Source organism: Bos javanicus, chromosome 3 (genome assembly GCF_032452875.1).
Source record: "Bos javanicus breed banteng chromosome 3, ARS-OSU_banteng_1.0, whole genome shotgun sequence".
In the NCBI taxonomy this organism is placed as follows: domain Eukaryota; kingdom Metazoa; phylum Chordata; class Mammalia; order Artiodactyla; family Bovidae; genus Bos; species Bos javanicus.
The window spans coordinates 98,433,690-98,499,396 of NC_083870.1; the positions used below are offsets into that span (position 1 = coordinate 98,433,690).

Below are 65,707 nucleotides of genomic sequence, written 5' to 3' on the forward strand. Positions count from 1 at the left end.
CTTCCTGTGCAGGCTTGGGGGTGGAGTGCTGCAAAGCTGCAGGGAAGATTGGATTTGGCTGGGATGTTTACCTGGGAAGGGTGTATCTGATCCCAATTGTTAGCAGCTGCAGGGCAATCTCTTGCACAGATAAAAACAGGTCCAGAGGAGAAGCTGGATGGAGGGAGCCTTACTGTTTGTCCTAGGCTGCAGGAGAAGGAGGGGGCTTCTAAATGACGAGTGGGTAGGGGCAGCCGTGGGCCCAGAAAACTTCAGGCTGCACACTGAGCTAAGTCAACAAGTCTTTAATGACGGCTCTCTTGGGGGGATAAAGACTCAGGTCAGCCAGATCTTGAAGCCAGCAGTTTTGTGTCTTCCCCCACATTCTTCCTCCCCCGGTCCTTGCTCCTTTCAGCGCTTGGCATCGCTGAGCAAGTAGAAGAGACAACTCTTTTACGTCTAACGTTTTTCCACTATGTGCTCTTTTTGGCACACAATTGTTTAGCCTTGACTTAAAACAATTTAAATATCAAATCATGTACAGGTATACCTTGGGGGTGTTGAGGTTTTGGTTCCAGACCACAGCAATAAAGAGAGTCACACGAATTTTTTTGGTTTCCTAGCACATATAAAAGTTTTATCTACATTATATTGTGGTCCATTAAGTCAGCAATAGCATTATGCTTGAAAAAACAATGTATGTATTTTTTTAGTTAAAAATACTTTATTGTTTAAAAATATTAACCATTATCTGAGCCTTCAACTAGTCATAGTAGTAACATCAGATATCACTGATCACAGATCACTGTAACAAATATGACAATAATGAAAAAGCTTGAAATATTGCAAGAATTATCAATACGTGATGCAAAGACATGAAATAAGCAAATGTTATGGGGAAATGGTACTGATAAACTTGCTCGATGCAAGGTTGCCACAAACCTTCAAATTGTGATAAAGGTAACATTTGGGAAGCTCAATAAAGTGCAATAGTACAAGGTATGCCTATATATGTCATGTCAATCCAGGTAGATTTTAATGCTGTATGCCGAGACCTGTTCTGGATGAGAGAGGATGAGGAGAAAAATCCTGATAGGGATTCCATAGAAAACTCTAGGCAGTTTTCTCTCTAAGCTGTGTCTAGAGTCTATCTTTCACTCTCCATGCTCACAAGCTGACCTCTCACTTCTCACCTGAACAGAAATCCTCTGCCTCGTCTTTGAGGCTCTCGAAGAGACCATGCAAGGATGCCCGAGACATTGGCTCCCAGGCAGGCTGGGGTTAATGTAAGACTTAACATGCAGATTTGCCAGGAAGCAAGTCTCTGGGCTCCCAACTTTGCTCAAATGGACCACATCAATCACTACTGAGACTTCCTTCTGAGGAAGTGAGGATAAGGGCCTGGTTATTTATGACAACCTCCTGAGGACTTTCCTCTGCCAACTGGGTTCCCCAGGAGGGGAGATGGCCATTAAACTCCCCACCTCTGCTATGCCCTTCTTTATAAACAAGATCCCGTTCTTCAAGAGGAGACCAATGCCAAGAAAAGGAGGCCAAGAGAGGCACATAAAAGGGGCAGGCAAGCTTACATTGAATCTGAGTAATTAGGAAAGTCACCTTGCCAACTACCCAGCAAGGGCCCTAAGGTCCGGCTCAGGAGTGCCCAAGGCTGCACGGATAAAGAGGCAGGCCTGAAACTATGATCAAGTGTCTCCTCTACTCAGCCAAGGGTCTTTTTCTTTTTTGGCTGCACTGGGTCTTCATTGCTGTGCATGGGCTTTTCTCTAGTTGTGCCAAGCAGGGGCTACTCTTCGTTGCGGTGCGTGAGTTTCTTGCTTCAGTGGCTTCTCTTGTTGCAGAGCGGGGACTCTATAGAGTGCGTGGGCTTCAGTAGTTGTGGCTCATGGGCTTAGCTGCTCCACAGCCTGTGGAATCTTCCCAGACCAGTGATTGAACCCATGTCCTCTGCATTGGCAAGTGGATTCTTCACCACTGCGCCATGAGGGAAGTCCCAACTGAGGGTCATTTTTTGCAGTCATTTTCATTTTCAAAACAAATTTCTGAGTAACAGAGATTTCTTAGAATCCTGCTTTTAGAAACCTTGGATACTGAAATTTCTTCTTGCAAAGTTCTTCCTTCTCCTGGAGCTGTTTTGTAATGAGGATGGAATTTCATTTTCTGGAATAGGGTATCTCAGAATTTTCTTCTGATCAGACAAAAGAAGGATCACTTCTCAAAATGTAGGCAAAGATAGAACAGGAGAAACCCTCACAGCAACCCAAGGGAGGTAAATTTTATTACATCCATTTTGTAGATTAGCAGAGCACCAAAGAGTTAAAGCAGTTTGCCTTAGCAAACTGAAATGGTGGTCGATCCATCTGAATGACTTAAGAATGAAAAGAACTGGACTTCAATGGCGGCCCAGTGGTTAAGAATCCTCCTGCCAATACAGGAGACATGGCTTTGATTCCTGGTCCAGGAAGATTCCACATGCTGTGGGGCAACTAAGTCCGTGCACCGCAACTACTGAGCCCACACTCTGGAGCATACATGCTGCAGCTGCTGAAGTCCGTGCACCCTAGAACCAGTGCTCTGCACCAAGAGAGGCCCACACACCACAACGCAAGAGTGGCTACCGCTTGCCGCAACTAGAGATCGTCTGCACACAGCAACAAAGACCCCCCAAAAGTTTCTTTAATAAATAAAAATTTAAGCAGTAAAAGAACATATATTAATAGATAGAGACCAAAACAGTACCTTTATTGGCCAGAGCTGGAGACAGACATGTCTCAAGACAGGTCTTAGAAGGATGTTCAGCAGATCTGCTCCCCTTCTTCCTGGCCATCAGCCTTCTACACATTTCAGTCTTGTTCCCTATTGAGCGTGGCCATGTGACCTAGTTCTAGCCCGTGGACTGTGGGCAGAACTGCTGTGCACCACTTGCAGGCAAGACTCATAAGCTCCCATGTGTAATTCTCTATTCCCCCGACTCTTCCTTATCTGCTGGTAGAATGTCCCAACAGGATTTTATTTTTAACCTCAGCACTATCGGCATTTGTAGCCAGACAATTCTTTGCCATGGAGCCTTCCCATACATTATAGGATATTCAGAAGCATGTCTGATCTCTACCCATGAGACATGAATAGCATCCCCACTTGCCAAAGTGGCAACCAAAATGTCTCCAGACACTTTCAAAGGTCCTCTGAAGGGCAGAATTGGCCTCTGTTGAGCACTGCTGCTCTACAAGATGCCAAAGACACACGGCGGAAGAAACCTGGGTCCTGAATGACTGCATGGAGCAGAGCACCCATCTCACATTTGTCAGTAACATGAGCAAGAAACTTTTACTGCATTAAGCCACTTCAATGTAGGAGCTGTTGATTCAAAAGTAGCTTCCTCTGACTAATATATTACTGCCAAAGGCTCCCCATAAATAGACGTATCCACCCAGATGGAGTACTCAGACCAGGGACCACCCCTGCCTGCATGGCTTGGGCCCAAGAGGTACAGCAGTAAGTCACTTCCTGTGGGTAGACAGTGCACAAGATAAAGGAAATGACAGAGCTGAGCTCTACATGCTTAGAACTTCTGCCCAAATTCACCATTAAGTCACTTCTCATCCATAAAAGCAGAAAAACCTGAAATGTGCTTGAAAGAAAAACTTTCTTCTCGAAAACTCCCTACTCATGAAACCAAGGGGCTCTGCACTGGGAAACGCCAGAGTCCACTTGTCTTTTTCTAACCCTAGAAGATCTGCTCAGGACAAAGGATAGCCTGTACTCTGCTCAGTACAAAGTACGGCCTGGGTTCTGGTTTTCTCTCCAAATGCTTTATCTTACTTTGTTATTGAAGTCAAGGCTCAGGCTTTGGCCAAAGTCAGGGTTGGCCTCACTTAGTGATCATGGTCCAGGCGTAGCCCAGCAAGCACAGGGCTTGTTCTGTGACAAAAACATAGAGTGGACCAGAAAAGAGTAAAGCCCACAGCCTTGATCTGAATTAACTGGTGAATGTTGTCAAGAGCTCCCATCACACAATTCATTTCCTTTCTCCATTGTCCTTTATATTTCCATTTACTAAACAGCCCAGTGATATACTGCCTGCTTCACATAAAGCTGTCAAAGGAATGCTGTGAGTGACCTTAGTCCAGGAGAGGCAGATCAGTGGAAGGGAAATAACTGGCTGGAAGTCAAAAAACACAGATTTGTGTCCAGATCTGATCTGTCACTAACTGATTGTTCCAAACTGGACCTCTTCTCAAGACCTCTGTTTCCTCAACATAAAGTAAGAACACTGGGTTGAGCATCTCATAATTTTACTGTTAACTGCACTGGGAAGCATTAAATTGAGATCTTGTTTATATCTCTATTGTTAATAGTGACTATGAGCCTCTTCCTCCCCCATCTCCTGCATGCCCAGCTCAAGCCTTGGATGCTGTTGTACTCAACAAAAGTTGCAATAGTCTTTCACAGGTCTTCATTCTTCCCTCCCCAAACCCCAATCTATTTTACGGTGAAAGAGACTGAATTAGATACAGTCCTAGGCCCCTTTGAGCTATGCTATCCTGAATTCTAGGATCCTAAGGTTCTAATACAGTAAGTCCCCCATGTACGAACAAGTTCCATTCTGAAAGTCCGTTTGTAAGTCCAATAAGGTTAGCCTAGGTATCCAACTAACACAATTGGCTATATAGTGCTATACTGTAATAGGTTTATAATACTTTTCACACAAATAATACATAAAAAACAAACACAAAAAATAAAGAAAACATTTTTAGTATTATAGTGCAGTGCCTTGAAAAGTGCAGTAGAACACTACAACAGCTGGCTCACAGGACCTGGCGTCAAGTGGACAGGCAAGAAGAGTTACCAAGTGGAGGATGAAGAGAAGGTGGAAGACGGTAGAGATGAAAGATTGTCAGCAATAGGAGATGGAGGGCAAGCTGCAATTTCACTCATGCCTGACACAGATGGCACAGGTTCTGGTTCCTTGTTTCACTGAATTCTACTTATCCTCTTAACAAGTGAACCAGTGATGTCTGACTGCATGCATGCTAAGTCGCTTCAGTCGTGACCAACTCTGAGACCATATGGACTGTAGCCCACCAGCCTCCTCTGTCCATGGGATTTCTCAGGCAAGAATACTGGAGTGGGTTGCCATGCCCTCCTCCAGGGTATCTTCCTGACCCAGGGATGGAACCCATGTCTCTTATGTCTGCTGCATTGGCAGGCGGGTTCTTTACCAACAGTGCCACCTGGGAAGCCCAGTGTTTGGGTGGTAGCTCTTGTTCTCTTGTCATAGATGACACGGTAGCACCGGACTGCCTTCTGAATGGCTGCTGTGACCTTCGGGTACCATTCTACGTTTGAGTCCTTTGCCTCAAAAACGAATAGTGCCTCCTCAGATAAAGACAACCCCTTAGAAATCTCCAGAATCTTTTTGATTCTTCAGTTACTTCTTCCTCTTGTCTCTCTTTGTCCTTTCTCTGGGCCTCCAGTTCCATCAGGTCTTCATTAGTAATCTCCTTGTGGTTCATAGCACGGAGTTCAGTGAAGCCATCCTCTCACAGATCTAGCTTGAAATAAAAATACTGTACTACTGTACTCTGGACAGAACTGTAGGGTACATTGCACAAAACCACTCTTGGAGGGCACACACACCTGACAATGTGCACAAGATGTGTGAAATAACTTGTGACTGGACACACGTTCGCATCTTTGAAAGTTCACAACTTGAAGTTCTGTACGTAGGGGACTTGTTGTGATTTATATCTTTAATATTCCAGATCATAGTCTAAATATCTGGGAGCCTAGAATTCTAAAGGACTAGCACTCTTAAATTCTAAAGTATTGAGAGTCTAGAATTCTAAGTATAACTTGAATTTCTCCAGGAAATAAATTGCAAAGGTGGAATATGCTATTATTTCAGACCCATTACGTGGCATCACCAACTCGATGGACGTGAGGTTGAGCAAGCTCCAGGAGTTGGTGATGGACAGGGAAACCTGGCATGCTGCAGTCCATGCGGTCACAAAGAGTCGGACATAACTGAGCGACTGAACTGAACTGAATAACTCAAATATTCATGGCTTCTGTCCCTATAGGCATATTTCTCATAGGTAGCTCATATGGCGTCCTCATGACACATTTGGCCAGCTAGAAAGCAGCACTTTCTGGGCCTTTCACTGGGTCATTTAGCAAATGGAAATACAAAGGACAATGAAGGAAGGAAATGGATTGCCCTTTTCCATCCTCCTGCCAAGTCAACATACACCAATTTGTGATACATGTTCAGTTCAGTTCAGTTCAGTTCAGTTGCTCAGTTGTGTCCGACTCTTTGCGACCCCATGAATTGCAGCATGCCAGGCCTCCCTGTCCATCACCAACTCCCGGAGTTCACTCAAACTCATGTCCATCGAGTGGGTGATGCCATCCAGCCATCTCATCCTCTGTCGTCCCCTTCTCCTCCTGCCCCCAATCCCTTCCAGCATAAGGGTCTTTTCAAATGAGTCAGCTCTTCGTGTCAGGTGCCCAAATTATTGGAGTCTCAGCTTCAACATCAGTTCTTCCAATGAACACCCAGGACTGATCTCCTTTAGAATGGACTGGTTGGATCTCCTTGCAGTCCAAGGGACTCTCAAGAGTCTTCTGCAACACCACAGTTCAAAAGCATCAATTCTTCGGTGCTCAGCTTTCTTTACAGTCCAACTCTCACATCCATACATGACTACTGGAAAAACCATAGCCTTGACTAGATGGACCTTTGTTGGCAAAGTAATGTCTCTGCTTTTGAATATGCTGACTAGGTTGGTCATAACTTTCCTTCCAAGGAGTAAGGAGTAAGCGTCTTTTAATTTCATGGCTGCAATCACCATCTGCAGTGATTTTGGAGCCCAAAAAAATAAAGTCTGATACTGTTTCCACTGTTTCCCCATCTATTTCCCAGTAAGTGATGGGACCAGATGCCATGATCTTCGTTTTCTGAATGTTGAGCTTAAAGCCAACTTTTTCACTCTCCTCTTTCACTTTCATCAAGAAGCTTTTGAGTTCCTCTTCACTTTCTGCCATAAGGTTGGTGTCATCTGCATATCTGAGGTTATTTATATTTCTCCTGGCAATCTTGATTCCAGCTTGTGCTTCTTCCAACCCAGCATTTCTCATGATGTACTCTGCATAGAAGTTAAATAAGCAGGGTGACAGTATACAGCCTTGACGTACTCTTTTTCCTATTTGGAACCAGTCTGTTGTTCCATGTCCAGTTCTAACTGTTGCTTCCTAACTGCATATAGGTTTCTCAAGTTCAGCCTTATCTAAACCTCAGAGGTAAGTGGAGGCCTGGATGCAATATACTTATCATTAATATCCATATTTCATGTTTTAAAATTCCAAGTTTCTCACAATTTATAGTCTGAAGATTCTTAGATGTTAATAGTATAGGCAGAAAAAAAATTTTTTTTTAGATTCTGAAATACTATCATTCTAGGAGAGTGGAAGATGCTAGGGTATGTCCCACTCCCTCTGGGAGGCTCTGGGATGAAGGAGGCAAGAAGGCCTGAGCCAGTTTAGAGTAAGGTTTTAGGAGGCAGTAACAGGCCTCAGGGGTGAATACGATCGTCTGGATAGAGTGTTATAGACACAGGGCAGAAGGAAGGACAATCAAAAGTCCATGGTAGTCACACCCTAGTGGGCTTCCCAGAACCCTGGCAAGCAATGAAAACCAATTTAACAGCTTCCAACCAAGTGTGTTATTTATTTTATGAAAGTGAAAGTCGCTCAGTCATCTCCAGTTCTTTGTGATCCCATGGACTGTAGTCCATGGAATTCTCCAGGCCAGGATACTGGAGTGGGTGACCTTTCCCTTCTCCAAGGGATCTTCCCAAGTCAGGGATCAAACCCAGGTCTCCCACATTGCAGGTGGATTCTTTACCAGCTGAGCCACAAGGAAAGCTCTATTTATTTTATAAGTAACTGCAAATAGCAAAATAAAACCAAGAATTTGCATCCATGACCAGACCCCAGAGTTATTCAAGCTGCTTGCAGCTGTACATTGAGGGATTCTTCTCCCATGGATGAGGGTAGACCCCCAGCCTCCTACAGATCTGGTCTACCAGGGTTTGGAGTTTTGGAGGTTTGACCCTTCCCAGCTTGGCTGCTGAAGCTGAAGTTCCAGTACTTTGGCTACCTGATGAGAGGAGCCAACTCATTCAAAAAGACCCTTTTTCAGGGCTGGACCTGAGAAAGATTGAGGGCAGGAGGAGAAGGGGGCAACACAGAATGAGATGGTTGGATGGCATCATTGACTCAATGGACATGAATTTGAGCAAACTCAGGAGATAGTGAAGGACAGGGGAGCCTGGTGTGCTGCAGTCCATGGGGTGGCAAGGAGTCTGACACAACTGAGTGACTGAGCAACTTGACCACACACTCCTCTGACTCTGGAAAGTGAAAGTGAAAGTCACTCAGTCATGTCAGACTCTTTGAGACCCCATGAACTATATAGCTGAGCCACAAGGAAATTTAAACTTGGAGTTTTAAACTCCACATTTCAGGTTTTGAAATTCCAAGTTTCTCACAATTTACAGTCTGAATATTCTTGGATGTTAATAGTGTGGACCTAACTGAAGCAGAAGATATTAAGAAGAGGTGGCAAGAATACACAGAAGAACTGTACAAAAAAGAGCTTCATGACCCAGATAATCATGATGGTGTGATCACTCACCTAGAGCCAGACATCCTGGAATGTGAAGTCAAGTGGGCCTTAAGAAGCATCACTACAAATAAAGCTGGTGGAGGTGATGGAATTCCAGTTGAACTATTTCAAATCTTAAAAGATGATGCTGTGAAAGTGCTGCATTCAATATGTCAGCAAATTTGGAAAACTCAGCAGTGGCCACAGGACTGGCAGAGGTCAGTTTTCATTTCAATCCCCAAGAAAGGCAATGCCAAAGAATGCCCAACGTGAACGTGAATGTGAAGTCGCTCAGTCGTGTCCGACTCTTTGCAACCCCGTGGACTGTAGCCCACCAGACTCCTCCGTCCATGGGATTCTCCAGGCAAGAATACTGGAGTGGGTTGCCATTTCCTTCTCCAGGGGATCTTCCCTACCTAGGGATCGAATCCACGTCTCCCGCATTGCGGGCAGACACTTTAACCTCTGAGCCACCAGAGAATGCACAAACTACCGCACAATTGCACTCATCTCACACGCTAGTAAAGTAATGCTCAAAATTCTCCAAGCCAGGCTTCAGCAATATGTGAACCGTGAACTTCCTGATGTTCAAGCTGGATTTAGAAAAGGCAGAGGAACCAGAGATCAAATTGCCAACATCCGCTGGATCATTGAAAAAGGAAGAGAGTTCCATAAAAATATCTATTTCTGCTTTATTGACTATGCCAAAGCCTTTGACTGTGTGGATCACAATAAACTGTGGAAAATTCTGAAAGAGATGGGAATACCAGACCACCTGACCTGCCTCTTGAGAAACCTGTATGCAGGTCAGAAAGCAACAGTTAGAACTGGACATGGAACAACAGACTGGTTCCAAATAGAAAAGGAGTATGTCAGGGCTGTATATTATCACCCTGCTTATTTAACTTCTATGCAGAGTACATCATGAGAAATGCTGGGTTGGAAGAAGCACAAGCTGGAATCAAGATTGCCGGGAGAAATATCAATAACCTCAGATATGCAGATGACACCACCCATATGACAGAAAGGGAAGAGGAACTAAAAAGCCTCTTGATGAAAGTGTAAGAGGAGAGTGAAAAAGTTGGCTTAAAGCTCAACATTCAGAAAATGAAAATCACGGCATCTGGTCCCATCACTTCCTGGGAAATAGGTGGGGAAACAATGGAAACAGTGTCAGACTTTATTTTTTGGGGCTCCAAAATCACTGCAGATGGTGATTGCAGCCATGAAATTAAAAGACACTTACTCCTTGGAAGGAAAGTTATGACCAACCTAGTCAGCATATTCAAAAGCAGAGACATTACTTTGCCAACAAAGGTCCATCTAGTCAAGGCTATGGTTTTTCCAGTAGTCATGTATGGATGTGAGAATTGGACTGTGAAGAAAACTGAGCACCGAAGAATTGATGCTTTTGAACTGTGGTGTTGCAGAAGACTCTTGAGAGTCCCTTGGACTGCAAGGAGATCCAACCAGTCCATTCTAAAGGAGATCAGTCCTGGGTGTTCATTGGAAGAACTGATGTTGAAGCTGAGACTCCAATAATTTGGCACCTGACACGAAGAGCTGACTCATTTGAAAAGACCTTGATGCTGGAAGGGATTGGGGGCAGGAGGAGAAGGGGACGACAGAGGATGAGATGGCTGGATGGCATCACCCACTCGATGGACATGAGTTTGGGTACACTCCGGGAATTGGTGATAGGGAGGCCTGGCGTGCTGGGGTCCATGGGGTCGCAAAGAGTTGGACACAACTGAGCGACTGAACTGAACTGAATAGTGTAGGCAGAAAAATTTATTTTTAGATTCTGAAATACTGTGATTCTAGGAGAGTGGAAGATCTCCCAAATCTTCCCAAAGATCTGGGATCTTCCCAAATCAGAGATCGAACCCATGTCTCCCACATTGCAGGTGGATTCTTTACCAGCTGAGCCACGAGGAAGCCCAAGAATATTGGAGTGGGTAGCCTACCCCTTCTCCAGTGGATCTTCCCGACCCAGGAATCGAACCAGGGTCTCCTGCATTGCAGGTGGATTCTGTACGAATTGAGCTATCAGGGAAGGGAAGGAAAGGCCTGGAAGTCTTCAGAGTAACAGAAGCGGTTTCGACTTGTGTCAGGAAACTGAAGCTTGACCTGAATCTCAGGTTTCCTAAGAAGCCCAGGGGGCTGGCAGAGATTCCTGGCCCAACACATCTCAGAGCCAGGAGCACCCCCTGCAGCCAGAAGCAGTGAAGTCCCAGCTTGGAAGAAATTAACAGCAGAAAGAGAATTTTCTCTGTTCAGCAAGGCTGGGCCTGCAACAGAAATAACCCCAATATACTGTCTGGCGCTATGGAGAAGTTTTGGCAAATGCCTTTATCAACCAATCAGTTGGATTTACTAAGTACCTTTTATGTGCCAGCCACCATGGGGACAGGAGGGTCTTTTATTCCTTTTTTTTTTCTTTCTTTTTTTAACAATGGCTCATTTGAAAAACACTTTTTTTTTTTTTTTTTTTGCCATGCCATGCATCATGTGGGATCTTAATTCCCCAACCAGGATCAAATCTGCACCCCCTGCAGAGGAAGTGTGGCGTCTTAACCACGAGACTGCCAGGGAAGTCCCAGGTCTTTCACTCTTGAAGGCCTCACACGGGCTAGTGCCTCAAGAGAAAGCCCCAGACCATAGACTGGTCTTCACATCTTTTACACACCAACCCCATGTTCCTTTCCAATCTCACATCTGGCGCTCTCCATTGTAAACCCCGCTGGTTCCCCCATATTGCACATCGCACCAGCATACCTGTCTGCACTCCCCATTCCTCCAGCTGGAATATCCTCACCCTCTTCTGATGCTCACTTGCCCAAACTCAGGACTGGCTCAAATCTCTCCTCCTCCTCCTCTGTGAATCCAGCTCTAATGCCCCACATGCTCAGGACACCCTTCTTTGAGTTCACATCATGTTCATTTAAGTGTCATTCTCCCCAGTAGATCTCAGTTTTCCTCTTATCTGTAACCCCAGTTCCTAGCACAGGGCCTGGAACAATATTTTATTTAGGATATGTGCAGTCATGGGGGAGTAGAAAGTGTTCAAAGCATGTCTGAATAAAGTGGAAGAATCTGCAGATTTGATGAAAGCAGAGTGACATCTAACTGGATAGCAAGAGTGAGGTGAGTGAGACAAGAGAGATGGTACGGGCCTTTCGATTCCAGAGAGATATCCAGGCTTTGATGGCTGGTTCCACCCTTTACTAACCGGATGAACATAAACAGATGACATTATTAACCGCATTGTCTCCTCTGTAAAATGGGGGTGGTTGTGAGGATTAAATGAGTTAATACATATATACGACTTAGAACAGTATCTGGCACTTCATAAGAACTCAGAAAATACTACCTTTGGTAGTAATAATAGTAACAGGAGAACGAGCAGTGCTGGGAGTTGTAGCATCATTGTCTGGGGTATGAGGAAAACAGAGGGTCTTTCTGTGTGTGTGTCCTCAGTCGGTCAGTTGTGTCTGACTCTTTGCAACCCTGTGGATTGTAGCCCACTAGACTTCTCTGTCCATGGGATCCTCCAGGCAAGAATCCTGGAGTAAGCTGACATTTCCTCCTCCAGGGGAACTTCCCAAGCCAGGGATCGAACCTGAGTCCCCTGCATTGCCAGGGGGATTTATCACTGAGCCGCCCGGGAAACTGAAGGTCTTGCTGGCCAGGGTGGAATAGGGTGGACTTTAGTGGAGAATGGAGCTTCCTCACCCCTTCCAAAGTGCCCTGAGCGGACAAACCTCAAGCGCCTTCCTGAGTCACAGAGTAGGGGTAGAGCTCGCACTTGCTTACAAGTGCTCAAGCTGTCATGTGACCTGATCTGTTTGGGATGTAATTCCTTATCAATTCCAGTCCGGAGCCCCTGAGCCTCTCTCTCTCTCTTTCTCTTTTTCTCTCTGTCTCCCTCAATTAGTCCTTCAGTCACGTTCGATTCTTTGTGACCCCATGGACTGTAGTCTGCCAGGCTCCTCTGTGCATGGAGTTCTCCAGGCAAGAATCCTCGCGTGGGTAGCCATTCCCTTCTACAGGCGATTTTCCCAATCCAGGGATCGAACCCAGGTGTTCTGCCTAGCAGGCAGATTCTTTACCATCTGCGCCACCAGGGGAGCCTTTCTTTCCATTATCTCTCCTTTTCCTTACGTTTTTCTTTCACTTGGTCCTCTACCTCTCTCTTCTATCTGAGAAAGACAACTAACAGCATAGTGAACTTCAAAGAACCCCAGATGTGAAAACAAAAGGCCTGTGTTCCAGTCCTAACCTTGCCTGTAATTGCTGATGGCTCCTGGGCAAGTCCCTTCTCTTCCCTGAACCTAAAGTCCGCTTCTCAACAGTGAATCACTGAGCTGTGTGTCTCCCTAAACTCCTTTCATTCTGAACGTCTGTACATCTCTGCCGCAGTATTCTCTGTAGGAAACTTCTCTGCACCCACAAGAATCACACAGAGAACTTGGTTTCATTCATCATTCAGCCAGTGTTTATCGAGCATAGATAATATGCCAGGCTTTATATCAGGTACTGGGGATCATGGGGTGACCAAACCAAAGTCCCTGCACTTATGGAGTTCACATTTGAGAGAGTTTAGAAGAAGATCAGATGATGAACTCATTACTTTGCAATTAATCATGAACCACTTAAGAGGGGAGAAAATTGATGTGTGCTAAATGCCTCTTGTAGGCCAGGCCATGTGCCAGACACCTCAGTCTAGGTTACTGCAATTGATCCTCCCAATAACTTTATGAAGTAATTATGAATGTGTTAGTCACTCAGTCATGTCCAACTCTTTGCAATCCTACGGACTGTAGTCCGCCAGGATCCTCTGTCCATGGGATTCTCCAGGCAAGAATACTGAAGTGGGTTGCTGTTCCCTTCTCCAGGGGATCTTCCTGACCCAGGGATGGAACCCAGGTTGCTTGCATTGAGGCAAATTCTTTACCATATGAGCCACCAGAGAAGTCGTTATGGTCCTTCCTATTTTAAAGGAAAGGGACACAAGGCCAAGACCGCTCAGTCCCTTGGTCAACGTCACCCTGCTAGATTTGGTGGAGATGCGTCCGGTACACACCAGGGCCTCTCCACAGGAGAGGCTCCTGAACCCTGAGGCCAGAGCACACCTATCAGGAGAGAGGACCCCAGACCCCCTTCCTACGGAGGCACTCAGGGCAACCCCTGCAGGCTGGCTGAGGTTTCCCGGGGCATTATTCTTCAGACGGCTATAGCTCACTCCCTCCATCCCACCATCTCGGCGGGCAGAGCTGTGAGATTTGTAGCTGAATTCTGCCCTCCTGGCCCATAAACCCATAAAACAGCAAGCAGCCTCTAAGATAGGGGGGGATAAGGGGGGCAAGGCTAAAAAATAAACACTGATGAAGATTAAAAATGACTGGTGGGTCTCGGGGATTTACGTCTCATAAAGTGAGATGGTCGAGGAGGCCAGACAGGGAGCAGACAGCCCTGACGCCTCTGCCTGGTGGATAATTTATCCCAGAAAGTGGAAGCCTCTATTTTTGACTCACACAGGCCAGGGTGGTTCTCGCCATCTGCCCCACCCCACCCCCGCCCCCCGCCCCACCAACACACACACACACACACACACACAAACCCACTGATGAGGAGAGCCAGGCTGAGTCAGAAGTTTTGTTTTCCCAGACCAAACCCACACGTTTGATACTTTTTCAACCCTTTTCACTTCTCTGATCTCGTCAGAGTATTGTCTTACACCCTCAGTGAGGCTGGCAGGATGGGGACCCTCACCCACACTAGTCAGATGAAAAAACCCAAGCTGGCAGAGGCTGATTCATCCAGGATCTCCCAGGGAGTCAGGACTGTGAGCCAAGCCATTGTTGGTTGATGTGACAACCCCCATTAAGTACACAGTTTCCATCCTTCTCTTTCTCCTTCCTCCAATCCTCGCCCATTCACAAATGAACTGTGTTCAGTCAGTGGAAATGGCTAACCCTCTACTGAGTAACAGTATTTATTAAGAACTATTGTAAACACAGAGATGAGTAAGATTAAAACAGATGTTAATGACAAATTATCACTTTTTAAATATGTGGTGTTGGTGATGATGTTAATGGAAGTCCTCTCTGATATAATAGAGGAACTGAAAGAGCAGGAAAAAAATTTAAAGAGGAGTTGGGAAGAGGGAATCAATGTTGGGGTCAAGCGGAGGAGAGCCTTCCAAAGCAATTCCCTGGACATCAGAAAGGATTTTTGTCCTGGATGATTTCCCATCAAAAATGAGTTCACGGGTTGGAATATGTTTTAAGACGAATAAGTAGCTGACAGTCACAGAGGATTCTGATGCTGACGTTGGAGCTCCCAATCCCTCTGTCCACAAGATGCACAGTCAAACGTCACTTCTGTCACCCCTAACTGCTGCAGAGGTAAAGCCGCAGTCTTCATAGCGGAGTAGGAAGAACTCAGGTCTTAGGTTTTATTTGTTTGTTTGTCTGTACCACACAGCTTGTGGGATCTTAGTTTCCAGACCAGAGATTGAACATGGGCCACCATAGTGAAAGCCCAGAATCCTAACCTCTGCACCACTAGGGAACACTTAAGGAAAGAATTTGGATTTTATTTATTTTTTAAAATTATTTATTGATTCATTTATTGACTATGCTGAGTCTTCACTGCTGTTCACAGGCTTTCTCCAGTTGCAGCAAGTGGGGGCTACTCTGTAGTTGAAGCGTGCAGGCTTCTCATTGCAGTGGCTTCTCTTGTGGAACACAGCCTCTACGCGCTCGGGCTTCCGTAGTTGTGGCATGAAGGTTTAGTTGCCCCATGGCATGTGAAATCTTTATGGACCAAGGATCAGACCTGTGTTGGCAGGCGAATGCTGAACCATGGACCACCAGGGAAGTCCTAGAACTCAGGTTTTAGAATCCCAGTTTTCAATTCCAACCAGTTGTGTGCTTGCGAGTTCGTTTCTTGGCCTCTCTGAACCTGTTTTATCATCCATTAACTGGAGATAGCAACACTATCTCAAAGTTTTGCCTTGGAAAAAAATGGAAAGAGGATCTTCAAACTTAACTACATTAGTTGAGACTTCATGGGAGGCCCCCAGATAATGGATAACACATCCCCAAGTGAAGTGCAAGACCACCAAGCAAGAGTTGCAAAAGGTGGTGTTGAAAACTGTCTTTGTGGTCCTTTGTTGACCACCCAGCTCTGGCACATAGAAGAGGAGGGAGGGGCTAAGAGCAGGGCAGGCATTAGACAGGGGAATTCTGGAATGAGCTGTGAGTACCTCGTGTATCTTCCTGTACTCCCTCCTGGAGCTCAAGCCTGACAAGAGTGGATTTTAATGGGATACTTGGAGAGCTTGATATTTTCCTTTCTTTGGGGGACACAGTGGACTGGAGTCTGACCCCCACAGCTAAATCTAAAGGGCAGAGGCTGACTGGCCAGGTCTTCTAACAACAGAGTAAAGACAGGTGACTGTACAAAGGGCAACCTGCATTCTCAGAATTTACCAGGCCGAAAACACCAAAGTGTTTCCTCTGAACCAGGTCTGGACCAAATGAGAGGGAGATGGCATAGATCAGCTGGACCCTGTCAGAGGATCATGTAGAGGAAGGAAAGATTTCATCAGAAAGATGTTGGTGGTACAGCAGCTACCTAGAGCCTGTGAAGGAGTCTGAAGTAGCCAGCTGGAATAGAAATTCATTTACCCATACCAAAGAGGAAACTGTATGGGGAGGGGGTGGATTTTCTCCAGAGAACCGGCAAAAACCCCCCATGAGAGAACAAGCAAGGTTAAACGTCTGCCAAGCCCAGAGAACACTGACCCTTGGTCTTCAAGTTTACTAACTAGCCAGGTAAGTACTCTGTTGTCCCCCTTTCCTTCTCTTTCCCTCTATCCCCGACAATGGAGAGATAAAAAAAATCCACGATGGTTAGCAAGATGAAGAAGGAGAAGTAATGCTTTAGGCAGAAAGAGAAAGAAGAAACGACTCTTGTTCTCACTGCAGGAGACTTACCAGCAGTAGCTCCAGGTCTGAGTGGAAAAGTGAAGTTTGAGGTTTATTACTGCTCATATCGCTAAATAGTAGTAATAGTAGCTCATTATTGAGCAGAAATATTATTTTGTGAGTTAAACAGGAAACTCTGTATTGTCAAAGAAAAAACAGAACGGTCATGTTTTCATCCAATGGGGTGGAACAGATCTTACCTGCAGAATGACTAGTAAAAGTTGTTTCTTGATTATTCCATGAGTGAGATTCCATGAGTCTCACTTGTTCAGTGTGACAGTTACATGACATGGCATTTGTCATCCCTTACACGTAGCTCGACTTGAGTACACCTGAGTTTGCTTCTGACATTTCTCCTGGCCTGGGTGATCAGCAGAGGACAAGGCCTATCACCTAAGGTATCACTGAGTGGCCACTATGTATCCGACCTATACTCCATTCCAGGGTAGAGACAGGAGGAAAAGATCCAGGCTTAGCTCCTGGTGAACACAGTTCACAGGACTGGGGAGCCTTACAGTGTCCAGATAGGGAGACAACGACCTGGAGGGTCGACCTGCTGCTGCTGCTGCTAAGTCGCTTCAGTCATGTCCAACTCTGTGCAACCCCATAGACGGCAGCCCATTAGGCTCCTCTGTCCCTGGAGGAGAGCTAGAGCTTCTTAAATCTGTTGTAGAACCAGATATGGAACCTGGCCCTCTTGTGGCCGTCTTCTACACATGTCCATGGCTCCATACACCTTCCTCTTAGAATATCTAAGACAGAGTGGAATCAAGTGCCTGGTTGGCTAATCTGATCTATCATTTATTGAGCTCCTACTATGTGTCAGGCTCCTTATGTATGCTAGTTCTGCCAAAATAGAAATATCACTAGCATTTGCACAGATGAGAAAAACTGAGACCCATAAGGTTAAATGACTTGCCTAGAGTTATATGGCCATTCAAAGGTAGAGCTGGGATTTAAACAGGTCCATCTGGCTCCAAAGCTAGAGGTCCCGTCACCCAACCATGCTGCCTCTCCCAAGGACTGCTGAAGTCAGGAAAGAGAAATTTCAGCCAGGCTGCTGTCAAGTCTGCATCATCAGAGCCCCATATGGAGCCACCAGCTGTCCCACAGTGCCATCTTTGAGGGAAGGAACCAGTCCAGACTCACCCACACACGCACCAGCCATCCCAAAGCCAAGACAACTGGAGTAGACCAATTCCTTTCAAGGAATAAAAAGTGATGCAAATTTTTTAAATTCATAAAACTGTGTGAATAACTTTTTAATTAGTTGGCAAATTATATGGCCAGGGGCCTTAGTCTGTTCTCTGAAGTAGGCATTAACTTTATTAACTTGTTTATTCCTTATGCAGGTTAAGTTGGGTTCTTTGTGAAGGGTGCATAGGTGTGTGGTAAGTTCTGATTACATTTGGCAAGAATCTTGGCTGGGGTAGACAAGGGAAGTTCCTTGTAGATTTTACTTCTGATGGTGAACTTGGCCTCCATCACTCCCTCCTGAAACCCAACTATTTGCAGGCGGAAACAAGGGATTTTAAAAAAGATAAGGAAAGAAATAAATTAGAGGGGGAAACAACTGGAGGATAAATAATCCTCTTAAAACAGTCACTGGGAGAGGCAATGGAGAGAGTCCTGGATAGGGGGTGGTGTGGTTTCTAGTTGGGCTCCCTTACTCCGTGGCTTCTGAGCCTTAGGCAGATAGCCATCCTGTTTAGCTCTCTGTCTCCCTGTCTGTAACATGTGGGGATAATCCATATTCTGAGGTCCTACATCCCGTCTGCCAAGAGGATGGAGTGGGACATGATCTGATAAAGTGACTGGACTTTTACAAAGCACTGTCCACACAGAAAGCTATGGAATACCCTTGATGCCTGGACCAAGGTCCTTGGGTGTCACCAGAGCCAAACCCAGTGCCAGCAAGGCAGGCTTCAGGGTGATGTGTGAGAAAAATATATCCTTTGGTGAGCTCCTGGAAGGGACTTGCAGGGGATCTACAGCGTGGGGGCGTGGTGGGAGTGAGTATACTGGGCCTGTCTAACGCAAGTCAGCACATGTCCGGGCCCCTGGAGTGTGCACGTGATGGCTTGTACGTGTGGGTGTGGTGTGTGTGAATACCTGTGTTTCAGTAGTGAGGAAGGGAAATTCATGATTTCATTCACTCCACTGGCATGGCCTGAGGATTTATCAGTCCTCTGCTCTAAGCACTGGGGATTCAGTGATGCACAAGATTCACTAGTTCCCGTGAGTGTGTGCATGCGCATAGGTGAGTGTATGAGAGGATTTACGTATGTTGGTGAGGATACGTCTGTGTGAAAACATACATCAGAGTCTGTGTACATGAGGGAATGTGTGCTTGTGGGAGTCTGCATGTGAGCATGTGAGAATCGGAGTGTTTATGTTTTTATGCAAAAGAGAGGAACAATTCCACGAGAAACAATTCCCCACCATCCTAAAGGGTATCAAATCTTGATAAAATGCCTTAAAGTCTTGAAGGGCCCTGAGATATCATCTTGCCCAGTCCTGACTTCCAAGATAGAGGTAGAGGACCAGAGAAAAACAGCTGTGTGTAGAAGTCAGCCAGGAGCAAAGCAGAAGGTCCAGAATTTATACCTGCTGACTCTGAGCCCACGAGGCTTTTTCTACTCAAGATGCAAAAATGCAAATTAACTGAGGCTCAGAGGTTTTAGGGAAAAGGCCAGAGTACACAGCAGTATTGTACCTGTACCTGAACACAAGCCACTGAATTCCAGTGCCCAGAGTCTTTCAACAATCCTGCATTTCCTTTCAAAATCAGGACAAAAGTGTTTGCAACATGGCTGAGGATGAAGTGAATTTAAGAACTCCCGTCCCTAATGAGTGTACCACAGGCCAGCTGGAAAGATTTTTGTCAAAAGCCTGGTGACAGGCTCACGTTGGGGACTAAAGGGCCCCCCTCCTCCTATGGACAGAGGAGCCTAAAGGGCTAGAGTCCATGGGATCACTAAGAGTTGGGCACAACTGAATGACTAGCACACACACTCCTCATCTTCAGGAGCCACATGGAGGAAGTCAGATCGGGCCTCCAGAGCCCCATTCCCTGCCTCCTCCTGAGACAGAGCAACTGTGATCTCCAGGGGCTCCAAGGACAGCCCTGTGGGGCTGGGGTCTGGGAGTCAGGACACACCGGACATGTGGCCCCAGTAATCTCACTGTGATGCTCAGGTGAGATTTTTTTCTGTATGGGTCCTTCCCGCCACTGGGGATTCTGTGCCCTCACACCCATCAGAGACGCAGCATATTTTCCCTTCACAAAGACATGGGCCTTTGTATCAGTGCCAGCCTGGCTTCCCCTGCCCTGAACTAGTGCAGGTACCCAGAGCCTCCACATTGCCCACTCAGACCTGCCCCATCACTAAACCCAGAGGAGATAGTGACCCCTCCCATCAGAGGCTGAAATCTAGACTTTGTCTGGTTTTCCTAAATCTGCTGCCAGGTTTATCTGCCCAAGACTCTCTGGCCCTGCCACCCTTTCTAGATATTTCCTGCCCTCACTTCCATTCCTATTTCCTCAACTTGCTGACAGTTTCTACTATAACAATGGCAGAACATCCAGCACCTGACTTCAAGGACAACCAAACCCTTGCTGGACATTCCCACTGCTGGCCCTAGTCAGAGGCCCTAGAACAGAAGGTGCCTGGACACTCCACCCCTGGCTGAACTTTGAACTCCAAGACTGGTCACTCTGCTGACCTGAGGCCATGCCAGCCCTAACATTTCCCTTGCCTTAGCCACCATTCCACATGCCTTTGGTCAAGCTTACCCAATTTACCACACTGAGATGATTTCATCTGACTTTTTCGCCCCAGAGCCTCTAACCTCACTCCACCCTAAACCCTGAAACCAACTCCTGGCCCCACTTGAAAGCTTTTCAGACTGAGTGAAAGTTAGCTTCTGCCCCAAGTGTGTTGTCATCAAGACCCCTTGGGTACTTCCTTCCTGACCAGAAATGCCATCAGAGAGTCCAGTAAGCGCTTGGCTCACTGCCCCCATCAAGGTCTCCCTAGCGTCTGCTCCCAAAACAAAGTTGTCAGAAAACACACCCAGGAAAATTGTCAGGAAGCCACTAGTCATCCAAATTATTTACTGTCCCCTGGCACATAGCCAGCTAGAGGCTGGCCATGCAGACTCTGGGAAAATATTTATGTGGGTTCTGATGGATGCTTGGCCAGGAAGACTGCCTGCTGTCATCTTTTCTTCCTGCTGATAAGGCCAAGCAACGCATGTCAGACAGCTCTTAGAAGGGCCTGGCGGCAGGGACCTGGCATCTGATCAGAGTGAGGTTAATGGCTGCAACCCTCTGTTCCACTTCCATCTCTGCCACCACCAGCTCTACTCTTCCCAGGGCAGTAGTTCCTCCATCTGTAACATCATGGAGCAGACTGGATGACCTCGGTGTCTCAGATCCTATGAGATTGTGACTCAGACAGAATCTGATCTCATTTCCAGATCTGCCATTTTGATGGCATTGGCTCATCACAGAGCTATTTTTCTTGGCACCCTGGAAACGTTCCTGAAATTCCAGCATCCTAGAATTTCTCTCTCCACTGATCCAGTTTCCGTAACCAGATGGGAGAACTCCATCTGGAGGGGGAAGATCTGAGCCTAAAATAAGAGTAAACTGGAAGAGGGGAAATTGAGGTCAAGCAGTGCTGGTCATGCACCAGTGTTGGCAAAGCTCGATGCTGAGCTCACTGGGGCAGCAGAGGGTCCCAGCAAAAGGCCTCCTGTCCTTTTAGCCACACTGAGCTCCAGTTCTGTCCTCCAAGAGCTCCCAGTAGGCAGTGTGGAATGGACCCCAAGGCTCATCTGATTCCCCAATTGATCCTCATGCATGCTTCTTCTTGCCCGTGAGCCCAGGGCCTCCACCCACTGCCCTCAGCTCTGCAGTTCTGTCCTTGTCTGAGATCATCTTAGATGCCTCACTGGGAGGAGTTTCAGCCTCCTACCTCTTGTAGATGACATGACTTACAGGTCCTTCTCCATTTCAGAGTCTACACTTGTTCCCTCTGAAGATGCCTGCAAAGTAACAAAGTCACAGATTCAGACACAGGACAGAGGTTCAGGTGCCCCCAGAGTTCCTCCATTGTCTCCTGATAGCTTCTCTGAGATGTCCCATGACCTCTCAGGACTTTCTGCCTACCTTAGTTTCCCTGAGCATGGAGCTCCCTCAGCCTTCCTCTCTTCTCAGACCCAAAGTTCTCCGGGAAGCTTCCATGTGCCAGTCTGAAGGGGCAATGCTGTAGCTGTGCTGGCCACTGATAAATTAGAATGTAGGAGCAAGAGTGAGTGCATTCAGTGGCTATTTCCCTGAGAGAGTACTCAGGACAGGCATCACTTCTGTTTACCTGGTCTGAAGAAGTGTTCCTCTAGACCCTCTTTTTCTCCATTCAAAGACTCACTTAACTCCCCTCCTGTGCTGGACATTGTAAGAGGTGTGATGGAGGGCAGGCGCACAGGTAGACATAGAACTGTTCCCTTCACCTGCCCCAGGTGCCTGGCATCATAGAACAAGACCAGACCAGCCTCTCAGCCTCTACCACCTCATGCCCTCATCACACCTCCTCTCCTCTTCACCTGCCTCATCCTGGAATCATGGCATCATAGGAGGGCATGTTCCTATGTCCTAAGTTCCTAAGTCCCCTAAGGAACTTAGACAATCTGTGAAATGAGTAAGAATGGAGCTGTATGAACAAAGATGTGGATAAAGAACACAGATAAGGACTAGCCTCTACCTGCGGAGAAGGCAATGGCACCCACTCCAGTACTCTTGCCTGGAAAATCCCATGGACGGAGGAGCCTGGTAGGCTGCTGTCCATGGGGTCGTGAAGAGTCGGACACGACTAAGCGACTTCACTTTCACTTTTCACTTTCATGCATTGGAGAAGGAAATGGCAACCCACTCCAGTGTTCTTGCCTGGAGAATCCCAGGGATGGCGGAGCCTGGTGGGCTGCTGTCTATGGGGTCACACAGAGTCGGACACGACTGAAGCTACTTAGCAGTGGCAGCAGCAGCCTCTACCTGGAGATGAATGGAGAGAGTAGCATAGAAGCATATACAGTACCATATGTAAAATAGATAGTCAGTGGGAATTTGCTGTATGACTCGGGGAACTTAAACTGGGGCTCTGTAACAACCTAAAGGGGTAGGAAAGGCTGGGAGGTAGGAGGGAGGTTCAAGAGGGAAGGGACCTATGTATACCTATGGCTAATTCATGTTGATCTATGGCAGAAATGAAATCGATATTGTAAAGCAATTTTCCTTCAACTAAAAATAAACCTGTCAATCCTAAAGGAAATCAGTCCTGAATATTCATTGGAAGGGCTGATGCTGAAGCTGAAGTTCCAATACTTTGGCCACCTGATGGGAAGAGCTGACTCATTAGAAAAGACCATGATGCTGGGAAAGATTGAAGGCAGGAGGAGAAGGGGATGACAGAGGTAGGATGGTTGGATGGCATTACACACTTGATGGACATGTGTTTGAGCAAGCTCCGGGAATTGGTAATGGACAAGAAAGTCTGGCATGCTGCAGCCCACAGGGTTGCAGAGTCAGACACGACTGAGCGACTGAACTGAACTGAACTGAAATGTAAAAAATGACTAGCCTCCACCTGCAAGACGAGGCCCCGTGTGGTACAGCCACTTGACCAAGTCTGAAAACCTCTGATAGTAGAATCCTTGTTACAGACAAGGAAACAGAGAGCCAGAGAGGCAGGGCTGGGACCCAGGTAATAAGACTGCTAGTCACAAGCCTCAGGGCAGGAAGCTCTACCCTCCGGTGAAGACATCCCTTACAATCCTCACAAGAAGCCTAAGAGGTAGGCCTTGCTAACAGCCTTACTGTTCAAACAAGGAAACAAACAGAAAGGCAAAATAACAGGTAAGGTGACGCACTTTGAAGTGGCTGAGGATAGATTCATACTCAATCTGTTTGATTCTAGAGCCGTCTTGTCTAGAACCCAAGTACACAGCTTTGAGAAAAAGCATGCCGAGGAACCAATGACCAGGACTGCTGTTGCTGTAATTAGTTAAAATAAGAAAGTTGGCCCTCCCAGGGAAGATGCATTTTAATATGCCTTACTCATTCAAGAAGAAAAGCAGCTAAAACCCAAACAATTCACTGACGGTCCTATAGCAGTAAGAGCTCCAATATGCTACAGAAACCAGGTGGAAGGAAGCCAAAGCTAAGTTCATCAGAGGTTTGTAACAGGGAATCAGGAAGGCATCTCAGGAAAGGAAAACTGCTACACATGGCCTTGAAAGATGAGTGGAAATTCACCAAGAGAAAAGGGGTGAGGAGCTTGGACGTGCCAAACTATATGGATAACAAGGGTCAGTTTTCTGCATCTGGGTGGAAATTGATGGGTGGGGAGAAGTAACAGATGCAGCTGAGGAGGAATCAGCTGACTGTAAGCTGAAGGGCCTTAGACAAAAGGCAAGACGGTCCTGACTTTATATTTAAGGTGCCAGTATATATAAGCTTTCAAGCAGAGAATCAACCCCTTGTCCATTGAAAAAGACTGGGGAAAAAGAGGGAACACATCCCAGGGGCAGGGGCTCATATGTTAACAATGATAATGACAGCTCACATGTGAGTATCACTCTAATAAATCTCAAAATGAAACTTTCACTTGAACTCATTTATTCTTCACATCAGTCCTGTGAGGTAGGTATCCTTCTCCCACTTGTACAGAAGGGAGAGAAAGGCCCAGGATCATGCAGATCCATCCCCTTAGTCCAGGCTGTTCATCAAGGAGTTCCCCTCTGAGTAGTCTGGGGCAAGTGTGCAGACTGAGGCTGGATTTCTGCCTATGGACTAGCTGTTCTCTGCATCTCATCTAACTTTGAGGTTGTAAAGTTTTGAGACTTGGTGGCAGGCTGGCTGCCTTGTGGGGCTGCTGGTCTGAACCGTGGGTGGTCAGGAATGTTTCAGGACTTCCTGGGCCCCGTGTTCCAGGCTGGAGTGCCTGGATTAATGATCCATCTGCAGGCAGAGTCAGCCGAGGCCCTGACGCCCGGTGCAGGGCATCGATTAGACTTTACACTCTGAGCTTGCTTTCATCTGAGGCTCTCCGGGTGGGCTGGGGCCTAATAATTAACATTCCCTGAGCCCCACAACATGAGTGAGCTGAAGAAGGAGAGAAAGAATCTTTTAGCAGGTCCCCTTCAGTGGTAGGAGTTGCCCCCCCCAGATCCAAGAAAACCTGAGTATGGCTGCCAGGCAGACGACCACATCACCCCAGTTGACACCTCAGTCCAGCCTGGAGTTGCACAGTGAGTGGTTTTGGTCTCATCTTTGAGATTCACAACATTTTTATGGGGAAGTAACACTAGGATTATTATCCTCACTGTACTCATTTGGAAACTGAGGCCCAGAGAAGGGCAAGGAATTGCCCAAGGGCAGAGGAAACAGGATTAGAGCTCAGGTCTCTGGCTCCCCTACCTGGCAGCCTTCCAATGTGGAAGGCTGTCTCCTGCAGGGATGTCTGGATCCCCTGGCACCTCGAGGTGAGAGAAGATAGGAGTGTGCTTTGATTTTCTATTTCACAAGAGAAATCATTACAGAGTGTCATGTTACTCATTCATGCGTTGGTTCACCAAATACCTACTGAATCCCTAGTCTGGTCCAACCTCTGTGCCAGGTGCCAAGGACAGTGGAAAATAGCCCTTGACACTGAGGAGCTTAAAGCTGGGGAAAGGAGGGCAGTGGAGAGTGTGGTAGGGGAGGGGTAGATACACAAATACTAAGTTCATGAGGTGACACAGTGCTTTACTAGTAAATCTAGTTGATAGTACAGAGTGCTTGGAGTACAAGGTCCCATGCTGCGGCTGCTGCTGCTAAGTCGCTTCAGTCGTGTCTGACTCTGTATAAAAGGCAATAATAAGTTCTCCCAGAGGAGTGAACACAGGTAGTGATGGGGATGTGATCAGAAAAGGCTTCAGAGGAAAGATAACCCGAAAGTGGAACCTTAAAGGAGGGCTTGGTGTTTATCGGGCAAAATGGGAGCTGGGGAGAGGATATACAGGTCGGATCATCCCCAAGGGGAAGAAAAGAGTTGATTCAGGCAATGAGAGAGGCATGAAGTTGTTCAGTTAACTGAGAACAACGATGTTGGTTGAACAGGAGGATTTGAGTAAGAGATATTGGGAAATGAAGTTGAACAAATAAGCAAGGATCAGATCAAAAGCGCTTCCTAAGCCAAGGTAAGGGAACTGAAATTTATCCTGAAGGATTCAAGGAAGGAGGCAACATGGTCAGAACTGCATTTCAGGAGAATCCCTCCTGCTGCAGGGTTAAAGACGTAATGAAGGACGACAGATTGAAGTAGACACCTCTGGAAGGCAAAAGTGACGGTTTGTGGCCACAAAGGGCACCCAAAACTCTTGTCTGGTCTGGAGAGCCCTCTGTCCTGAGAATTTTCATATATCAAGAGTGCTCCCCATGGTTGTCAACTTATGCCAAGGCCCGTGATCTGGCCCCATTCCACACTCCCTGGTCTGCAACGAAACCACAGCATCCTTTTCTCTCTTTCTATAGGATTCCTTGTACCTGGACTTCCCACTTCTGCAAGGACACGTTTTGCCACAGGCGGCTTCCCACTGCCAATCACTGCCACCAACATACAGCAGCAAAGCACACACCTTCACAGCCCTCTGCTTTAAACCACTGTTGTTATTTAGCTGCTCAGTCAGGTTTGACCCTTTGCAACCCCGTGGACTCTAGCCCACCAGGCTCCTCTGTCCATGGGATTCCCCAGGCAAGACTACTGGAGTGGGTTGCCATGTCCTTCTCCAGGATCTTCCCAACCCAGGGACCGAACCCACATCTCCTGTTTGGCAGGTGGACTCTTTACCACTGAGTCACCTGGGAAGCCCTGCTTCAAACTGTAGATGACCCCATGTTATCTGGTTGCACTTGTTAATTCCACATGTGTTAACTGAGCATACTATGAGCCAGGCACTGCTAGGCTCAGCGTATGTGGCCTCTGCTCTCACCTCCATGGGCCCCTGTGGTTAAAATCTAAACTCCTTAACCAGCATTTCAGGACTTTCTTAGGCTGACCCCAGCCCACCTCCACAGACTCATGTTCTCCCTTCCTCTCTGAACTCGTCACATTGAGTCGTTTGATGTCCCTTAAATATCCTCTATTATGTTTTCTAAATAGAAATATCTTTTTCATTGGAATTATAATATACACACACTCTAATTCTAATACCAATAGTGGAAAGTTGAAAGTAAAAATGTGTCCTCTATCCTCTCGTACCCACTACCCTCCAAATCCCATCCCTAGAGATAAAAACTGTTAACCTTGGGTAAATATCCTTCCTGATTCTTTTAAAAACTTCTGTGTCCTAGGACATCACCTTTTGGAAACTCTTTCCTGTTCTTCAAGACTCATTGCAACGTCTATTCCTCTTCTGCTGAGAAGTTCCCCATGACTCCCAAGAGTGGAGTTACGCACCCATTTGTTGTTTTTGCTTGCAACAAACATAGCATTTATTGCCCATTATTGAAATCATCGTACGGTATGCCTCCAACAGGTTGAGTGTGGGACTGTAGCCTGTGATTCCAAGGACGGGGCTGTGACAGCCTTCGTCTCCACTGTATTCATGGTGCCTTGCACATGGTAGGTACTCAGTGAGTGTCTATTATAGGTACATGGTGGGTGAACAGATGGATGGACGAGCGGGTGGACGGATGGACTGATGGCAGCTGGAAACTCCTACGGCATGCCCCACAAGATACACAGGAGGGGATAAGAATGGCACTGAGGAGTGGAAAGAACCCCAGCTGGGGGTTAAGGACTGGATTCCCATGCTGGCCCTGCCTTCTCCCTGTTATGTAGCTTTATAGAAGTTCCTCACCTTAAGCTTCAGCTTTCCCACCTGAAACTAAATGGGGAGGGGTGGGTATTTCCCCGGAAACCGCCCAATGGATGCTCCAGAACGCTCAGCTGGCCCTGGCCCAGCACCGCTATTTCACACCTCTGTAATTACCCACCTGCATGCCTTTTATTACAGAGATTGAGGTGGGGGCGGGGCTCATTAAATAAAGGGGAAAAGGAAATTGCTGGCTTGCCGAAATGACATCGTTGGCATTAACTAGATTAACTTCTGAAATGAAAAGCCCACGAAAGCAAAACCAAAACAGAGAAAGAGCCACGGCTTCCGCTGGGGGCTTCATGGTTCCCTGCTTCAGCCTGCCTGACCCTCAACCCAGGGCTCCAACCATCCTCCCCGGACAGGCTGGAGAGAGCCCCTTCCCTGTCTTTACACAGGACTTCACCTCACGGATCTCAGGAAAATAGTACTGGGCACTGGGCCCCAGACCGGGACTGGGAACTCTTTCAGAAGGTTCTAGTCCATAGGGGAGATAGGCAGGCATGTCGACACCATGCAGAGTGGTGAGAGATGAGTCAAGAAAGCCAAGAACTGATGGACCCAGAGTCCAGGGATCAGAGAAGCAACACCCCAGCTGAATGACAAGCAGGTCTCCAGCCAGAGCTTCTTGGAAAGGCAAACCAGGAAGGGGTTAAGAGGAAGACACAGAGACGCGAGGAGGAGCCAAGGGCAGTCCTACATGGCTGGAGCATAGAGGGAAGGGGTGACATTGTTGCATTTAGTGGTCCCATCAGGTAAGTTTCTCAGGATGACACGATGACTTGATGACTCAGGGATCAAGCCTACAGCAGCCTGGGCTGGGGGCTGAAATACAGAATCCCTGCACCAAGTCAAGAATGCCGGACGCAAGAGCACCTGTTAGGCAGCGGTGGGAAGGAGCTGCTGCTGAACTCAGAGCTGGTGTCAGCTGACACTCATTCACAAAACCGAGGCAAGGGGCAGTAATGGTCTCAGACCAAGGCGCGGTCTCAGCTCGCCATGCTTACAACCATCAGAAGAGGTGGATGGATACTGAGCGAAATGGATCCAGCTCCGCTCTGTGGTTCCAGTTCCAACAAGGGCAGGGCAGGGTGGAGTCTTGATGCCTAGCTAACTGTCCACTCTCACAGAGAGAGAACCAGTCCTTTTAAGCATCCCAGAACACACGAGGAAAACCCTCCTCCCCCAATAAACCCGGATTCTTCTACCACAGAGGGTCAGCCAAGGTGAGCCAGAGAAGGGAGGAAACAGGAGAAGAAACACGATGCAGTTCCTGCTTCCTCTCGATAAGACACTTTTCATGGACTTTCTCTTTCCTCCTGAAAAGAGTCTGGATGGAAGTATTCCTTTCTCCACATGAGAGGCTACAAAACTGAGGCTGAGCGAGGTTTACCCACTTCTCATAGCCAGTGACAATCAGAGCTAGACTCAGCCCTGAGGTCTTTGCAGTTATAAACTGGGAGATCTCTCCCCACACATCTTTCCTTCCAGACCCTGCCCTTGGCCATAAAAAGCTTCCAGTCTGCTAGTGCTGTGGATCCAGTAATGTCACACTAGCTTGCTAATGTTGGACTAAAACTCAGAAATCCTGTAATTCCTCTGAGCCTCTAGACACCAGGACCATCAAATCAAATCAACTGTCCAATGAGGTTTTTATTTTTCTCTTTTTTGGACATGTCACGCAGCATGTGGGATCTTAGTTCCCCAACCAGGGATCAAACTCATGCCCCCTGCCATCTAAAAACAGTGTCTTAACCACTGAACCACCAGAACTTTAAACATGACTTCTATTCCTAGCTCCCCTGCCCAGGGGCATTTGTGATGTCCTCATTCTGAGAAGTGACATCTAATGATAGAAGTCTCAGCACAGGACAGAAGAGATTCTTTTAGATAGAAGGCGGCTGTTGCAGCGCCCCTCAGCTTCATCCAGCTGCACCCGAACCCACACGGGGGCCTGCAGGCCACTGGCACCCCCATGGGTCAGTCCTGGTCAGGATCACCAGATGCCAGGCTAGGTCACTGGGTATTAATCATTGCCAAGGGGGAAGTTAAACTGAAAACCAGTTCATTAACGATTAAGCTTCCTCTCTGTAGCCCTCAGGGAAGGGGAGCTCAGGTGGAGGGCAGGGTCTTGTGTCAGGAGATCTCCTCCTGTGGAAGTCTTCCCAGAGAGTCTGTGGTGAGCAGCAGGGGTCCTGGGTTCAAGTCCTGGCTCTGCTCTCGACCTGCCAGGGGACCTTGGATGGGACACTTCCCCTCTCTAATCTTCCAAGTCCTCTTCTGACACGTGAAGAAAATTCCACTGGGTTCCTTGTGACACATTAGCATACACTGTCCTAAGAATAGTGTATATGTATTTGCTCTTCTCCATCTATAATAGTTCTGTACCCTCAGGGTTCCCAGTGCAAGTACACTTAACTGTTCACATCTTCATGGCCATGGAAATTCAGTTCACTTCAGTTGCTTAGCCGTGTCTGACTCTTTGCGACCCCATGTGCTGCAGCACGCCAGGCCTCCCTGTCCATCACCAACTCCCAGAGCTTACTCAAACTCATGTCCATCAAGTTGGTGATGCCATCCAACCATCTCATCCTCTGTCGTCTCCTTATCCTCCCGCCTTCAATCTTTCCCAGCATCAGGGTCTTAACTGTTCGCATCTACACAGCCAAGGAAAGTTGGTGGCAAATCACAACTCCACCATGAGACCTGGGGTGCATAGACTCACACTCTCCTCTTTGCTCCCCACACCAGCCAGGCAGATCTCTGACCCCAGAACATGTCCTCTTTGCTCTCCAGGCACTGGCCAAGTTATATCTGGAGGGAGTTCTTTGGAGCCCAGTAATGCACAAGAACCAAAATTCCCCATTTGGCCAATTCCAGGTATCTCCTTTTGGATCATCCTATCCCATTGGGCTTCCCTGGTGGCTCAGAGGTTAAAGCGTCTGCCTGCAATGCGGGAGACCCGGGTTCGATCCCTGGGTTGGGAAGATCCCCTGGAGAAGGAAATGACAACCCACTCCAGTATTCTTGCCTGGAGAATCCCATGGAGGGAAGAGCCTGGTAGGCTACAGTCCACGGGGTCGCAAAGAGTCAGACACGACTGAGCTACTTCACTTCTCCATCCCATTGGGACCTGCTAAAACCAAAGCTTTGCACAGGACCTTCACAAATGTTGATCCAATACCAAAGCAATGACACAGTATATAATTAAGCAGACACCTAAACCCTTTGTATTCTACACAAGGCACCGGGATGGTGCCAGGGCTCCAGTGGCAGTCCCAAATGGAAGTGACACCACACGTACCCTGGTTTGCAAGCAGAAATGTCCATTAAGGTGAGACATCTGACGACAACAGTGGTAAACAATGACAGATTTTAAAACATAGAGGCAGTTGGGATTAGCAACCAATTTCTTTCCTCTTTTTTCAGTTGCTCTTCACCAGGCTTTCCAAGAAGTGAGTCTAATCACTCTTCTGTCTGTAGATGGCAGCACTGGCCCCTTTCACACCCCATGATTTTCACTTGAGAACATGTGCTCCTGAGAACGGGGTAGAATGGGGTAGAACAAGGATACAATAAGAGGAACTAGCTTCACAGCAATTAGCCTCGCCCACTTAAGATGTGAGCATATCTGAGAGTCACAAAATTCCCGAAGCCTCGCTCAGGATTCTAGCAGGATACCCCAGCTCACCAATAACTGTCTAAATTACCACTGCAAGGGGTCCATGAAACTCAAGGGTTTTCCCCGGAAGTGTGTCAGGATCCACAGAACCCAGCTGGAGCACCCTTGAGCAGAAGAGTACAGAGTACAGCAAGCTGCCCCTGTCTGTTCTGAGTCAGCCTGGAGTGTCTCGCCCCCAGGCATTGCCCCAAACTCCTGTTTACTGAGTGCTCTCTATGTACCTGGCAGGTTGCTGAGAGCATTGCCAGCACGGTGCCATCTACCCCTCAAGATGGGTACTCCTTCATCTACTTTACAAAGAGGAGACAGTGGATCCAAGAGGGTAACCATCACTTGCACAAATGTGGAAACCGAGTGAGTGGAAGACTTCTATTCAATGTCATGTGTTAGGTCACCAACCAAGCAGGACAGGAACCTACACACACCCTGGAGTGAAAGCTTACCAAAGCAGCCTGGCAGTATAGGAGACGATAGCCGTCGAAATGAGGAGGGAGGAAGAGAAACAGGGCTATGGTCCCAGGACACATCTGACACCTCCTCTGAATATTGTCGCCCCCAACTAAGAAGGGAGTCAGGAACACCCCTCAGATCCAGTACCAGTTCTGCCCTGAATGAGCTATGTGAGCTCAGGCAAGTCCCCTCACCTTTCTGAGCATCTAAAACCTTCCCCAAGCAGGTGGTGAATACCTAATGAGGTAATGGCAAGAAAAAAAAAAAAAAAGCTTTTAAAAGTATAAAAGCTCTCCTGGAGGTATTATTAATTATTATTATTATTATCATCATCATCATCATCTTTCTCAGTTATTAATGACCTGTTACCTGCAAGGGATCTGTCATCCAGGAATCTCTGTAAGCCCTTCTTGAATCTGTTTATATTTCTAGTCGGCAGCACCTTCCTTGCTTTTGATCCTCAGCCCCCAACCCAGGGAGCCACAGGCAAAGTCTTCTGCCTAGAGGCTTGGGTTTGAACAGCTTTTCTCAGGCTCTTGTAGATTCTGTCACCACCAACTGAATTTAGTGCAATACAGCCTCATTTCCTCCCCCAAACCCCATTTGTAAGCCCAGATCTGTGTTAGGATCTTAGGAAGACAGAGAGGAAGAAAGAGGCCTTGCCTTCTCAAATCATTCCCCATAAGACTACATATCCCCCATAGGGTGGAAACACGGGACTCCCTCTTAAGCGCCTATATTTGAGCTGAGAATAAGGTCCAGACACCACAGGTCTAGAGCCCATCCAAGAACCAGGGCCCCACCTGCTCTCAAAGCCCCTTTTCCTCTTCACACCAGAGGCAAAGGACTTGAAAACCTTTCTCAAGGACTACACAGAAATATAAATCAAGCTCAGTTAATTTTGATACCTACCTGGGATGAGCTCCATAGATTTCAAGTCAAGTCAAACATGGAGTGGTCCTAGCCTCAAGAAGTTCATTGCCTGGCAGGTGAGATCAAGGCACAAAATAATGATCTTGCAAGTCAAGGTTAGCTGAAGGTTTGTCTAGAGGATTCAAGAAAAACAGTTTAGGGGAGGGCCTACCTAGCTGTGCCTGTGACAATCAGGAAAGTTTTGATGAAGGGACACTTGAATTCGGTGCTAAATAATAAACAGTATTTTGGCAAGTAGAGAAGGTGGTGAGCCAAAGGTAAGGGGGCCTGGAGCAGGGAGAACACGAACACTGTGTTCAGTGGTCAGAGCAGAGTGATCCACCTGGTGAGAGCCACTGGATGTACAGTGCTGCCTGTCACTGAAATTGACAAATATCCTCCCTGATCTTCAGAAAAAAGCCCTATCAACAACTGATGTCTGGCCCCCTAAGAGAACTTCCTGACTTCCCTTAGGCAAGGTCTTTGCATGTCTTGGGTTGTGCAGACTGCAGAAGCTGGGCATCGATGTATTCTCAACCCCAGGCCAGTGTTGTGTCTTTACTGACTGTCAGGCTCAGAACGTCCCTAGCGAAAAGGGCTTCTCAAATGTACCCCTTTCTACCCCTTAACTGCAGGTGAGGAAACTGGAGAAGAAGCCCCTTCCTCACAAGTCAGGGACAGGGGTGGGAATGGAACCCAACCTTCCTTCCCCTCCTCTCCCCTCTTCTCCCGTGATGAGGTAAAGCTCACCCAACCTGACTGGAGGAAAGCTCCAGACACGTTCAAGGTGATTGTAACAGTAGCATTTGCAGGCAAATTATATTCCATGAGCTAATTAGGCAGGGATTGGGGCCCTTGGCCATAATTAATATCTTGTCCCTAACAACTTAATCCTGGGTGAGATCATAGCAAGGATCTCCTCTGAATGCCGAAATTCTTTCCTCCAACAAATCACCTATATAAATACATATATTTTAATAGCAGCAATTATAAAGTTCTCTGCCAACTTATGGGGCTGTTTAACATTCCTGGACTGAGGCCACAGTTTTTTCCCCATCTCCTCCCTCCCCACAACCAAAGCCTAATGAATAGTGACTCTTTTGTGGCTCTGCGTTCCATTTAACCAATATCTCCTACCCGATGGGTCTTCGCAGGGAGTTAATAAGCAGTCTGGGAGGACTGCCTGAGGAGGTCCACGAACCTGATCGTTAACTGCAAGGCCTAATCAGCATGTGCTTCCCACCCAGAGTCCCCTACAGCTACACAGGCCCGGTCCCCCAGTAATGGATGGAAAATCGGCGATTTCCTGACAGTTAGCAACCAATTTTCCACCAATTAGAAGAGAGACTGTGGTCCCTGGAGGAAGCTGGATGGGTCCACCGCACAGAGCTGGGACCGGAAGACAGATGATCCTAGGAGCATCAGGGAACCAAAGCCCTGGGGGCAGGGGACCCCTCCCTCCGCATCTCTTTCTGGATCAGCTTTGGCTTATATCAGGGGAAGGCCACTTCGGGGACAGGGGCTGCCTGCTTGGGCACTTCCCTCTGAGCTCGTCTCACTTAGCAACCCTGTTATGTGATAAACCACCCCCTTCTCTTCTCCTGGGCCAGCAGACATGGGTTTCTGCTGGGTGTCTCCTCAGTGCCCAGGACAACTGAGAAATTCCTCCAAGGCAGTTGATGTGGAGGCTTAAGAAAGCATAAGCTCTGGAGTTGAACAGTTATGCCTCGAAATTCTGAATTTGTTTTTTTTTCCATTGTGTGTGACCTTGAGCCAAATACCTAAATTCCCTGGGCCTCAGTTTCCTCATCTGTAAAATGGGGCTAGCCATATCACTTACCAGATAGGACAGTTATGAGGATTAAATGAAATAATGTAGGTAAAGTCCTTTACATCACAGTAAATAGTGTTCAATATAGAGGGGCTATTATTATTATTCCTATTACTACGTTGATAATATATGTACTATTACTAAATGATATCAGCGAGTGTGTGTTGAGCATTGTGCTAAGCACTATGAGATCACTACCCAAGACATCCTTAGACATTTCTCCAGTTTGTTGGCCCTGCCCCCATCATCTTCCATCTGCTCTTGCACCCCTCCAGCTCATCCCCCACAAAAGTGCCAGTGATTTTTCTAAAATACAAGCTTGACTGTGTCCTCATCGCTAGCCAGATTAAGATCCCACAGTGGCTTTTGCAGCACAAGCGCCTTTCCTGGAGCTCACAAGCCTTGAGCCATCTCTTCCCTGCTTACTCCTCAGCTTTAGCTCTCCCCCTTCCCTGCCCTGTTTCTTATCATTCTTTAATGCCCACAGTCCTGAAACATCAGACCCACCTTTGCAAGGAATGTGAGAATGCAATGACATCACAAAGAACGTGCACCGAATAGGTTCGTAGGAAGCTGGATTCTCCCCTGCTCCACGCCGCAGCATGGTCCCCAAAGGAGCTGAGTGATGGCGTTGCCAACAGGCTTGCAAGTTGTGAGAGAGAGACAAGGTCACCCTCAGCATCACTTTGGCATTTATTGAACTTGATTGTGCTCTAAATTCTCAGGTAATTGGCCATTCTCACTTGGTAATGGTAACTGAATCAGACCTAGCCTTTGCCTCAAAGAGCTCAGTCTGTGGGGAACAAAATACCAAAAGGGGTCTTAACAAATACTTACTCTATGCCAGGCACTCTGCTCAGAAACTGTACATGGATTACCTCATGGGATTATCTGATTTGGTGTTCATAAGAGCTTCAGGAGCAGGGTTAACATATAATTTATCACACAAACTAAGACACTTCTGAGAGTGAGGGAGCCCCTATTAATAACTATATGGGACAATAGGCATAAATTTGGGGCCATCCTAGGCACATCTGGATAGATGGATGCCCTGTCTCCAAGGTATATGTCCTTTTTAAAAAAAATTCATTTTGGTCACTCTGCACAGCTTACAGGATCTCAGTTCCCCAACCAGGGATTGAACCCGGGCCACCGCAATGGAAGCCCAGAATCTAACCACTAGGCCACCAGCGAATTCCCAGTATATCTTTATTTTAAAGGCTTTAGGACAATAGGGACTTTGCCCACATTTACATCCTTCTCGGAGACAGGGGCTCAAACCAGTCCCTCTGACTGCAATCCCTGGGCACAAATACGATGCAAAGTGAAACAGAATGTTTCCTAAGAGAAGGAGGGAGAGAGGTGGCTCCAGGCTTGACGGTGAAGTGGGAAGGTTGGGAAGCAAAGGGGAAGGGCTGGGCGGCACACGTGAACTGAGGGCCAGAGGGCAGTTGGGTTTTCAGAAAGCAGGTGGGAAAGTTAAGACAGTTGTGCAGGAGGGAATGGTACAGAGAGTGGAGGGATGAGCAAACAGGCAAGGACGCAGGGAAGCAAGAAGGGCGGGAGCTGGAGTCTAAGTTAGAGACATGGCCACGGACCCAGGTGAGGGCTGATCAGAGAAGTCGGGAATGCTAGCTGTGAGGCCTCACAGCCCTCAGCGAGCTTCTGATTCTCTCCTTTTCCAAACGCACCTGCAGTCCCCCTACCTCTCCCAAAGCAGCTAGAAAGCCCTTGGCCTCATGTCCCCACCAGAGGAGTGAAGGGCCACAGAGCTCCCTGCCCCTTCCTGCGACCCACGCGCTATGAGTTCTCTAAATTTGGGCAGGGCAAGACAAGTTCACTTCGTAGAGCTGAGACTCCAACAGCATCCTCTTTTCTCAGACTTTGCTTGTTTCTCAGACCCCCAGTGCCCATCCTTGCTTCCACCACTGCCTGGCTTGCCCATTTGAGCCTGTTCTATATGCTAATATCACCTCCGGCTCCTCGCCCATGGAATCCAACACCATGACATTGCTTTCCCAGAGGAAGTTCCTGAGGGTCCAGAACTGCTGGCTTGGCAACTCAGGCAGTCACTGGATTCCAGGCTCTGGAACCGGGAGGGAGGCTGTCTTGTGTCTGTCCTGAGAGAGACTCCACGTGCAGCTTCCGACTGACCTGCAGGCTCAGGCAGGCGATGCTTGTGCTGGTGGAAAAGGAGCCCCACACCCACGAGGGCCAGGCTTGAGGAGCGCCCAGGGGTGCCTCCACCTCCCGCACTTCCTCCTGCTGCACAGGGAGCTCAGCTGCACACCTAGCTCTGCCTACCTCAGCCTTCAGAAGTCAGAACCTGCACCAGCCCTGCCCAGTCCCACTCACCCAGCTCCCAGCTCAGAGCAGAGTGACAACACATGGCTGATGGTGACCCTGCTCCAATCTCACCCCTCTGGGCCACCTCCACACCTTTGCCAGAAGGATTGTTCTAGCAAGTTGATTCGCTCACTCAGTGGCTTCCCATCACTGACAAGAGAAGCACTCGAACATCTTCACATATAGCTGTGGGGGGCAGGTCCAGGCACTGCCCAGCTCTCCAATTTTACCTCCATCTAGCCTCCTCACTACCACCCATACACCTTCATTTAACCACTTCTTCATTCATCCAGTATGTGTTGAAGACCTTCTTCATGCTAAGGCCTATGCAGGTTGCTGAGAATCAATCCTGAAATGATTCTAACACTCAATTCCAACATGGCAGGGGTGGGGCAGGTGGCATCCCACAGCACCAAGCAATTCTCCAACACCATCAGCTAGGTGTCCTACAATCAAACTCCATTCTGACAACATCTGTCTGGAGGCAGTGGCAGATTCCACAGGGTAAGGGCTCAATCCCACAAGACTGCCCCCCACTTCAGAGGCCAGTCACAAGTCTAGGTTTCACTGTGCCTCCAACCATCTGCCTGTAAATTAGAGGTTTCCATGACTCCTCCTTGGGTTCAATTACTTTGCTAGATGGCTCACATAACTCTGGGATCCTGTTTACTCAATGGATTACCAATTTATTACAAAGAGTATTAAATAGGAACCAACAGCCAGATGAAGAGATCCATAGGGTAAGGTCTGGAACAAAGGAGCTTCTCTGCCTCTGCAGAGTTTGGTACCCAGCACAGTGAATCGTGGACGTGTACTGGTTCACCAACCTGGGAGCTCTAGGAATCCAGCTCTTTGGGGTATTTATGGAGGCTTCTTTAGGCAGGATTGGTTCAGTCATTGGCCACCGGAGATAAATTCAACCTCCAGCCCTCCCCTCTCCCCAGAAATCAGGGGGTGGGACTGAAAATTCCAATCGTGCAATCCTGTAATTGCACGATCGGTTCCCCTGGCAACTAGCCCCTGTCCTGAGGTGCTTTCCAAAATCCATCATATTAACATAAACCCAGTTATCATGGAACAAGGCATCTTGAATAACAGGACACCCATTTCACCTTGATGGCTCTGAAATGTTTGGTTTCAGGACAAGAAACCATATATTATGATAAAAGATGCTTCCATTGCTCTTATCCTTCAGGAAATCCCAAGGGTTTGGGGAGCTGTGAGCAAAAGCTGTGGATGAAGACCTAAATTATGTGGGAATTATACTTTGGTCATCTGAATGTCCAAGTATCTATTTCTTATAAATCACAACAGCATGTTGCCCATTCTCCAACATTCCCATGCTGCCTAGGCTGCCCCTCCCGACCTCTCCTACCTGCATTCACTCGATTATTCTCTAGGACCTAGGGCAGGAGCCTCCATCCACACCCTCCTCCAGGCTCCCACAGGCTCTCATCATGGTCTGTTTGGATGCTTCCTGATTAGATTGGAGCTCAACAAGGAAGGGGCTTCCTTGGTGCTTAGACGGGAAAGAATCCTCCTGTAACGCAGGAGACACGGGTTCAATCCCTGGGTTGGGAAGATCCACTGGGGAAGCAACCCACTCCAGTACTCTTGCCTGGAGAATTCAATGGACAGAGGAACTTGGTGGGCTATAGCCCATGGGGTTGTAAAGAGTTCGACACAACTGACAGTGACTAACACTTTCACTTTTTCATATTTTCAATAAGGAGTTGAGTTTGACTCAATCCCATGCCTCTCACAACAAAATACGTTTGTCATCCTTCTCAGTTCCTTTATCCCAGGGTTTACATTTTCATTATTTCATCACCCTCTCCACCACCCCTTTGCCTGCTGCTAGAACTTAGAACACTTGTGTGTGTGTTAGAAAAAGGTGCCCTTTCCTCTGGTTGGATGCAACTCCTTGCTAAAGTGTGTGTCTTGTGAGCAGAGCCCTGGCTGCATCTGGGCCCCAGTTGCTGCTGGTTCCGGCATCTTCATGCAGGACACACCCAGACAGTCAGAAGCATCATTCCCTACCCCACCAAGATGCTCATCCAGTTATATTTGGGGGACCACTCTCAATTCAAAGTTACATTGACATCAGAGGGCTAATGACCTCCCACCTGCAAACTACCTCGTCTAAAAAGAAATGGTTGTGGGGAAATTTTGAAGCAATCATGGGAATTGTAGATGTTCTGCCCACCGGTTGGAAGGTGTGTCAAACAGGCGCCTGTCCAACCAACAGCACATGCCACGACTTGAGTGGATGCTGCTCCTGGGAAGGGCTGGACCAGTGTCCCGTTGGAAGGACTTTCAGTCATGTCACTTCCTTTCTTTCCCCTCTTTAGTCTTCGTGTTCTCAGCTTCTGAGATCCAACGTCAAAGCTCCCTTCCCAGCTTCTATACATTTGCATCCACAAAGGCACGCGTGTGCACACACCCACACACACATGCTCACTCCTGTAATTATTCACTGAAATGGGCTCTGAGAGTCATGCTCCAGAGAAGCCCACTTGCCAGAAAGAACATGATCTTAGACCAAGTCAAAAAAAGATGGAGGGTTATTTGGAAATATGTAGAAATATCAAATCACCATTTTGTACCAAAAACTAACATAATGTAGGTCAATTATACCTCAAAAACATACTAACTCATAGAAAAAGAGATCAGATTTGTGGCTACCAGAGTGGGAATTGGAGGGAAGGCAGGGGAGGGGGAATTGGAGGGGAGGGGGAAATTAGATGAAGGCAGTCAAAAAATACAAACTCCCGGTTATAAGCACTAGGGATATAATGTACAACATGATCAAGCTAATTTAGCACTGCTCTATGTCATATATAGACTTCCCTGGTGGCTCAGATGGTAAAGCATTTGCCTACAATGCGGGAGAGCTGGGTTCGATCCCTGAGTTGGGAAGAAACCCTGGAGAAGGAAATGGCAACCCACTCCAGTGTTCTTGCCTAGAAAATGCCATGGATGGAGGAGCCTGGTAGACTATATAGTCCATGGGGTCGCAAAGAGTCGGACACCACTAAGCGACTTCATTCATTTTCACTATCTTATATATAAAACATATATAGAGTTTTATATGTTAGAGTAAATCTAAGAGTACTCAACACAAGGAAAAAATATTTTTGTCAATTTCTTTAATGTTTTATCTCCATGAGATGATGGATATTAAGCCTATTGTGGTCATCATTTCATGATGTATGTAAGTCAAGTCATTATGCTGTATACCTGAAGCTAATACACTGCTCTATGTCAGTTGTATCTCATGGAGTACCATCTATAAAAAATACTGAATCATTGTGCTATACACCTGAAACTAATATAATATTGTAAATCAACCATACTTCTATTTTTTTAAAAAGAGACATGAAAAAATGTTGAAAGCAGATTTTTAAAATAACTTGAAAGAGTATGTATCATTAAAAAACTTTAGATACATATACACAGTAAGCAGTCTTAATGGATGGACAGAGGGATAGATGGATGGCCAAATGCTTGATAGAGCAAATCTACCAAAATGTTAACATTTGTGCTTCTAGGAGGTAATGTATGGGTAATCACTATATGCTGCTGCTGCTACTAAGTCGCTTCAGTCGTGTCCGACTCTTCGAGACCCCATGGACTGCAGCGTATCAGGCTCCTCCATCCATGGGATTTTCCAGGCAAGAGTACTGGAGTGGGTTGCCATTGCCTTCTCCGAATCACTGTATAGTCCTTTCATCTTTTAAGTTTGGAATTTTTAATGCAGTGTTGGAGGAAATATATAAATGTACTAAATGAAATAATGTTTAATATTTAAAACTTAGAAAAACTATGTCTCAATAAAACTAGAAAAAAATATATATATGTCAAAAAAAAAGATAGTGGAGGATGACAGAAGTCCCTCTGAGCCCTGCCATGGTCAAGTTCACCTGGTGTTCACTCTGACACATTAGGTGGCAAGGCTTAGTCAGACCAAGGCAGCCCATCACTGACATGATGGAGGCCTTCGTTCTAAGAGAAAGCAGCTCCGGGAAGAGCAGGCATTGGGTAAACCTGATGTCTCCATCTCTCCCAACCTCTCAGGGCTCTCGTGGGAAGAGGAAGCAGAGACACTCTGGTGGCCCAGAGAGAAATAGGACCAATGCGGGCTGGCAATTTAGGCAGATCTTTACTCAGTATTAACTTCCTGGGAGGCGACTTTTGGAGGTAGAAAACTCATGGTTATGAGGATGTGGGAGCAGCCACTTGATGCCCAGTGTCGGGCTGACCTTGAAGACCTGAAGATGTGAATATCATTTTGTTTCATGGTCTAGGATTCTGTGAATCTAAGACTTCACATTGCTCATTATTATTAGATTCCATTACTATATGATCTTAAGAGTTTTAAAACTCAGTGCCTTAAAAATGCTGAAGTTTTATTATTCCCTAATTCCAGAACCTGAGAAACTTAGAATTATAAAGCTATCTATGAGATGCAGTCATTTGTGTGGCTCTCTTTGAAAGATATGTTGAGTACATGCTTTTCACCAGGTACTCTTTGGAGGCACTTTACATATATTATCTTATTTAATCTTCACAATGTACCTGTAAGTTACGTACATTTATTATCCCTATTTTTCAGATGAGGAAACTGAAGCACAGAGAGGTTAAGTGACTTACCCAGGACTACAGAAGTACTATACAGTGGTCCTATAATGAAAACCTAGGGTCCGTATTCACGGCCACTGCCTTGGCTGCCTTCCTGTATTATAAGAGGAATACACCCCGAAGGATGGAGGGGCTCTGGCCCAGCCCAGGGCTGTTATGGGTCCTCTGCTCAGCTGGACTCCACTGGCCGCTCTGAGTCCCAGCCCCTGGGGCGTCCCTTCCTTTCCCACCTTTCCAGGGAGTGTTCCCCCCACAGTCTCAGGTCCTGAATTCCCCAGGCAAAGCCAGCCACATTCTTTGGGCTGGGGTCCAAGTTTATTTAAGAAGAGGAAAATGTTATTATGGAAATTACAACAGCTTTACGAAACAGCGTCGCTGTATCAATCCAGGACCACAAGAATGCTCATCAACTTAATAGCTTCCTGTTGGGAGCCTTTCAAGTTACGACTGAAACTGGCAGGCATCGGGGCATGGGAGTGGGGCCAAGCAACTGGGTGACACCGCACTCCGCCCCCTGCCCTCGGGATGAGTGGCAGAGTCCCAGCAGGAGACCACAGGGGACCCTCCCTGCCTGCTCCTGCCTGCATCCCTGAACAAGACTGCAGCTTGGGCTTCCCATTCTCAAAGGTGGAGCCACAGTGGTGATGGTGGTGGTGGTGATGTGTGTGTCTCCAGGTAGCAAGCAGGGAGGAGAAGCCTGGGGCTCCTCCTTCTACCCACCCCATTCCACACCCACAGCCTGACTCAAGTACAAACTGTGTTTGTACACAGTTGTGATCCTTAGACCTTCTTCCAAAGCCAGTGTGGAGGGTCTGTGGCTAGGTCCCTGATAAGGACAGGCTTTAGGAAAGGGACTGCTTTCTTTAACTCCTAAGCCCAAAAAGAGAGAAAGCCAGGACTTAACTCTTTTTATCTTTAAAAAAAAAAAAAGGAGAAGAAAAGAAAACCATTAAAGTGAAATTCCTGGGGCTGAGAGCAGCCAGGAGTCTGGCACGTGTCTCCTCCTCGGTAATTATCTGGCATTTAGCACCTCTCTTCCCAGCACTTGTAATTAGCAGGGAAATTAAGATGCTGTCATTCTACCTCCCAGCTTCTCTCTGTTATGCCCAGAGGCCCAGAGAGGGGAGGGTATCAGTACACCAAGAATTGAGACTAAAACTCAGGGGGGACTGAGAGGGGACATTTGACAGGAGAGCAGTGGTGGGTCCTGGAGGGAGCACTTCCTGCCGCCTGCAGCCACAGCCATGCCTTTTGTCTGAATTTCTGGAGTGTATGCAAGGGTACTACGCTCTCTCCCATGGGATGCTGTTATGGCTCTGATGAAAAGACTAGGCTCCAGTGGAGTCTCATTGCCTTCACCAAGATTTTCACAGAGGCTCTTTGGTGCCCACCTCGGTGCTAGACCCTGAGATCAGGGATGAATCAGATCCACCTGGAGTTGTAGATGGTCCCCAGGGAAAGGATATGCCATTTGGTTGGGGAGGGGGTACAACCATAACACAAGGCTGAATGTGACAAGAGTTGAGGGAGGCAGGATCAGTTATAGAATTTGGAGGGACTTACTGAAGATGTGAATTACTGGAATTCTAAATAATTTCAGACAGCAACAGCAGAAGATTAAACCAAGCATATGGGCTCTTCTAAGGGACTCTGTGAGCTGCATACTCATGAGGCCAGCCCGGATCGAGGGCAGTGTAGGTATTTCCAATTAAGAAAGATTTCTTTTTTTTTTTTTCAAACTTTAAACTTTTTATTTTGTATTGGGGTATAGCTCATTAACAATGTTGTGATCGTTTCAGCTGAACAGTGAAGGGACTCAGCTGTACATATACGTATATCCATTCTCCCCCAGACCATCTTCCCATCCAGGCTGGCACATAACACTGAGTAGAGTTCCATATGCTATACAGTAGGTCCTTGTTGGTTATCTGTTTTGAATACAGCAGTATGTATATGACTTGCCCAACCCCCCTAACTATCCCTGTCCCTCTGGTAACCAGAAGTTTATTTTCTAACTCTGTGAGTCTCTTCTGTTTTGTAAGTTCATTTGTGTAGTTTATTTTTAGATTCCACATATAAGGAATACATATGGAATATTACCCAGCCATTAAAAAGAATGGAAAATGCCATTTGCAGCCACATGGGTAGACCTACAGAGTGTCATACTGAGTGAAGTTAAGTCAGACAGAGAAGGGGAGATATCATATGACATCCCTTATACAAGGAAGAATTCTTAAAGGATGCAGTATTTGAACTGGTCTGGTTCAAGAAGTCAGCTTTGCCTAACAGGAAAATTACCTTTACTCTATGTGGCCAGTTTTCCCATCCTTCAAGACCTCAGTCAATGCCCTCTCCTCCAGGAAGTCTTCCCTACTAACTCCATGCTGGAATAGGACTCTCTAGGCTCTCATAGCTCCACTCCTTCACCCCCTCCAAACCTGTGCTTCCCTAGACACCTTACCTATTTCACTCCAGTACAGATGACCAGTTTATACACCTGCCTCTTTGGCTAGCTCATGTGCTCTCTAAAGACAGGTCTATGCCTTATTCCTGTCTTCATTCTTGGTGGCCCACAGAGGGCCTGGATAAGACAGGTGTTCAAAAGTGATTGAAGAATGAACGAACACCCCCAGAGTGAGCAACTTGAAAGAAGACTTGATTGTGCTTAGGGAACACAAGGATGAATATTTATCCATGGGCCAAAAAGTTAAATTGGGATTTGATCAGAAAGGCCCTAAATGACAAGCCAAGGGAAGGGTTTGAGCTTTTACAGATGGATCTGGCTGCTCTAAAGAAGATGGCTGGGAGTGGAAGATGGGGGTGGGAGGGAAGGAGCTGTAAGCCAGGCAGAAAGAGCAGTCAGAAAGCTGTAACCATGATCCAAGCCAAAGGTCAGAGTGGCCTGGACCAGATAACAGCCATGGGAATGGAGAGAGGGGAAGAGCTGGATGGGAGCTTTGAAGCCCCAGCCACCCTGGTGGCAGCAACACTGGGTCACCAGCCAGCTATTCCAATTATTCATAGAAAATCAATCCCATTCCGTGGAGACTCAGATAAAACTCATGCACAGTAATGGATGGAGAGCTTAGAGTGAGGAGATAAGAGGAGGCCCCGGGTGTGGGGTGATCAGGTGGGGCTTTGCAGGAGGGGGAGGAATGGTAAGAGGTTATCAAAACAGCCCTCAAATAGCAAAGGCTCAGAGCCGGTCTGCCCAGCTGTGGCTGCAGAGGGACACACAGGCTCACCCCCAGGCCTGGGAGAGCCAGGCCTAGTGGTCCTTGGGCATTAGTCCCAGCAGCAGGGGAGACTGATTGAATCTTGCTACCCTGAGATGACATTGGAGGTCTGATACCCTCTATCAGGAGACCAGGGGCAAGGGGCATGGATGTGGAACAGGCGGGGTACCCTCTGGGGCCCCTTTCAGCCCTGGCTTTCTGGGATCCCGAGTCCATGAATCACCACTGTGGCATTTTGTCTGTAGGATCAGGGAAAGCACGGTCTGTTCTCCAGCACAGGGCAGGCGCTGTGGGAGACGGAATAATGGAGCCCACTCACTCAAGCTGGGCCACAAAGCCTGTGTCCCATCAGCCTCAGTCCCTCCCCAAACCCTGGAAAGGGATCACTGAGCTTCCCATCCTCTGAGAAGGGAGAGAGAATATGGGTGTGAGAGAGCTTTGCCCCGGGAAGAAAGGGAGACTGAGAAACAGTGGTGCTTCCCAGAGCAGAGAGGGTCGAGGAGGATCAGTGCCTGAAGTAGAGAGAAACGCTAAAAATAAACAACCAGTGCTCACATAGTACCCACCACTGTGCCAGGCATTGTCCTGGATACTTGCCTGAATTAGCCAGGTCAGTCTCACAATCCTCATTTTCTAGAAGAGGAAACCAAGGCTGAGTTGAAGAAAAATTTCCATAAGTTCCCACAGCTGAAGATGCAGAGCTGGGCACTTGAACCCAGGCAGTCAGGCTCCCTTCTATCTCTGCTCTGTAATGATCTTCTGTTTGCAAAGAGCTCGCTCTGTTCCAGGTACTGGTATCACTTGGCCCCTGGGAGAGGTCATCATCCCCATTTTACAGATGAAGAAGCTGAGGCTCAAAGAAGTCTGCTTATAAACCCATCTCCCAGAAGTAGCAGAGCCGGGATGTGACCTCACAGCTCCCTCGAGTCTTGCACCCCCACTCTAGGCTCTGCAGGACTGGGGGTCTGTGCAGTGGACCCTAAAGAAGCAAGCGATGGGGCATCTCCAGGGGAGGGCAGGGCCCAAGGGGTCCCCTTCCCACCCTCTTCAGACAGCTTCTCCTCACAGCTGTGGATGGAGGCAGCCGGAGGTGCGCCCGAGAGTCCCCATCTGCCGACACTCAGGCCTAGGAGGAGATAGCACTTTTTATCTCTGGGGCGAGTTCAAGAGTTTATTCCCCCCCGGGCCAGTGGGGAGCCTGGTGCCCATTCTTGGAGGGTGTCCAGTGACAGGACAGAAGGGGGCACTTGGTCTCCTTCTCTGCCGACACTCACTCCCCTCCACACCCCAGCATCACCCAAGGCCGGAAACATCTGGGACAGAGCACTTGGGTGTAGGCGCTGGGTCTGGTGGAGCCCAAGGCTGGTTCGGAGCAATCAGGGGTGGCTGGTGGGAGGGGCAGAGCTCTGGGGTCAGGCTGAAGGGATATAGGTGTGGTCCCAGCTTCACCACCTTCTCACTGTGCCACATCACACCGGGGGCTTTAAGCTCTGAGCTTCCGTTTCCTCCCTTAAAAACTGAATTAGCATTTCTATCTAAGAGAGTTCTCCTCAGGGTTAAAATAGCGAAGATATGTATTTCAGCCACCTGGCTCACAGCCTGACCAATAGCTGGGTCCCTAAGATTACCCCTCCTTTCTCATTTGCACAACAGGAACTGACTCCAGTCACTGAAGCAAAGTCTGCTCCAGGATCCCAAAGACACAGGGAAGAGCTCAACCCCCTCCTCAGTGTTCCTGGGCCTCCCCTTGCCCTGTAGAGGCCAGAGCACATTCTCGGGGCATTCAGGGCCCCCAGGGGCCTGCTAGCTACCTGTGTCCAGGCCTCATTTCCTGCCTCCGGCCCCCAGGTGACTCATTCTCCCTGAACAAAGCAGGCCCTATCTTCGTTCCCCAGCGTAGCCTTCAAGGACCGGATCATCAGCGCCTCCTTTCTGAAGCCGCCCCCGGGCCCCTGAGGGAGAATGAATCACTGGCTCCACTCGGCTCCCACAGCTCTGAACTTACTCTGCTTTGTGCTGTGGGTCCAGCTCCAATGATCTGCCCCCCAGCACACTGTGAGCTCCTGCAGGACAGCACTGGGATCCCCGTCTCCTCATAAAATGCCTGCCAGCTGTCAGATCTGTGCTCGGAAAATGTTATGTAATCGATTAGCTAATTAATGAAAGAGAATGTCCCAGGACAGGAGCATCTCAGAGCTGGAGAAGACTTTCATCCCAGGGCCTCATTATCTAAATGAAGCAGCATGGATGTGGAGGAGGCTGAGATCTGGGGTGGGAAGGACAGGCCCTGGGACCCACAGTGAGATAAGAGCAGGATAGGCACTAAGAGGCTGCTCTCCACACCTGACCAAGGGCAGGGTGGTCAGTTCCGGTTCACAGTTAGATAGACATGGACCTGTAGGTGGCTCTCCACTGCCCCTTGAGGAAGTTCGTTTCTCATCGTGGCCTTCTAAGTCCCTTTGTGAGGTCGTCCCCATCGAGTGCTCACTTCTGCTTGTGAGCCTGACTTGCTGTTCTCAGTGCTGGGAACACCTGCCCCTCTGCCTGGCCAAAGCCTAGAATCCTTCAGGTGTCCGCGTAGATGTCACTTCTGCAGAAGATGCTCCCTTGTCCCCTGTGTCCCTCTTTGGCCCCCTGTGATCCCATCTGTCATACGAGGCTCTGATTGTTTCCGTGCCTCTCGTCTAGTCAGAGATTGTTCATCTTGTACCCCTAGTGCCCAGCCTGGAAGGAATGTATGTGAGTAAATGGATGAATGAATGAAGTATAAGGACTGGATATTTGGGGGGCTCCGCAGGTGGCTCAGTGGTAAAGAATCTGCCTATAATGCAGAAGATATGAGTTCGATCCCTGGGTGGGGAAGATCCCCTCGCGAAGGAAATGGCAACCAACTCCAGTATTCTTGCCTGGGAAATCCCATAGATAGAGGAGTCTAGCAGGCCACAGTTCATGGGGTCGCAAAAGAGTCAGACACAACTTAGCAACCAAACAACATAAAGATTGGAACTCTGGACCACAGGCAGCCATTTTACTGAAGGCAAGTTAACCCCAGGGCTTCGCGGGGGTTCAGGGGTGGGGAAAGCACTGACTTGGGAGGAGACAGAGAGCAGGGTATGCTCTAGGACACCCCACAGGGGCAGAACTGAGAGTGCTGGCCATGGAGGGAGTCGTGTTCCCCAGAACCCAGAGAACCCATGATTTGCCTGAGCCCTCCCTTCTGTTCAGCTGGGTTATTTTGGCCCAGTGACCTTTGTTATTTCAGGCAAATCCTTCAATCACTGGGGAAGCATTTGGAAGGAAGAACACCCTTGGAAAAAAAATCAGTCTGACCCATGTCCTGAGTGAGCCTTTACTGCCCCAGAGGCCCGTCCTCTGGCAGGCTGAGCGGGGTCTGTTCTGGAAGGTTGGTGGGAAGGGCATCTGGACATTGCTGGATGGAGAAGGGGAGGCCAGGGAAGCATGGCTATTCAAATAACAGTGAAGACTCTGGGGAGAGGGAGAGCTGAGCCTTGGGGGTGAGTTGGGTATTTATGGTAAAAAAGACCTGGAAGGAATGCCAGGCAGAGAACCTTAGGCTTCCCAAGAGTCCAGCTCCTTCACCACACATTCATTGCACTCCTCTTGCCTAGGCCCCACCTCAGAGAGCTTACAGTCTGGTGAGGGAGAGGAAAAAGCAAGAGATACTCAGGATCCAGTATGAGAAGGGATGTGGCACGGAGGAACCCAGAGGGGCCCCTAACCCAGCCTCCTGGGGAAGTGGTAATTTAGCTGAAAATTGCACAATAAGACCTGTTTTTATTTTCTTCTCTCTCTCCCTTCCATTCTCTCTCCCTCCTTCATCCTTTACTTTTTTCCTTCTTCCTTTCTTTTTTCCCTTTGTTTACTCATTCTTTGTTTCATTCAATTATTAAATGAGTCATCATGAAAGAACAACTATGGCACACCCACTCCTCGTAGGCGGGGCTACATGAGGTGAAGTGATCAGATGTGGCCTCTGCCCACAAGAAAGTCATGGTCTGCTGGGGAGACACGTGATAGAAACGGTCACAGCATATATACGTGCACATACAAAACATCCCACAAACCATTGTTGTTCAGTAGCTCAGTTGTGTCTGACTTTTTATTGGGTTTTCCAGTAGTCATGTACGGATGTGAGAGTTGGACCACAAGTAAGGCTGAGCACTGAAGAATTGATGCTTTTGAACTGTGGTGTTGGAGAAGACTCTTGAGAGTCCCTTGGACAGCAAGGAGATCAATCCAGACGATCTTAAAGGAAATCAACCCTGCATACTCATTGGAAGGACTGATGCTGAAGCTGACACTCCAATACTTTGGCCACCTGATGCGAAGAAATGACTCATTGGAAAAGACCCTACAAACCATTAAGAGCTATGAAAAAAAGAAGTATTTAGTGCCATGAGAAAACTTAACAGGCCTGAAACCTGTGGAAAGAACAGGAGTGTTAAGGCAGAGACTGAAGCAGAGCATCCAGGGGAGAGCGCACACATAAAGGCTAAGAAGTGGAGGCACGTCACATGTTCAAGAAAACAAAAAAGGTAGTGTAGACTGCCCAGTCACTGTCTGGACCCTGCGCGTGGAGTGTAGAAGACTGCTGTTTCACTTCCTCCTTCTAAACCTCCAGCAAACCCTCTCCATGTACCTTGCACACCTGGGGTATGCAGCAGAGGGAATTCTGGGAAATGTAGTTCTGGCATAGCTGACGATACGCTACAAATGCAACACAGGTATGCAAGGGCCAGATCATACTGGGCCCTGTCAACTTTGGATGATGTTTTACGAGAAGTGGGAAGTGATACTTGATTTTCAGCAGAGGGATGGAGAATGGCATGATCCATTTTATGTTTTAAAAAGTCCCTGTGGGAACTTCTCTGGTGGTCCAGTGGTTGGGACTTCGCCCTCCAATGCAGGGGGTGTGGGTTTGAACACTGGTTAGAGAGCTAGAAGTCTTCCCAGGTGACTCAGTGGTAAAAAAAAAAAAAAAAAAAAATCCTTCTGCCAGTGTGGGAGACACAGGAGACTCGGGGTCAGTCCCTGGGTTGGGAAGATCCCCTGGGGGAGGAAATGGCAACCCACTCCAGGAGCTTACCTGGAGAATCCCATGGACAGAAAGCCTTCGGGCCACAACCCATTGGGTTGCAAAGAGCTGGACATGACTGAGCGACTGAGCACAGCACAGCACACAGGGAGCTAGGATCTCACATAACTCTCAGCTAAAAAGTCAAAACATAAGGTAGAAGCAACGCTGTACCAAATTCAATAAAGACTTTAAAAATGATTCATATATTTTTTTAAATCTTTTAAAAACAGGTTCCTTTTGGCTGCTGTGTGAAGATTGGCATAGAGAACAGCAAGACAGGAGCAGGGATTCCAGACAGAAGATTCCTGAAGGGATGCCAGCAAGAGAACATGGGGGTTTAGATTTGAGGGTGGGGGCCTTGAAAGCAGAGTTGGAGAGAAGCAGGTAAATCAGAGTGATTTTAGCATGGAGGTAAGAGAGAGGAAAAATGATGACCAGGGATGATTTCCCCCGGCTAGTAGCAGCATTTACAACACTGGGAAGCCTTAGGAGATGCGGGGTTTGGGTGACAGGGGTCTGATGGAAGATCAAGTTAAGGCTGTTAGGTAAAATCTGGAGGCTGAAAATCAGGATAGCATTCTGACCATGAGATGTATTTGAGAATAAATAGCACAGAGGTGGCATCCTTGGGTGTGGACAAAGCCCACTGAGGGACAGGGTGCTGAGAGAGGACAGAGGAACCCTGGCACTACCATGGAATTTTAAGGCAAGATCCAATTTTCATTTTAGAAAGAGCTTTCTGACTGTCATGCAGACAACCATGTGCAGGGTGATGCCAGAGATAAGAGAGACCAGATCTTGGTGACCAGCTGCAACTCAGATAACTAAAATATCAGGTTTCTCTGCTTTAGGCTATATTGACTAAGTGAGGCAAAGTTATACAGGTTCTGATGATCCAAAGTTCTGATTTCCTATAATGTCATGATAGGTGGTGGGGTGGTAAGACCAATTTCCAAAGCTGCACAAATAAAACCTAAATGATTCCATATTAGTTCCTTTACTGTCACTGTGTTGGTGGATGTAATGATTGAATGGCTTAAAAGATACAGTGAATTTGGAAAATTAAAGGATTCAGAATTCAGAGTTCATGGGAACGAAGGTCCTGTTGATTCCACCTCCACAGTCTCACTATTTATCTCCAGTTCTGTTTCTACTACTGCAGCCCATCCATCCTCCTCCTGCGTCTGATTCACTGAACCAGTCTCCCAACTGGTCCCCAGACCCCTCTCCCTCTTGTCCATCTTCCACACAGCATGGCTGACATGTCTAATTACATATGCAACCATGTCACTCCAGCCAAAAGCTCTCACTGGCTCCCACTGCAGGATAATATTCAGCCTCCTCCACCTTCATGGTTCCGGACCCTGCCTGATTCTGGGCCCTTCCTTTCCAGCCTCAGTTCCTTCCCATGTCCTGAACACTCCTCCCCAACTCCTATTTCTTGCTCTACACCAGTCTTTCGAGTGAAAGAAACAGCCCCTGCAGGGCTCAGAATGAACCCTACCCTCTCCCTATGATAGGCTTCTGCAGGCATTGCTCCTTCTCCCCAGAACAGGCCAGTTTCATCCCTACATTCCCTTAATCTAGCAAATTCTTGCTTAGACTTCAGAATTTTTGTCTGGCTCTGCCACATCTGGGTACCAATTCCCTCTGTCCCGAAGCCTTCTGTGGGCTCCTGTCAGAGAATAGACTGCCTTGTATCATAATGCTTGTCTCTTCCTTCCTCCCTTCCTTCCTTCTTCCCTTCCCTCCTTCCTTGTCTCTTTCTTCCCTCCTTCCCTCCTTTCTTTCTTTCTCTTTCTTTCTATCTTTCTTTTCCCCAGTTTTCAAAGTCTTTTATTGGCAAGTATTTTAGGAAGGACAGATTAATCCCACTGTTTCCAAATCCATGGAACGTAGAGCCGTACCCAAGGACACATTAAGTGGTGTGAAAGAGACCGCTGCTTTGCTTCCCTGTTATTCATAGATCCAGTCAAAAGCAAAAAACTTGTAGTCACCAATTCTTCAGGCTTAAACCATAGGCTGATTTAGTTTTCAGCACTTTTGACTGCATCACTGCTCTGAATGATGTTCCTTCTGACTTGTACGCAGAGTCCCCTTGCATTGTGCTTGACTTGGATCCCACTGGTTTGGTCTCCCCAGGCATCAGTCACTCTGCCTTTGCCACGTTCAGTCCCTCCAGATCATGGCCACAGCTGACCCTGCGTTCAAGCACTTCTCACCTCCAGGAAGAGTGGGTGGTCTTTTAGGTCAATGCTGTGCTGCTTTAGAGGCTCCTCGGGGGCCTGAGGGAACTTCCTGGCCACGAGGTAGAATCCCTCCGGCTCTAAACACTCTCAGGTCTCTCCTCGCCTGGCTGGATGGCAGGGAAGGTGTGCTGCACATTGGTGGGGTCCCAGAAACTAGCAGAAGTGGATGGTGGGGTGCACTACAGGGCTGGAGCTAAAGGCTATTTCTTTCTCTTTATTTTTGGCTGTGCTGCATGACATATGGAATCTTAGTTCCCTGACCAGGGATTGAACCCACATCCGCCGCACTGGAAGCATGCAGTCTTAACCACAGGTCCATCAGAGAAGTCCCACAGCCATTTCTTATTCACTGCTATACCTCAGTGCCCAACACAGAACCTGGCATGTGGGAGCTGTTTTGTCTTTTTGTTTTTGTTTTTAATGTTACTGATAATTAAAAAGAGACTTCCCAGGTGACACTAGGAGAACCTGCTTGGCAATGCAAATGATGTAAAAGAGAGATGTGGGTTCAAGCCCTGCGTCGGGAAGATCCCCTGAAGGAGGACATGGCGACCCTTTCCAGTATTCTTGGGCTTTCCTGGTGGTGCAGATGGTAAAGACTCTGCCTGAAATGCAAGAGACCCAGGTTTGATCCCTGGGTCAGGAAGATCCTCTGGAGAAGGGTATGGCAACCCACTCCAGTGTTCTTGCCTGGAGAATTCCATGGACAGGGAAACGTGGCTGACTACAGTCTGTGGGGTTACAAAGAGTTGGATACCACTGAGCAGCTAACTGTTTCTATAATTGAAAAGATCTCTGCAGAACTTAGGAAAAGTTTTGGACTAATCTCAATGAGAGTCAGAGAGAGCCCTGTGTACCCATATCCTCCCATGGAGCCCTCATTGCAAGAATAAAACAGACAGGAACGACCTCCATATCCCAGTCCCACCCACAGAGCAGAGCTCACCTCCGTGACCTCAGCAGCATGGGGATGCAGAGAGATGCTCCCCACCCCGCCCCCTGGACAGAGGCTGCCGAGCTCTGCGCTGCTGCCATCCTCTCTCTGCACAGGCTGGAGAACCGGTCAGCGTGGCTGGGCCCACTCCATGCTGGACACCAAGGGCCAGCTTCACTTTCTCCACAGACCAGAGGACAGTCCGGGGTCCTCCATCCCCGCTGCAGCAGCCAGACAGAGCCCCAGCTGGGCCCAAGGCCAGAGCACTAAGATGTAGTCTTTCTCAATTCCCCACAAACTTGACACTCAGTTTCTGCTGCAGGAAAAAGAAATCACCTTCCACTCTTGAGATACCAGCAAACTGCAGTGATTCAGAGCTGTAGGGACCCTGAGAGAGCATGCAGTCTGCCCTCCTCATTCTCTGCTCCTCACTGCATTGTGCAAATGAAGGAACTGAAGAACAGGGATGGAGCGGGATTTTGAGCAGGTTCATGTCGCACAGAGTCGGACACGACTGAAGCGACTTAGCAGCAGCAGCAGCAGCAGCAGCAGCATGTTGACAGTAATAGAGCTGGGGCCAAAAACATGGGTTCTGTGCCTCCCAGCTTCATGACCTTTTCAACCCCCAAGCTGAATAAAGAGCTGGGATTGACATCTTAACCCTGGAGGAGCCTCTACGGCCTCACTGAGCTGACTTAACTCCCTTGACAGGGAGCTCAGCACTCTAGAGAACTCTCCAACTTAGAACCTTAGAAAGGGCTTCTCTACCCTGAGTTCTAACCTGCCTCGGGTCCACAAGGCCTGGGAGATTCACATGGAAGAGAAAATAAATGAGAATAGTGTGTCCTTTGGAATTTTGGGGCCTGGGGAAGGCAGACTGAAAGCCCTCCTCCCTGCAAGAAAACCGTGGGTTGGGGCAGGAAGAGGCAGGGAGACCCCCTGAATGACTTTCCCAGAAGCCTGGGGAGAGGGATCACAGGTCAAGAACTTGGAGTTTGGAAGGTGGGGAGTTCTACCTTCTCAGTTGGTAAAACCAGTGGCCCCTCCCGTGTGACACCCTCAAATCTTCAGTAACATGGTGGCAAAATTCTCAGGGCAATTACATTTTTGTAGAAAAAGGAGAAGGACAAAATGTTGTGTGTGGGTCTAGTGGTTTAACACAACATGGAGGAAGTTGCCCTCTCCTGAGCAGGGGATGAGAAGTGTGACAAATTGTGGGACAGATGAGCAGCCTGAGGTTCAGAGCAAGTTTTCACCAAATCTCCCAGGAGCATGGCAGTGCCACGTGGCTTAGGGTAACACACAAAGTCTGTGTCAGTCGTTCTGCATTCCTTCCCTTGACAGAAATTGACTGAAGGCTGTGATGAGCATTAGCACTGGGGATACTGCTATTAACAGATCAGACATGGCATTAATATATTATCTGCCCTGGGTTCTTAGCTAATAGCTCTTAATGAGTGTTGCCTCTCCCCCTAAAGTTTGCAAGTCACTCAATGGCTGGAACTTCTGCTTGCTTCCTCCCCCACGAAACACGCTTCAAGATGAGCCTCTAGTGATCAGTTTAAGAATTCATGGGAAGGTACAAGTTCATCAGCCACATTCACTCACCAGTCATGTAATCAGCTAAACAAACAAAGCACTTTCCCAGTTCTTATGTGCTCCCAACCCCTGGAACTGAATCAGGCAGACCCAGAGGGGCTCAACTCTCAAGGTCATCAAGTCTATTCTGCCTCCAGACCAGGCTGAAGCCTAGGCTAGTATAGAGGAAGAACAAGTCTGGGAGGCAGAGAGGCAGATGGGAGCTGGATTCTGCCCCAAGCCCACTGTGTGCTCAGCGGTAATGGGAATGTCCACTGGTGATGGTGGTGTGTTTTAGTCACTAAGCTGTGTCCGACTCTTTTGTGGCCCCGTGGACTGTAGCCCTCCAGGTTCCTCTGTCCGTGGAATTTCCCAGGCAAGAACATTGGAGCGGCTTGCCATTTCTTTCTCCAGGGGATCTTCCTGACCCAGGGATTGAACGCACGTCTCCTACATTGGCGGTGGATTCTTTACCAGTAAGCCACCAGGGAAGTTCACCAGTAGGCAATCTGGAAACCCTTTCGCTTGTTTGATCCTCTCAACAACCTGTGAGTTAGGTAAGGCAGGTTCCATTATCCCTGTTTTACAAAGGAGGACCCTGAGGCTTGGAGAAGTCAAGTGATTTGCCCCAGGTCACAGGGCTGGTGAAGTGGTGGCGCCAGGGTTTGAGGCCAGGTCTGTCTGGCCCCAGCGGCCCCTTTCTCCCTTGCATGTATTATACCCTTGGGGTACATACTCCAGATGCTGCTGTGCTGGCTCCCACTGACAAGAGCCCCAGAGCTGAGCCGATTCATGAACTGATGACGCCAGCCTCCCTGCATCCCTCGCCTGATGGATCTGCTGGCTCTTCCAGCCCCAGCACCACTGGCCAGTGACCAAGGAGAGCACAAGAAGGAGGGATGGGAGCTGCGGGGGTGGGCAAGGAGGGCAGAGCAGAGATAGACAGGACTCAGCACATCCATCACCAGGGCCAGTCCCCTCCGGGATCTCAGCTGCTGTCTGATCTGCCCAAGTTCCCATCCAAAAGTCAGCCCCCTGACAACCTGTCAGTCACTACTCCCCACCCCCACCCCGGGGTGGAGGGGTGCTCCTTCCCAGGCTCCCTCAGCCTCAGGGCCTGCTAGGATCCAAACTAACAGGCCAAGCATAGCTGGGCTCTGACAGGGGAGGAGAAGCAGCCACTCGGACATCAACAACAGAGGGACGGACCCATGTCTGAGGAGCTGGCCAGACCTTCTTCCTGCTTTGGGGGCCTCATTCTCAGAGCACTTTGTCCCAGCCCTCAATTCCTTAAGCTCCTTAGCAAGGCCTTGCTGAGGTTTACTGGGTTGATGAGGTGTGACTTCTTGTCAGGCGTGTCTCCGGCCCCCGGCCTTCACCCCACCTCAGTATGTTCTCGGCCTCGCCTCCTGGGTCGGCCAGCTTGGCTGGACATGTGTGGCCTGCACACATCCAGTCCTGTCGCATCCTGCTGGCCCCAGAGCATCTAGGACAAAGAAGAAAGGGGCTGAGGAAGGGACCTGGACCAACAGCATGGGGTCACGCTGCCGGGGGCATCCAGAGAGAAGAGTGTTCTAAGCACAGACTCTGCCCAGTGGAAGTGGGGACACAGTCGCGATGTGCTTCTGACCCAGTGTCAGCTCACCCAGCGTGCACTGATGGCTGCTCTGTGCCAGACGGACACCGGGCCCTGGATCATAGGTGGCATCAGATATGGCCCAGTTCCTGAAGGGCATCTAGACTGTGGGGACAATAGCTCAGACAACAAATCATTAAAAAGCCAGTGATAACTTCTCTGAGAGGGCCCCAGGTAGAAGGAAGGCCTGAGACAGAGGGCAATTAGCTTTGTGGAAAGAGCTGGGATCCTGAACAAGGGGCTGAATTCAAATGACATCCTGCTGCTGTACCTGACTTCTCCAAGTCCCAGCAATTTATCCATAAACAGGCAATGGTGTTACCCATCTCACGGCATCATTCCAAGCACTGGATGGTAAAGTATTTAGTACAGTGCCTTGCGAGAGATCAGGGGAAAGCCTGGATGGCTTCACGGAAGAGACAGTGCTGAAAGGATGAAGGGAAGCAGAGGGCATTTGACCACTCAGGAAGGTCTGAGGAGACCTTAAGATCCATTCAGGCAGCACTTCTTGAAGGCAGTCTTATTTCCACTTGCTGTGTGGCATTGCCCTTGTCTCTCTGTCTTGGCCTTGAGGCCGTAAGTTGTTCAAGGACTAGGGCCCACCTCATTCACCACAGCATCTGTAGTGCCTGCTGCAATGGCACTCAGTGAATATCTATCAGAATAAAAATGAATGACTCTAAAGTCTGTCATGGCCTTCCCAGGTGGTGCTAGTGGTAAAAACCTGCCTGCCAATGCAGGAGACATAAGAGACGCAGGTTCCATCCCTGGGTGGGGAAGATCCCCTGGAGGAGGGCCTGGCAACCTACTCCAGTATTCTTGCCTGGAGAATCCCATGGACAGAGGAGCCTGCCAGGCTATAGTCCATGGGGTCGCAAAGAGTTGAACACAACTGAAATGACTTATCATGTATGCACAGAGCCTGTTATACAGAGTGAAGTAAGTCAGGAAGAGAAAAACAAATATCGTGTGTTATTTGGATATATATATATATATATATCTGGAATATATATATCTGGACATATATCTGGAATCTAAAAAAAAAAAATAGTACTGATGAACCTATTTGCAGGGCAGGAATAGAGACACAGATGTAGAGAACAGACACTCGAACTCAGCTGGGGAAGGGAAGGGTGGGACAGATTGGGAGATTAGGATTGACATAAATATACTACCATGTGCAAAATAGATAGCTAGTAGGAAGCCACTGTATAGCTCAGGGAGCTCAGCTTGGTGCTCTGTGATGACCTAAATCGGTGGGATGGGGGGTAAGGGAGGGAGGTCAAAGAGGGAGGGGATATATATACACATATATGTAAATATATATAGCTGATTCACTTAACTGTACAGCAGAAATGAACACAACATTGTAAAGTAATTACACCTCCAATAAAATAAATGAATTAAAATTTTAAAAAATGATTAATGAGTCTGCCGAGTGAGAAATCAGGAGAAAAGGGACAGGGAAGAAACGGAAGGGAACTACCGTGTTTAGTCCCCACTATGTGTCAGGCGCTAGGCTGCTTACTCTCAGGTATCATCAGATTTTGTCCTCCCAAAAGACTGCGGTGTGTTTTATCCTCTCCGTTTTACAAATAAGGGAATGCAGGTTCATGGAGGCCAGGAGACCCACTAGAGACCCGGCAGCTGGAATGCAGCAGCCCAGAACTCCTCGTCCTATTCTTGGGTCTGCAGGCCCCTTTCCATCATTCTGGGCTTCTTCCAAGTGGCCTAAGGATATTTGGCCAGAGCCTCAGGACCCAGAGGGCAGCCCCTCCCCACCCATCCTCTACCCCCACCCCAGCTGAGCAAACAGACTCCAGCTGGAAGGTTCCAAGGAGCCTGGGGGGAGGGCCTGGCAGGTCTGACAGGTCAGCGTGAGCTGGGCTTTCCTGAAAAAGCCAAGGTGGCCTAGAATGCATCCTTCAGCAGGCCCAAGGGAGGGGTGCACCCGGCTGGGTCTGGCTGACTCCAGGTGCTGTGATCTCAGCCCGAAGGCAGCCTCTAAAAATAACTCCACCCACCTCCCTGCTCCGAGCGCAGTGGGGATAGACCCTCCCTGGTCACTTCTGCACTGACCGGGCTCCGGGCAAATCCCCATGGCTTGCAGCAAGCCCCAGGTGTAAGCGACGTCAGGGGTCACCCACTTCCCACTGCACCAGAGCCGCAGGATGGAGGGAGGCTGGGGACGCTATGTGCCTGCTCTCCCTGCCCAGCAGTCCTTTCCAGCCTGTCTGCCCCATAGTCTTACCTTTCGCTTCAGCTTCATTTCCCACTTTCCTCTCTCCAGGGCTCCTGCAAGACCGGCTGTTGTCCTAAGGGTCTTGTTACGAGTTCTTAGCAACCCTAGCATGGGTACTAAGTTGTTTCAGTCGTGTCTGACTCTTTGCAACCCCATGGACTGTAGCGCTCCAGGCTCTTCTGTCCATGGGATGCTCCAGGCAAGAATACTGGAGTGGGTTGCCACGCCCTCCTCCAGGGATCTTGCCAACCCAGGGATCCAACCCGAACCTCTATGTCTCCTCCATTTGCCGGCGGGTTCTTTACCACTAGCGCCACCTGGGAAGCCCCCGGCAGGCAGTGAGACCTCCCTGCAAAGAGCACAGGCAGGACACCCACTGTCTGACACCCACAGTCAGAACCTCCAGCCTGACATTGCGCACCACTCGTTTCCTTAGTTGAGTGATGTTCTTTCTGAAGAACCAGATAATCCACTTCTTGAAGGCAATGGGCATGAAGATTGATTGTTTCACACTAAGGCAAACACACGCTGCCACACATACACCCGGCAGGGGAGGCACACGCGCTCCCCATCCACCCTTGGCTCTCAGACAAGCCGACCCATCTTGCATGTACCACCCAGAGAGAGTGGGGATCCACCCTGCCCAAGGGCTGGTACCACCAGGAAGGAAAGCATAACCTCGGCGGGGGATCTCCGCCACCTCTGCCCTGAGGCTGCACACAGATTCTCCTCTTTGAGATGGGGCCCATGAGACAGAGAAGCAGTGTCTGGTGGGGGACTTCCCACCTCAAGAAAACACACCCCATCCCTTCTCTGGGTGGAATGCAGAGACATAGTCAGACCCAGGCAGACACTGGAATTCACAAAGATTTCATCAACCACTTTTTTTTTTCTAATTTTATTTTTAAACTTTACATAATTATATTAGTTTTGCCAAATATCAAAATGAATCCGCCACAGGTATACATGTGTTCCCCATCCTGAACCCTCCTCCCTCCTCCCTCCCCATACCATCCCTCTGGGTCGTCCCAGTGCACTAGCCCCAAGCATCCAGTATCGTGCATCGAACCTGGACTGGCAACTCGTTTCTTACATGATATTTTACATGTTTCAGTGCCATTCTCCCACTTTTGAATTGGTTCAACCACATATTGAATGCTCACCTACTACATGCGAGACCTCTGGGATGGGGGATGGAGCAGCAAAGGAATCAAAGAGTTTGGCATCACAAAACACTGGCCTTGTCACTTCATTACTCATGTCAGACTATGGTTCCACAAATGTTTCTCGCATATCGATTGGGTGTGGACCACGTTCACATGAGTTATCTCATTTAACTCAGTTCTCTACACCAGTGGTCCCCAACATGTTTTGCACCACAGAACTGTTTTTCAGAATTTTTCCACGGACAGGGTGGAGGGTGGTTCGGCAGTAATGCGAGTGACGAGGCGCACTGAGGAGCAGCAGAGGAAGCTTCACGCCCTAGTCCTGCCACTTACCTTTTGCTGTGCGGCTTGATTCCTAACCGGCCGTGGGCCAGGACCTGTCCACAGCTCAAGGGTTGGGGATGCCTGCTCTATGCTATAAGTGTAAAATCTGGGACCTAGAGAATGTGTCACTTGTTCAAGGTACACAACCACTGCCTCTACTTGCTCATATGTAAAATGGGTCCATAGCTGTATCCCCCTCACGGGGGTGTTGTGAGGATTAATGAGTTAATTTATGTAATTTTCTTAGAAACATGCCTGGCACAAAGCAAGTAGTTAATAAATGTTACTACTAGCTGAAGCCCTTGCCATAAATTCTGTTCAAAAAAGCAGCAGACACAGGATTCAAGTAACTCAAGCCTTATTTTTCTCCCTATCATACCAAGGTTCTTCTGCATTTTGTTGGTTTGTAGTAATTTCCAACAAACAGCTACTGGGCATCACTTCTCTACAGGGGCAGCTCCAGGTCTGGTGTTTAAAGCCCTCTGTAAAGGAACTATTGGAGAAGGAAATGACAACCCACTCCAGTGTTCTTGCCTGGAGTATCCCATGGACGGAGCAGCCTGGTAGGCTGCAGTCCATGGGGTCGCTGAGGGTTGGACAAGACTGAGCGACTTCACTTTTGCTTTTCATTTTCATGCATTGGAGAAGGAAATGGCAACCCACTCCAGTGTTCTTGCCTGGAGAATCTCAGGGACGGGGGAGCCTGGTGGGCTGACGTCTATGGGGTCGCACAGAGTCAGACACGACTGAAGTGACTCAGCAGCAGCAGTAAAGGAACTGGCTGTTCCTCACCCATCCTCCTCTCCTCCCTTAAGCAAAGGCTCTCCTCAGTCACGAGAGAACAATAACCACTTCTCCACTGAGGTGACCCCACTCTCCTGCTTCCAGGGCTTTGTGCAGGCCTAAGACTTTCCATCTCGTTTCTGCTGACTCTGATTCCAGGACTTGTACCAGTGGCACTTCTGTTGAAAGCTTGAGATCCAGCGACAGAAGAGAAATCAGCTGGCTTTCAACTTATAGCTATGGCACCACATCCCTGCTCTGCCACTTTGCCACTGTGCGATCTTGAATGAGTTACTTAACCTCCCTGAACCCAAGTGTTCTTATCTGCAGAGATTGTATGTAATCATCTTCATCCGTATTGTATTGAACAAAAGACTGTAGAGAGAGTAGTCCTCCCTTCAAGTTTTCAATTCACACAAACTACATGAGGAGGTACAGTTTTTCCAATTTTTAATTTTTTTCTATAAGATTTTCATGAAGTTCTATGCCCATAATATCTCAACCATACTGAAATCCACATTAAAAAGGCATTAATTTCAACCAATATATTTGCTCATTTTGAATTTCACCTCAAAGTGGCTCGTGACATGTTGCAAGGATTTCAAATCCCAGTGGAGTGACCCCTGAACCTCAGTGAGAATTCGGCTTAGTCTTGTCTTCAGCATGTAGCCACAACCCTCTCCATGTTTCAAGGCCCATCTCCAAGTTGAATTACAACAGTGGTGTCATCATCTGTGTATTGTGAGCTCCTTCCTCGGGGACAGAGCCTGGGTCTGATTCATCGCATGGAGTCTAAAGAAGCATCCTATAAATCTCTGAACGGACCACCATCCATTTCAGCCACCCATCCTCCAGCCATCCAATCATATCCCCTCTTCAAATGTGGATTAAGGACTCTGTCTAAAGTAGGGAATTCACCCTTCAAACTGGGGGCTTTCATCCTCCAATTTCTTTGTCCTCTAGCATTCTTCCCTCCTCTGGGATCCTTCCAGCCAAGCCCATCACCCTCACTGGGATCCTCTGCTTTCCTAGGGCAGCCTTTTTCATTCCTATCCAAACAGGTCCTCACACCTCCATGCAGGTGAAAGTTGAGGCTGGCACCTCAGAAGGAACAATGTCCCATGGGCCACAGCTGGAGGTCTTTAAGAACATCTGGATGTACCATCAGTTGCTCGGTCAGCCTTTCAAGCCCCAGGGTGCCAAATCTGAGCCTAGGCAGATAAGGAAGCTAGATTTTCATGTGCACATTTGGTGTGGGGTTGCGGGGGAGGGAAGACTAGGGGAGGGCCGGATCTCACTTAGCCCAGAAAGCCCTTCTTATCTACAAGTCCTTTGAAGTATGGGAGCTCTCGGAGACTGGCAGCCGGAGGGGAGCCTTTGCTCCACACTCCAGTCCCCACCATCCCTCAGCTGGAGAGGTTGGGCCCATTCTGGAGAAATTCTGAGATCTCAGCTCTCACAAATCATTCATTCACTCATTCATTCATTCACTTCTGACCCTAGCAAGTGCTGGGCTCCATACTAAAAGCTAAGGAGGCTGAGATGAATCAGACCCATACGCTTCTTTGCCAACACACAGCTCTCAAATGCTCCCCGCCCATGAAGGGATACAGACATGGAACTCCAGTGCACTGGAGTGCTTATAATCCTAGGTCCTGGTCTGGAATGTGGCAATTGTATATGATGCTTAAACACCCTCTACAATGTCAGAGCAAGCAATGAGGCCCAAGTTCCAGCCCACACACCTCCCAAGGTGGCAGACATCTTTTCCTCCTCTTCCCTCTTCCCCTCCTGCCAGCAGAGCAGCCCTTTAGAACATTGGGTTCTCTGGCTAACAGACTGAGCCACCTTCCTCAGAGCTGAAACCTGCCCTTGCATTTCTCCCACGGGTCCTGACTGACCTCTGTGGCTGCCAGAACCTGTCTGGCTGCACCTGTCCCAGGACAGCCCTGGAGAGAGCTGGAGGCTGTGTCAGCTTCCCACAAAGCTGTCACTGGAAGGGAGACTCCAGGGCAATTATGCTGGGCTTTGGGAGAGAAAAGGCTGGCGTAGCAGGCTGCCCAGAGGGAGCACCCCAGCTAATGAGGGAGCCTTAATCCCTCTCTCAGACTAACAGGGGAGATAAGACCAGTGAAAATGAGGAAACAGGAGCAGCTTTCCAGCTTCCAGCACCTTCCTCCCTCTAGCACCTCCTCCTAAAGCATCTGTACTCAGGTTGGATGCACACTCATCCTACTAAGGCTGAAGTCCCTGCCTTAGGAGCTGGAGGGCAAGGGTGGAGCCTGGCTCATCTCTTTCTCACCTCAGCTCCAACCCTCCCTGCGGCTTGCCCAGGACCTGCGCATGGCAAAGTCGAAAAATGTACACTGAATAAAACATTGCAGTGGTTTGTGCTCATTATAGCTGATGCAGAGGCTGTGTATCTAAGAAGGAGTCAGCCAACCTCAGAGTCGGAAGACCCAATCTTACCCTTGGCTCCGCCGTGCACTCTTTTGCTCAAGAGGGACCTTGAGGAGGTCTGTTTCTCTTCCATGGGACTTGGGGTCTCCATCTAGGAAGACCACACAACTCTGAGACCCATTGAGTCATAAAACGCCCCATGATAGTTCAGGACGCCCTCTCCACCTTTATTTGGCACAGCCTATGCCCCTGTCAGGGACACCTGAGAACACAGCATCTCCTTTCTCCCAAGGCACCTCCACGCCTCCACCAGACTATTTCTGAACCCTGGGAACCAAAGGAGGAATGTGTCCGACTGTGAGTTTGGCCAAATCAAGTCAAGTCACCTTTGCTATTTAAAACCTCTCCCTGGGCAGAGGCAGTCTGTTGAGGCTGGGAGAAGAGGCAAATCCCTACTCATTTAGGAGTCCACTTTACGGTGACTTTAAATTCCCTGGGATTAAGAGATCTCCAACACCAGCTACCCACTGCCCTTTTCTCTAATGCTCCCCTGAGGCCACTTGGCTGATCGGAATGTTTAGCTCACCCCCTCCAGGGCTAGGCAGGATAAGCGCCCTCTCTGGGGACATTCGGCTGGCTGTCGCCTTTCCCAGAACTAATCCATGCTGACAACCCCTGGCCCTGGCATTTCCAAGGGGTCAAGTTCTATAGTTCAGAAAGCCAGGATCCTCTAGGGATCAGAGGGTAGCTGAGGATAAAGCAGGGCAAGACTAGAGACAGTTGAAGATGGATGGTGGGGTCCGATGTCACAAGTTTTGGGGTCCTGCCATGTTCAAACTGAAAGAGGCCATCGGAATAACATGTCATGCACCCCCATTGTACAAAAGGAAAAGTGAGGCTCAGAGAAGGCAGGGCACTTACCAAAGTCTGTGGTGAGGTGAGGACTCAGGTACTTAGGTACTTAGTACTCAGGATTCATCTACTCACTTACCCCACATCCCCAGATTTCAAAGCGGGACACTTGGAATGCTGAGATACATTCGTACTCATTTAACAAACACTTCCATGAAACCAGCTATGTGCCAGTCACTGTTCTGAGCATCTTATAAAATATGATCTCATTTAATCCTCCTAAGAACCTGAAGGTAGGTTTTACTATCCGCAATTTACAAATGAGAAGGCTGAAACACCAATAGCGTAGATGAAAATAACTTTTCCAGGATCACAGAGCAATTAAAATGTGATCACTTTAAGTCTGAACTCAGGTCTGTCCTGTACCCTTTCCTCTACTCCCAGTTGCTTGGTTAGAGGTCAGAGAAGTGAAGCCCCAGTAATACACAGTGCTGGCAGCAGGGGGTCCAGCCCGCAGAAGGGTCCATGCAAATCAGCTCTGACAGGAGCAGATTCACACAGCTGGGTAAGTGGCCCAGTGACAAAGTGCCCCCATAGCCTCACCCCTGCCCAGTGTGGCCACTCTGCATGTTTCCAGGGAAGCCCATTTGCTTCATCTTCTGAGTGAAGTTTGCCCCCAAGGCTACGTGACGCAGCAGCAGCCCAGCCCTCACCTGCCCTGGCAGCCAGGGTGTGAGCCTCCACCGCCGTTGAGCTGGGGCTGCTGCTCTTGGGGTGAGCACTCCTGGGCCCAGGACGGAGGCCTTGCCAGCCCCAGGGTAATGTGCGCCAGCTGCCGCTGCGGCCCCCACCAGTTCTGCAAGAGCAGGCCGGGGGCAGCCTGCGGGTCATACGTCTAGACAGTCAGACTGAGAATGGGGCTCGGCATCTTGGGAGAAGTTTCCTGAATTCCTTCCACCTTCGGGAATGGAAACTGAGCTAACAGGGAATTTGTTCTAATTATAGGGAAATAAGGAGAATTGAACAAGAGCTCCTCAAGGTTGAACTCTTCTGTCGGGTTTCTCCAATGTTCTCCCCTGTTCATCTCTCCAGTGAGAAACCCCAGAGCACCGGCTCTGGGCCAGCATGAGGCTGGGCACCGGGTACAGAGAGGATGAGATGGGGCCCCGCCCACCAGGAGCACCCATCTGGTCGAGTGGTGAACAGTGGACCATCAACAAGAAAGCCTGAGGATAGAATGGGGGGAGGAGGGCAGCAGAGCACAGGCTGCTGGAACCCAGTCCCAAGGCCAGCAGAAGCTCCTGGACAAAGTGGACGCTGAGGTCCTCCTCCCTCGCTTCTGCCCACACCACAGGGCCCGGCGGAAATGCCACCTCTGATTCCCTCAGGACACACTGATGGACACTCATTCAACAGATACTGATTGAGGATAGAAGGGTGAGCCAGAGAGACCACTCACAACTCGAGGAGTTTAAGGTTGCTCCCTTCTGAAAGGAGTCTTTGCACATGTTTCACCCAGCAAAGCATCTCAGAGGGTGTGTGTGTGTGTGTGTGTGTGTGTGTGTTTTCTGGCTCTTAAGTACTTCCCAAGTTTCTTTCAAGAAGTCCTCAAGTAGCATGACTAACCCCTGGAATCAGACAGTCGCATCGGAACCTTGGGTCCGGCCCCTATGTAATCTTGAACAAGCTATTTAGCCTCTTAGAATCTCAGTTCTATTTGTCAAATTTGTACAATAGTTATTTGGGAAGGCTATGTGGATTAAATAAA

General features: G+C 48.3%; 2 long non-coding RNA genes across 3 annotated transcripts; one reads left to right on the forward strand and one right to left on the reverse strand.

Annotated features, from left to right (window-relative positions):
- Window positions 1–17,866: 17,866 nt before the first annotated feature.
- LOC133244625 (uncharacterized) lies at window positions 17,867–35,043 on the reverse strand. 2 transcript variants are annotated; one of them, XR_009735460.1, is made up of 5 exons: window positions 34,464–35,041; window positions 32,624–32,756; window positions 21,839–21,953; window positions 21,645–21,714; window positions 17,867–18,167 (listed from the first exon to the last, which is right to left on the reverse strand). It is a non-coding gene; the product is annotated as an uncharacterized LOC133244625 (long non-coding RNA). The 2 variants fall into 2 exon arrangements; XR_009735461.1 differs by lacking the exon at window positions 17,867–18,167 and adding an exon at window positions 18,185–21,057 and having other exon boundaries at window positions 34,464–35,043.
- On the forward strand, window positions 35,010–46,794 carry LOC133244626 (uncharacterized). The gene is made up of 2 exons (XR_009735462.1): window positions 35,010–35,179; window positions 46,331–46,794. It is a non-coding gene; the product is annotated as an uncharacterized LOC133244626 (long non-coding RNA).
- Window positions 46,795–65,707: the final 18,913 nt, after the last annotated feature.